The sequence below is a fragment of the Apium graveolens genome, chromosome 7 (genome assembly GCF_009905375.1).
Source record: "Apium graveolens cultivar Ventura chromosome 7, ASM990537v1, whole genome shotgun sequence".
In the NCBI taxonomy this organism is placed as follows: domain Eukaryota; kingdom Viridiplantae; phylum Streptophyta; class Magnoliopsida; order Apiales; family Apiaceae; genus Apium; species Apium graveolens.
In genome coordinates this window covers 242,351,599-242,423,687 of record NC_133653.1, presented here as the reverse complement: position 1 = coordinate 242,423,687, position 72,089 = coordinate 242,351,599, and the positions used below count along the sequence as shown (strand labels likewise).

The following is a 72,089-nucleotide window of genomic DNA, read 5'->3' as shown; positions in this document are numbered from 1 at the left end:
TGTTGGATCTTCATTAGATGTAAGGAGTCTAGGTGAGCTTGAAGAACAGCCTTGGTACTAGCATCTGAAGTTACCTGAAGGGCCTGTTGAATAGCTATTACTTGTTTGACCAAAGACACCTCAAATTGTCCTGGTGTAGATTCCTTTGCCCATGCCCATTCAGGTAAACTTAAAGCAGAACTTGGGCCTTCAGCTCCCCCTAAGTTCATGCTTCCATCCAAAGAACCAGAGTCATCATCATTAGAATTTACTCCAAATTCTTCAGATGGCTCTCCAGCTTGAGAAGGCATCCTGTTAACAGCAGCTTTATCTCTTTGAAGAGATTCTGTGGTGTGCACTAAATTTAAAGTCTGCTCTGCCTCCACATTGCCCTGAGTAGCCAACAATTGATAGGCTGACATAGGATGAGTAAAAGTGTCAGCATCCAAGGAAATGTTATCAATTTCAGCTTTGTAATGTTGCTGAAATTGTCTTTCCTTTTCAGCATCATCCATAATCATTGACTCACTAACAATGGCTAGATCCATCCTTATTTCTCCTGTACCTGCCTTTCTCTCATATTCTCTCTTTTGTTGCATCAGGGTCTCACCCTGGCTCCCCACCCTCACACCCTCACCTTCACCTACTAAGGTGGGACTCCTCTCACTCACTTTTGCCAATCCTGAAGAAATGGATTGCTGAGATTCACTCTTTTCCTCTCCTTTTGCCTGGGAGCAACCCAGCCTCTCACTCAAAGCACTCTCCTCTCTCAGTCCTAAGAGTGACTGTATTACCACTAAATCTTATGTACTTGAAATAATTGAAGTTTGAAGTTGTGCAGAGACACTCGACGGATAAATGATATCCGTTGGGTGAGTGGTAAAGCTATCCGACGGATAACTGCTGTTAAGCTTATCCGTCGGGATACAATCACTACTCGACGGATGAGCAATATCCATCGAGAGAGTATAAATGAATGAGGTGGGAAGAGAAACTATTGTTGACTCTGTGTTGATTGAAGTTATTTGAGGCATAGATGTCACAACAATATCTGAAAGAATTGGCAAGTGAGCCAACAAATCATCTAAAAGATGATGCTCACTTGCACTAGATTTTGGCTTCCCCAACAGGTTAAAGAAGGGGAATCAGGAATTGAAGTGTTTATCATATCCACTTCCAGTGAGTTAGTTGGTGAGTATGGTGTTTCAGTGGCTTCTATTATAAGAGATTTTGGCTGTGACTCCACATTTATTGGAGTCACATCAATCTGAATTTGAGAAGGTGCAGGGACTGTGTCTTTAGCACCAGTTTGCACTATATGTGTGCCCTGTGCATCCCCAGTTGTTTTGGATTTCTTCTTTCTAGTGTAAGTTTGGGGTGAGCTTGTGTCCCTAACCCTTTTGGCCTGTGTCTTGGCTGAGAGCTTTTTTCAATAGCCATATCCTTTTGGGAGGATGCAGCTAGAAGTGAGCTATTATCCTTTTTAAGCACTACAGTTTGTTGGGAAACTGCAGTGTGGCTAGGCTGGGATTCACTCAACTCTCCAACCTTATCCTTGGGGTTTCTTTGATGTTCACCCCTTCCCTCACCTAACTGACCCTCCTTCACACTCCCCTTTTTGGTTTTGGTAGATTTTTCAACTGGTACCTTTTGAGAGATACCAGAGGGGGTTTTCTTTGACATGGATTTAGAAATTGTGGTTGATTTGGCAGCTTTGGTAGGCAACTGTTTGGTCATTGTCATAGTTGTCATAGCTATGCCTGAACTCAAAGAAATAGAGGAGATTGGAATAGTTAAGGGTATAGATAAACTTACCTCACTTACCTGTGGTGTCTGCATTACAGGAAAGTAGAACATTGGCACATCCCTATGATGGTTGTCTCTGTTCAAATCTGCAATGATTCTTCTCTCTTGAACCCAACAAGCTAATTTGTTGTTTGGATTCTCAAGTACAATCTCTTGACAAGGATGGTTAGCCAATATCATGAAAAATCTAGCATAATATACATTCTTTCCCCTTTTGGCTAACTCACCTAGTTTAAAACCTAACTTATACAAGACAAGGTCACTGAAATTGTAAAATTTATCTGTAACTAGCATGTATAGCATGTTAAGCATGGAAATGTTCACAGAATCAAAATTACTGACTTTTCCAGAGAAAACTTTAGTCACAACATCACACATGAAACTCTATTCCTTCCTAAGACCTAGTCTTCTAATCTCACTTAGCTTATTAGTAGGAAGTGCATAATGCATGGAATTAAGCATATTGATAATATCAGTGTCAGTGTGTGGTGAAGTTACTTTATCATCAGGAATCTTGAAACATGCTTTTATCACATCACTATTGATACAGAATTCATTACCTTTGATGGTCAGAGTGATGGTTTTGTCAGTAGAGTTGTAAATTGCAGAAGTCCACATCTCTTCTACAACTTCACAAAAGATTGTGGGTGATTCAAGCATGGCAAAACTTAACTTGCAGTTCTTCACGAAGTCCATCATCTTGTGATAATCTTCTGATTGTTGAATGCCCTTGTTTACCAAAGCCTTGAAGTTGTTCTTCTCGTAAATGAACCCAGTCTGAGACATAATCTTTACTACAGGTACCATTGTTAGAGAAGAAAAGCTTGAAGAGAAAGAGGATTTTTGCTTGAGAGAGAATGAAATAAACGCAGTTGAATTTGAGAATGATAAAAGAAAATGATTAGAATGAAATAAGCTTTTATACTTTACTCAAAAATAACGGATAAAAATAATAAAGAGAAGTAAATTACCCAATAGAAATTTCCTAAATTAGTCGTTTAAAAATAAACTGTAAAAATTCCACCCATTATCCGTCGTGTAATGCTTACAAACTGTAAGTATACTCGATGGATAATGTACAGGGAATTAACGGTTAAGATTTAGACACTTCGACGGATGAGGATAAACTGTTATCCGTCGAGTTTTAAAAGATTCCAGAAAAGTAATTGATTTTTATGTTTAATTCAAGCTTAGTGGCAGTGGCCATAGGAGTTTTTATAGATATGCAATCCATTAGATCAAACTTCTTTAAAAGATCAAAAATATATTTAGTTTGACTGATGAATATTCCATCACTAACTTGCTTAACTTGTAAACCAAGAAAGTAAGTTATTTCTCCCATCATACTCATTTCATACTTACTTTGCATCAATTTGGCAAACTTTTTACAAAGTTTTTCATCTGTAGAGCCAAAAATAATGTCATCTACATAAATTTGGACAAGTATGCTAGAGCCATTAACATTTATGAAAAATAAAGTTTTATCTACAGTACCTCTTGTGAAGTGATTTTCCAAAAGGAACTTTGATAAAGTGTCATACTAGGCTCTAGGTGCTTGCTTCAGTCCATAAAGTGCTTTCAGTAGATAATAGACATACTCTGGGAAATTTGGATCTTCAAAGCCAGGAGGTTGACTAACATACACTTCTTCCTCTAAATCCCCATTCAGAAAGGCACTTTTGACATCCATTTGATAGACCTTGAAATTGGCATGGGCTGCATAGGCTAAGAAGATTCTGATGGCTTCAAGTCTTGCAACAGGGGCAAAAGTTTCATCAAAATATATTCCCTCTTGCTGGCAATAGCCCTTAGCAACCAATCTGTCTTTGTTCCTTACTACTATGTTATTTTCATCCATCTTGTTTCTGAATACCCATTTGGTGTCTATTGGATTCTTTCCTTTAGGCTTGGGTACTAGCTTCTAGACTTTATTCCTTTCAAATTGGTTTAGCTCCTCATGCATAGCTAAAATCCAATTAGGATCCAACAAAGCTTCTTCTACCTTCTTTGGTTCTTCCTTTGACAGAAAGCTGTTGTATAGACATTCTTCCTGAGTTGCTCTTCTTGTTTGAACTCTAGAAGACACATCACCAATAATTAGTTCAAAGGGGTGATCTTTTGTCCATTTCCTTGGTTAAGGTAGATTAGCTCTAGATGAAGAGACCTCAATGTTGTCTTGATGTGTGATTGAGTTTTGATTGCTAGAAACTCCCCCTGAGTTTGTGGATCTTTGATTTGAGAAAGGGGTACTTTCTATGGGTGACCTTCCTTGATTTCCTGCTCCTTTAGATAACCCGACGGATGGTGAATTTTGAGTACCGACGGATGAGGCAGGTTGTCTTCCGACGGATAACACAGATTGCCTTCCGACGGATGAAGCATTATGTAACTCGACGGATGTTGAGTTATGTGCTTCATTGGTGGTAGATTTGTCTGCATTATCCTTAGACACTGTTTCTTGATCACTCTCATCATCACTTTCATCACTGACCATCTCAACATTGTCGAATTTGAGGCTTTCATGGTAATCTCCATCTTTTAGTCCTTCAATCTTTTTATCATCAAACACAACATGTATAGATTCAACAACAATGTTGGTTCTTAGATTGTAGACTCTATATGCTTTACCAACAGCATATCCAACAAAAATTCCTTCATCTGCTTTAGCATCAAACTTTCCATTTTGATCAGTTTGATTTCTCAGAATATAGCATTTACAGCCAAAGACATGAAGAAAGTTTAGAGTTGGCTTCTTGTTCTTGAACAATGGATAAGGTGTCATGCATCTTGCTTGATTAATCAGAGAGATGTTCTGAGTGTAGCATGCAGTGTTTACAGCTTCAGCCCAGAAATATGTTGGTAATTTTGATTCTTCAAGCATTGTCCTTGCAGCTTCAATAAGAGATCTATTCTTTCTTTCCACTACTCCATTCTGTTGTGGAGTCCTTGCTACTGAAAACTCATGCAAGATCCCATTTTCCTCACAAAATGCTCTCATGACATAGTTCTTGAACTCAGTTCCATTGTCACTCCTGATTCTCCTAACTTTGAAATCAGGATGATTGTTAACTTGCCTTATGTGATTGATGATGATTTCACTAGCCTCATCTTTAGACTTTAGGAAATATGTCCAAGAGAACTATGAGAAATCATCTACAATTACTAGGCAAAATCTTTTCTTTAAAATTGACAATACATTGAATGGTCCAAACAAATCCATGTGAAGCAGTTGCAGAGTCTCTTCAATTGCTGAATCAAGTTTCTTCCTGAATGATGCTTTGATCTGCTTCCCTTTTTGGCAGGCATCACACAGTCCATCCTTTGTAAACTCCACTAGAGGAATGCCTCTTACTAGCTCTTTCTTTACCAGCTCATTCATGGTCTTGAAGTTTAAATGGGATAGCTTCTTGTGCCATAGCCAACTTTCATCTTGACTTGCTTTACTGAGAAGACAAGTTACAGATTCTGCTTTAGTTGAGTTGAAGTCAGCTAGATACACATTTCCTCTTCTCACACCAGTTAGAACCACTTTGTTGTTTTGATTGTTAGTCACAACACAGGCTTCTTTGTTGAAGGTTACTGAGTTGCCTTTATCACAAAGCTGGCTGATACTCAACAGATTGTGTTTGAGACCATCCACTAAGGCAACCTCTTCAATGATGACATTTTCCTTTGAAATCAAGCCATATCCCACAGTATAACCTTTGCTGTCATCTCCAAAAGTAATACTTGGGCCAGCTCTCTCCTTAAACTCTGTGAGCAGGGTAGAATCACCAGTCATGTGTCTTGAACAGCCACTATCCAAGTACCAAAGATTCTTTCTGTTTCCCTGCACACATCAAAATCAAATCAAGTTGATTTTGGTACCCAAGTTTCCTTGGGTCCTACCTTGTTAGCTTTCTTCTTCTGTTTCTTAGGCCTTATCTCATTTGACTTAGGAATTTCAGATTCTTCCTTAGTCAATTGGGTTGTACCTTTGAAACCACTAAATGCAACAGAATTATCATGCATGTTATGGCTAACAGGAAATGGCATGCTTGGTGCAAACATGTTATTCCAGTAAGGCATGCTTAATGGCATTTGAGGCATATTGTATACAGCATAATATGGATTAGGTGCAAATGGCATATTAGCAAACTGTGCATTCAAGTTCTGTGTAGGCATAGCATTAACAGGCATGGGAGGCATGGCATTCATGTTAGGAAATTGAGGCTGAACAGACATGGGAGTAGGCATGGCAGATTTGCAATTAACAGAAAAATGATTTACACTACCACACTTGACACAGATTTTTCTAGGAGCATATTTATCAGTTGTGTAGTTATTGTGTTTGTTAATCCCTACTTTACCATTCCTATTGTTTTTCTTTTTAGTCTCTGTTTTTACCTCTATTTTCTCAAGTCTGTCACTCAACTGTTTGACAGTCATGTGACCAACATTAGCCTTTTTCCCTTTCTTAGCTTGACTTGACTCTCCTAAAACAAAGTTCTTGGAAACAGACCCATACTTTTCATTTAGCTTGATTAATTTGGCTTTGCTAATGGGTTTGCTTACAGCCGTCGGATGAGGATTTTTATCATTCGACGGATAACACTTTTTGTTATCCGACGGATAGTCCTCATCATCCGTCGAGTCTACATCTGTCAGCAACCCATCTACCAAAATAGGTTCTAGTTTCTCCTTATTCTTTTTCCAGGCTTCATCACAAAAGGACTCAATTCCTTGAACCTTGGTGATTTGAGCATGAACATCTCTAGATGTTTTCCATGCTTTAATCACCTCTTGTTCACGATCGAGCTGCTTCTTCAAAATTTCTTCCTTTTTCAAGGACTCAGTTAATTCCTCCTTGGTAATCTTACACTCAATTTTTAGTTTCTCAAACTCAACAAACTGAGAATCAAGCACATTATTCCTCTCACTTAAAAATAAGTTGTTTTCTTTGATTTTAGCATAATCTTTAGTGAGAGACTTAAGTGTAACACGCAAATGATACAATTCTGTAAACATGTCATTTATGGCATCATTACACTCAGCTTTAGATAAATGTGCAAGGTTAGTAGTGATTACCTGATTGCTTGAGGAACTTGTCTCTGTTTCATCAGACTTGGCCATTCAGGCTAGGTTGACATAGCTGACATCTTCATCTTCATCCAAACCATCAGCTGCCCAGTCATTCTCTTGTGTAATAAAAGCCCTTTCCTTTTGTTTGAGTAGATCAAAGTATTTTTGCTTGTAATCTACAGACTCAAACATTTTCTTACTGGAATCTGACTTTCTACACTCATTTGCAAAATGCCCTGCCAAGCCACATTTGAAACATTTGAATTTTGACTTATCCACCATATTTCTATTTGGCTTGGCTGCTCCAAAGTTCTTTTTGAACTTGAGCTTGGCAAATCTTCTTGAAAGGAATGCTAGGTGCTCATCAATGTCCTCTATGTCATCTTGGCTCAATGAATCTTCACTTTCTGCAGCTAGCCCCTTACCCTTGCTTTCACAGACCTTTGACGTTGATTCCACAGCTTCCATCTTCACTTCTTTCTCCTTTTCCAGATCAGCAACTAGTGCAATGGATCCTCCTTTCTTCTTTCCTCTCTCCATTCTTTCATCCTGCTCTATCTCAAGCTCATAGGTTTTCAGAATGCCATACAGTCTCTCTAAAGTAAACTCCTTATAATCTTGTGAGTTTAACAAAGAGACTGTCATTGGTTTCCATTTCTTTGGAAGAGATCTGAGAAATTTCAGATTGGAGTCTTTAGTCTGGTAGACTCTTCCATGCAACTTAATAGCATTTAGTAGTTTTTGGAATCTACTAAAAATGTCAGTGAGTGACTCACGTTCTTCATTGTGAAAATGCTCATATTGCTGAATCAGGAGCTGCATTTTATTTTTTCTAACTTGCTCAGTACCATCACAGATTATCTGTATTGTGTCCCAAACTTCCTTAGCAGTCTAGCAGTTGATGATGTTATCAAACATGTCTGCATCAACACCATTGAACAGAATGTTCATGGCCTTTTTATCTTTCCTGACTTGTTCAATGTCAGGATCAAACCATTCATGCCTTGGCTTTGGAACATATGGCTTATTTCCTGTTGCAGCTCTCATTGGAACATGAGGGCCTCTTTCTCTGCAGTCCACATAGGCCTCATCTTGAGAGAGCATGTGAAGATGCATCTTTACCTTCCAATGATGGTAATTATCTTTATCAAGAAAAGGAATCTTGACTCCAACATCTTTCTTGTTCATCTTGCTGAATTGTTTTGATCTTTAAACTCTTTGTAGATTAAGAGCTTGCTCTGATACCAATTGTTAGTCCCTTAACAATATAGCAAGAATTACAAAAGGGGGGTTGAATGGAATTCTTGAACCTTTTTCTTGAAATAAAAATGTTCAACTCGATTATAGATATATTTGTTTTGATTAGCACAATGCGGAATATAAACTTAAATGAATCAAAACATAAGTAATTAAAAACAAGAGTCTTTAAAAACTTTCTGGTGGATTTAAACAATTCCACCAGAGATATATATAATATATCGAGAGGACTCTGTGTGTAGAAATGCCCACAGCTGCTTACAAATGGAACTACTGAGAATACAGGAAATGTTAAAGATTATGCTTACAAAGATTTCTCTGTTTTTGTGTTTTTCAGCTATCTCAGTTATTTTTCTATTTGCTACTCTCTTGGTTTATATAATACCAAGATTATAAAGTCAAAAAGACTGAACAAATATAAAATCTATCAGTCTTAATCTTTGCTGCTTTTCATCCTCTATTACCCAGTTAATGGGCTTCCACAATGTGTTTGTATATAACTCGACGGCTGTGTGTCAGCTTTCACTGTTCAACTGATGTTTGAATTCTTGATATGATCATCCGTCGACTTTCAGATCATCCATCGATGACTTAATTGATCATCCGTCGACTGCTATGTTAAACATCCGTTGATAGTCATTTGATCATCCGTCGAAGGCTTTGTTAATCATCCGTCGGTAGCTACTTTGGCACTTGACTTCATTTCACTTGTACAGAATTACAAGACATTACTTATGTACAATTAATCAACCTATTCTGCATATCTAGTTAAAGTCAACATGACTTATATGCTACTACAGATTCTATACAAAGTTGCATACATCACTGTGCTACAACTTACTATTACATAAGCTACTCACTCGATGGATAATAAGTTAATCATCCATCGGGACTATAATGAGTTATTCGTCGGGACTATAATTCTTATCGGTCGAGTGCTACATTATTTCACTAAGTAGAATCTACTTAGATGTTTTGTTTAAGTAATCATCAAGTACACAACATATTCACAACAGTTGCATTTATGTGCTCGAAACCCTTCGTATTATTCATTGAATATTTTATGAAGTCCTAAAAATTTGGATTATTATAGTCTTCCCCTCTAAAAAGGATTTTGTCCCTGAATCAAATAGAAAATAGGTGGGGATATTTTTCAATCATCGCGTCCTCTAGTTCCCAATTTGACTCTTCGACATTCTGGTTTCTCCACAAGATTCTAACCATTTTGACAGTCTTGTTCCTCAGCACTTGTTCTTTCTGGTCCATCACTCTTATCGGTTGTACCGGTTGCTCAATGTAGGTTAGGTCGGGTTGTAAGTCTACCTATTCATATTCTATCACGTGTCGCGCATCAGCATGGTATTTCCTTAGCATTGACACTTGGAACACATTGTGCACTTACTGCAGATTAGGGGGCAAGGCGAGCTCATAAGATAGAGGTCATATCCTCCTCTAGATCTCAAAGGGTCCAATAAACCTGGGATTTAGTTTCCCTTTCTTTCCAATTCTCATCACTCCTTTCCATGGAGATACCTTCAGCAACACTGAATATCCCACTCCATACTCTCTATCTTTCCTAGTATGGTCGGCGTACTTCCTCTGTCTGTCTTGAGCCGCCACCAGCCTCTTTCTGATGAGTTCCACTGTTTCTCGGGTCTACTGGACCAACTTGGGCCCTAGAATCATATGTTCTCCAACTTCATCCCAACACAAGGGAGGGTAGCATCTTCTTCCATAAAGAGCTTCATACGGGGGCATTCATATGCTAGCGTGATAGCTATTATTGTATACAAACTCAATCAGGGGTAAGTGGTCATTTCAATTCCCTTTAAAGTCAATGGCAAAGACTCTTAACATATCTTATATGGCCTGGATAGTCATTTCACTTTGCCCGTCCGTTTGGGGGTGGTAAATTATACTCATGTGTAGTCTAGTGCCTACTCATTCTCGAAAACTTCTCCAAAATTGGGAGTTAAATCTTGGATCCCTATTTAACACTATAGCAACGGGAACTCAATGCCTTACTATGATCTCCTTCAGGTAAATATCCACTAGCTTGTCTACGGTGTACCTTTCGTTAATTGGCAGGAAGTGCGCAGACTTGGTTAGTCTATCTATGATGACCCATATGGCATCGTGATTGGTTTAGTCCTTGGTAGGCCTGTCATAAAATCCATGGCTATATGCTCCCATTTTCATTGTGGAATTTCCATGGGCCGTAATAGTCCACTCGGTCGCTGATGTTCAGCCTTTACCCTCTGACAAGTCAAGTACTTTATCGACCCACTCCTCTACATCTATCTTCATGTTAGGCCACAAATAATATTCTTTTAAGTCGCGGCACATCTTCGTACTTTAGGTGGATTGAATACCTAGAGTTGTGCCCTTCATACAACAGCTCGTCTTTCAGTTCTTGCACATTCGGAACCCAAATTCACGTTGCATACCTCATGATCCCTCTGTCATCCTTCTCGCATCAAAGCTCCTCACCGGTCAATATTTCTCTTTCTTCATTCATTTCCTTCTCCTAACACACTCGTATTTTCTCAACTAGTTCCAGTACTAACCAGATTTCAAATAGTCCTTCTGATCCATTACCAGTTATCCTCACTTCGATCTCCATCTTTTCAAATTCCTTAACCAGCTCCTCAGATGTCATTATTATTTTAAGTCTCTTTTTCCTAATAAGGACGTCGGCTACCACATTGGTTTTACCCGGGTGGTACCAGATTTCACAATCATAGTCCTTAATCAGCTCTAGCCATATCCTTTGTCTCATATTTAATTACTTCTGGGTAAAAATATATTTGAGGCTCTTATGGTCTGTGTAAATCTTGTACTTCCCCCAAATAGGTAGTGCCTCCATATTTTCAGGGAAAACACTATGGCCGCTAATTCTAGGTCTTGGGTTGGGTACCTTATCTCATATTCCTTCAACTGCCGAGAGGCATACACAATTACCTTTCTGTGTTGCAATAGTACACATCCTAACCCCTTGTGCGGGGCATTATTGTATATCACAAACTCTCCCTTTCCATCGGGAAGAGCGAGTACCGGTGCCGACACAAGTCTCTTTTTCAACTCCTGAAAGCTCTCCTCACATTTCTCTGTTCATACAAACTTTTCCGTCTTTCTGGTAAGACTAGTTAATGGGCCTGCTATCTTGCAAAGTCTTGCACAAATCTCCGATAGTATCCTGCTAAGCCCACAAAACTGCTAACCTCGGTTGGGGTAGTCAGTCTTTCCCAATTGGATACCGCCTCTACCTTGAGAGGGTCGACTAGAACTCCTTCGCTACTCACCACACGTCCTAAGAACTGAACTTCCTTTAACCAAAACTCACATTTTGAGAACTTGGAATACAACTTCTCATTTCTCAAAATCTCTAAGACTATCCTCAAATGTTTCGCGTGTTCTTGCTGTGTCTTTGAGTAAATTAGAATATCATCTATGAAGACTATGACACATATGACTAGGTACTTCTTGAACACTCTGTTCATCAAATCCATAAAGACTGCGGGTGCATTGGTCAATCCGAATGACATGACTAAGAACTCATAATGTCCATACCTAGTGCGAAGGCTGTCTTTGGTATATCTTCATGCTTGATTTTCAACTGGTGATATCCTGTCCTCAGTTCTATTTTGGAAAAGTGCACAGCACCCTTAAGCAGGTCGAATATGTCGTCAACCTAGAAAGAGGGTACCTATTCTTGATGGTTAGTTTGTTCAATTCTTGATAGTCTATGTATAGCCTCATGCTACCATCCTTCTTCATTACAAACAATACTGGTGCACCCCATGGTGACATACTTGGTCTTATCATCCCGTTGTCTAACAATTCTTGTAGTTGAGAAGCTAGTTCCTTCATCTCGACTGGGGTTAGTCTATATGGGGCCTTAGATACTGGTGCCGTTACTGGCACTAATTCTATAGAAAACTCTATCTCCCTATCGGGTGGCAACCCTGGTAAGTCCTTTGGAAAGACATCCTCGAATTCATTCACTACGGGTATGTCATGTAAATTAGGGACTTACTTCTTTATGTCCATCACATGTGCCAAGTAGGCCTCATTACCTTTCTTTAACAACCTCTTGGTCCGGGTCATGGTTATAAATTTCTGGGTTCGTCGTTGACCTTTAAACACTATCTCATTTCCATCTTGCACTCTTATTTTTACTTTCTTTTTCTCACAATCTATTTGTTGGGATTCGTGGCACAAATGCAGCGGAAAAATCAAAAATAAATATGAAAAACGAAACCCCAAACACAGGATCCATGCGAAACAAGACATTTGATTCAGAGATTAGATATTTACCTTAAATAAAGTTTTCCTTATGATTGTAATGGAAGTTCTAATCTTTATGAACCACAACAGCTGTGACGACTGAGAATTTTGTGACGTAATTAAGTCAATAAAGTATGCTTATGAGATGTGATTATAATTATGTGATTAAGTGATTGATTAATTGTCTTTGCTGTATATTAGAATATAGGAGCGTAAATAAAAACGTTCCAATTTAAAGAGTCAGCTTAGAAGTTAAGTTGTGTTGTCAGCCCGTCAGGTAGAACGGAACCCGTCCTAGTAATGATTTAAAGAATATAAAATGTGAAATATGAGTGATTGTGAGAAATGAATGTTTAAGTAAAGTATTTCGTCCTAGTGACATGTCAGTCGATAATGATAATGAGAAGCGTAATTGAAACGCTGAGCGTCGGGCCGTCAGGTTGAACGTGACCCGGTACGCATAGAAAAGGATAAAGATTAAAGAAAGAAAAATTTTATGATCAGACATGAGTTGTTATATGTTCATATATGTGTGATTGCTTGTTTGTGTGCATGACTACGTGATTTGTGACATTTTTATGAATTTAAAGGAATTATTTGATTTAAATAAAGGTTTATTTAACCTTCGCGCATTTTTATAAAATTATCTGAGTAAGATAAAAATATGGGATTTGTTTTATTATTATCATAATAGTCCTAGAGACTTTTTAAAAATAATGAATGGATTTATTTGGTGGTCATTGCATTTTAAATTGATTTTTATGTGAAAAAATGTTATTATTAAGGCAAGCTTGCGAAAATCATATAAAATCAACCGTACGCTCAAAATCTTATTATGAGTAATGGTTGGAAAGCTAATTTCGAGATCTACGTATTAAAATTGTTATTTGTAATAATTTTTGACTTTCCGAGAGAGATATATTCTATATTTGATTTTTATCAAACATAAGAGGGGATTAGTTAATTACTAAAATGCCCCTGCTCTCTAAGCATATATATACACTCATTTCCTCCTCCTTCCTTTCTTTTCCACCCGGCCACACTCTCATTCTCTCATTTCTTTTTCTCTCATCTCTCTCTCACTCTCGAAGCTCTCTTCTCTCTCTCTTTTCCTCTCGGTATATAACTCTCTCCTTCACTTGATTTTTAGAGATTCTTTTATAGAATTCCATTCTTGTTCCATATGTGAGCTTTAATCCACTTGCATGTATAGTTTGATACTTGCATGCGGTTGTATGCGTGTGTGTAGGTTCGGCTATGCCGAGTTGTTGTTTTGTAAAAGCAAGATGATGTGAAATTGTGGTGATCATGTCTTTATGTGCTTGTTGTCATGATTTTTAGAAGTAATCGGAGGTTTTATGGTAGGATACCCTCGAATGAGGGCACCCCCGTGAGGCCACCGCCACCGGTGATGAACTCCGGTGAACCGGTGGTGAGTGATGATGTAAACACTGAACTCTACTACACCAAAACTTGTTCTTTTGATTATTGCATGTGTTACTTCTTGAAAAACCCGAATGGGATTTTGATTTTTTTTTAAGATAAAAAATGATTTTAATAATGGAAATGACTTGTTGATTGATAAAAATGATTTTTATGATATTTGGGCTTGTATATTTGATTGGATGCTTGAGAAATCAAAATTTAGGATTTGCATGATGAAGATTTTGGTTCGACCTTGTTATAACAAAAGGGAAAAATTGATTTTTGTGACTTGATTTTGGTATAATCTAAGTTTAACTAGGAAGAAATGAGATTGCATGTTGATTTAAAAGAGGAATTGATAATGCATGTCATTGTTTGATTGATTATATGTTATATGGAATTGGTATGAAATTTACTTGATTATGGGTGATGTTTGTAGAATGGTCGAATGGTGTGTAGTAGTTAAAAAGGTCAAATTCTAAATTAAGTGCTTGAATTGATCATGAAGATTAGTTAAGGATTGTACGTAAAATTTTGCTTGATTTGCTATATTTGGTTCGAATTAAGGTATAAAAGAAAGGGGATGATTGATTTGTATTAACAATAGTTGTCGTGTTGGTTTAAAGATGACTTTAGGGTCGATATTGTAAGTTTTGTCGTTTGTTTATCTGTATAAGAATTTCAAGAGCTATGTGTACTAATATAAGGTATGATTTGACTTCGAGTTGAGATAAGGATGTTTATAAGACGATGGTCGAGTATATAAAGATGTAAAGGTTAAGAGTAAAGTATATGACGTGTGATGTGCTATGTGCTTATGTGCATAAGCTATACACGTATATTCGAGTCAAGAGTATAATCGAGCTATTGTATTGAGTGATCGTTCCGGGAACAAGAGTTGAGAACTGATTAAGATCTTGGTTTTTATTATAGATTCGGAGCGTGAGGGCATTCAGGCTAGGAAAGGAAAGGGAATACTAGGTGGCAGTAGTTCAAGCTTCAGGAAAGCAAATTCAGGCAAGTAACTCTCATTACTTGTGAAATGGTTATAGAGAGGTTAATGTTCATACCATGTAGAGTATTGAACTGTTTAATTAATGAATCCCCTGTTAATGACTTGAGATACCCTGTTTTTGATCTTGATAAACTGTTATTGATAAGTTTACTGATTCAACCCTTTTGGTAACCTGTCCTTTATGTTCAAGTTATTTGTTAAACCATGAATTGTATTGAACCCTATAATTTACCTTTGCAAACCCTTTTTAATGATACCTTATTTCTTGATCACCCTATTGATCCCTGAAACAAATGTTGATCTTTCTAATTTAAGTACCTTGTTATCCTTGATACAGAATCCTTAGAGTTGTTCCTTGCTTGTCTTGAATCACTCCCTTAACTTTGATTTCTTGAAATTTGACTTAAGAATGAGTTTCGAATCGAAAGAGTCTGAAAGATTTCATATTCTTGGTTATGATAAAATGAATTTTAGAAAACCTATCTTTTCCCCAACTCAAGGTTTTTCAAACGAATTCCTGATGGATTGGATTGGGACGTAAGAGGCTAGTGGGACTAGTCCAGTCATGGTAAGAGGCTAGCGGGGCTAGTCCAACTTAAGGCTGAAATTATACTGATTGGTACCTTAAAGACCGGATGGAGGTCGGTACGGGCTGATCACCCGTATTATAATGAAATGGAAAGATAAAGTGATCCAATCAAGGGTTCTATATTGATTATTTAAAAAGGAACTAAAACATCCTGTTCAGTAATTGATTCTTGAAAATGAAAATGATTTATATTGCTTTGAAAAGAGTTGATTGTGATAATGTAAAGCTTAAAGCTCAAGAACCCTGATTTTTTTATCTGTTGATCATATGATTGATTCCTTATGGTGAGATATTGTTGCTTTCCTTTTTCTGAAAGATCTGTTCTGATCCTTTAATGATTTGTGATGAATGTCGGCTTTCAATCTGCTTGAGCCTTGTTCCTTGAAAGCCCCACATTTTGACTTCATAACCCTTACTTAACCTAAAAGATGGAAATCTGCCACCTAGAGTAAATAGAGTAGAATGCCCTGAGATTGGTAAAGTATATTGTGGATTTGATATCGTAGAACTGCCTTATAGTTACTTGCTTACTTGCTGAGTTTTATACTCATATGTTTTGTTTTAAACAAACCATGGCAGTTAAGCAAGAAGATGGCCAGGCTTAGGCGCACTGCTCGTAAGAGCGTACCTGGTGGTCCCTATCGTGTCGAGGGCTTGCGGTTGCCAGAGCAGGTAGTGGTATTTCTTAGTGAGCAAGCGCTTAGAAGAAAATCTGTAAAGATACAATGGGTTATCTGTCGGTTCCCAGCCGGAATCGATTATGTTTATTTAATATTATTTTGGGGTTGTAAGTTATATTGTATGATTGGTAGTTGTTGTAATAACCCCAATTTTTGGAAATTTTTGAAACACGGATGAATAGTAACTTTTGCTGATGATGCTGATTAAGGAAAATTATCAGAACACGCTATATAGGAGTACTGTTATGGAAATTCTAAGATCGTATTAGTACTCCATAAAGTAAATAAGTGTATGTAAAGATCGTCAGAATCCAAATTCGAACACTTTGATTTTTCCCGAAAATCCACCAGATACCGAAAGAATTGAGTATAAGGTAACATGATTAAAAGGATTTAAATTCAAGGATTATAAGAGAGGATCAAAAAAGGAATACAAAATATTAAGAAAGGTTTAGGGGAACCCAAGTAATAAGATCTCGGATATGATCCCTCAAACGACGAACGAGAACGAAAGTTAAGCGAACCGTAAAACAAATAAGCGACCAAGAGACAAGCTTGTACAAGAAGCCAAGGATTGTGACATCATCAAACCACAAGGAAGAGACATGTGGCAAATGGATGACATAGGCATGGTGACATAAGCATGACAAATGGAGGGCTTGGTTGGTTGATTTTAAGCCATTCATTTTTTACCATGGTAAAAGGATAATTAACAAAACAAAACAAAGCAACCAAGCCAAAACAAATCAAAAACACAAAATACAAGTTGACTTTCATTTCCTTCAAAAAGCTCTCGGCCAAAACAAGAGCATCAACTTCAAACTACCATATCTCCTTCAATACTCACTCAAATAGTATGTTCGATAGCTCTTTGCAAAGGTATTGAGATGGCCTACAACTCTTGTTCACAAGTCTCGTCCAAATAAGCATGGTAAGACCCTCGTTTTGATAGTTCTTTCAATCTGACTTTTAGAAACTTCAAAACCTAACTTTGTGTTCTTGATTTTTTTGGAAAGATCAAGCTTGTAGGAGGCTCCCTAAGACTTCCTAGCTACTCTAATGACTCCAAGGAAGGTATAACACCTCCAAACCCTAACTTTACTTTGAGTATTATGATGGTTTTGATGGTTATAGTAAATGAGAAGCATGATGCTTGTGTGTTTAGAGTTTGGATTGGATTTGTAGTGATTTGGATGTTGAAATCTTGTTTATAGTTAATGAAACTTAAGTATAGCTAGTAGTTCATGTGTGGGGTTGTATAAATTAGAAAATCTTGAGGTTTGGGCACTGATGTAGTAAGGTTTGGATGAGGGTTGGTTGTATTGTTGGTTGTGAGTTGAATGGTGGTTGTTTGGAGTGGTTTAAAAATTGGAAATCGCGTAAACATAAACGTCATAATGCCCGATTTTCCTTAACTGTTCTGTTATTAACTTTAGGACCCGTGAACTCACTGAAAGATTCTAACCTTTGCCATGTTTAGATAGCTCATGTTACGAGCTTCGTTTTGATATGTGGTTCGCTTGAATCCGATGTACGGTTTAGGAGAAACGACCGTTTTATGTAACGGCGTTTCGCGAACGAACCATTACCCTTGCCTTACTTTGAAACCCTTGGTTAAGGCCCTTAAATGACTAATTGGAGTATGAAACAATTATGTAGAGTGGACTAGGCAGTTGGTAGGGTATTCGCGAAAGCATCGCCTTAAAATTCGTAACGGTTAATTTATTAAAAATGGTGGAGCCGAGGGTACTCGAACGACTTATGTGATTTATTAAGCGTAGAAATGACCATAAGCAAACGTTAGGGTTCAATTGGTTAAAGTCTAGTTTCTTAAGCGACCGTGGTTTAATTCTGGCTTATGTTGTTGTTCATAGGTTACCGGACCCACTCTAAGCTTAAGTCTACCCCGGAGTACTCAGGCAAGTTTTCTACCCGTTATACTGTTGTTGTGATGTAAATATATGTATATGCATTATCTTGTGATAAGTGCATGATGGTTAATTAGCAAATTTTGCGATATATTGGAGCATGCTGATATGGTATATATGCATGTCTGTTTCGTAATCTTGATATCTAATTATAGATTCAATTGCTTATAAGTTGCATAATACCTATGCTAGAGATAAGGAGTAGTTGCGTATACCCTTAGTATAGGGGACCCAAAGGTGAACATTTTTCTAAACCGGGAGTCGATGTTCCCGAGTATAATATATATATATATATATGAATAGTTTTCAAAACCATTAATCGAATAAGGTTTATTCGATAACTTTATTTTAATTAATGAATATTATTTTGAATATTCATTCGAGGACTTATGACTCCGTTTAGTTTATTTAATGAATATTATTTTGAATATTCATTCGAGGACTTAAGACTCTGTTTATTTTATTTAATGAATATTATTTTGAATATTCATTTGAGGACTTATGACTCCGCTTATTTATTAAATAATATTCTATATTTGATTAAAGAATAATGTTTCGATAATCAAATTATTTTCGATTATTCAAATAAAGATTGTACTTTCGTATAAGTATATCTTTGGTTATTTATTATTCATTTCAAGTATAAGTTTTAAAACTTCTACTTATATTATTTTTATAAGGATTATCCTTATGGGAATATTATTTAAATAATGATATTCAGATATTTTCTAATATATCGGGCTGATTTATTTTATTAAATCAGCATTACTCCAAACATTCTTAAAAATGTTTTCGAGTCTTCAAAATGATTTTAAAAGTTAGAGCGGATCCCAAAACTCGTTTTCAAATTTAAGATCTTCCTTTCGAAGGGGATTTAAATACTCGCTCAAAAATCTGAGGGATCCGGCTCCGTGATGTATTCTTATATTCGCAACAAGGTTGTTGTTTTGATAAAAGAGTTTTTGATTACTTACCCAACACTCGGGAAGTAAAATTCTTGGAATAAGTTAATCCATTAACAGGCATCGCCTGGGAAATATCGGTGAGTTTTTCTTTCCAACTAGATGCGACTTCTTGGTGGAGTCGTATCAACAAGTTCCTACTTGGGAAAAGGGGAGACGAGCTTTACGTTTCAGAGTCATGGATTTCATCTGAACTAGGAGTGGCGTAAGTGGTCGAGTGGCGCCGGCCCAGCCTTCTTTATTGGCCCAAATGGCCCAGAAGTTCCGCTAAGACGGTCCATTCCTTAGGAGTCCAGTGTTCGGTTGACAAGTAAATCCGACTGTTCTCCTCTACATGTAGAAAATGGTGGGGTTGCACTACTGCGACTGATCATCGTGAGTGGTCTTCCTGGCGCGGCAAACTCCCATAATGAGTTCATCATCCAATTGGATATTTCTGCAACACTACCCAGAGCCCTTCGATAGAAAGGCTACGGCTGGGCGATTGTTGAGTGTTGGCAGGGTCGAGTTTTTAAATTGATGTTTTCATCAAATGAAGTATCTCGTAACTTCATTTCATTTTGATGATATTTCAAAGATTGATTCTATACAAGTTTTGTCTTGTAGCTTAATCTATGGGATGAACTATTTATACATTGAACGGTGGTAGTTCAAGCAGTATTCGGAAAAGATATAAGTATATTGGAGTATCTTGTAACTTTATCTTTTCAACTTATATCTAGTTAATGATTATCTTATGAATAACAAAGGTTTTCAGAAAAATGTTGAGACAAGGTTAGATATAGGAGATCACATTGCAACGATATTTTTATACAATAATAAACTGGAACTCTGTGTATATTATACATGTCAGAGGATTTCAAAGATTGTGAAAAATATATAGGTACATATATACTAAATATTTTGCGACTTGGTTCATTTCTTCTTGACCAAGACTTTCTTGAGTACTATGAGAATGCTCATATATTGTTAATTATTATACATATTATTTCGGTGGGCTTGTTGCTCACCCTTGCTTTCTTCTTTCATCACACAACAACAGATAGACAAGATGAACATGATCAAGTTCCCAATTCGCGAGCGGATAGGAAACATTCCGCAGTTTCCTGTAGGCGTTGATGCCGTTGTAGCTGAGGTAGGATCTACCAATAGGCTAGGCTTTCAACTTTTGATGTACCAGATTTATGTATACTTATGAATTGTAATAATGGCAAAGAATATGTAAATTTATTCAGAAACCCTTTTAAGGTGTAATGGTTTATAATTGTGGAATAAAATGACTTGTGTTATTTTTGGGTATTCATCTCTGAGACTATAACTTGTGGTGTGTGTGTATATTGTGGGGTCACAGTACGCAGTAGTTGGTTGATTATTAAGATTAAGTATTATTAAGGGAAATGGAACTCGTGACAACCCGGATCCCCGACCCCGGATTTGGGGGTGTTACAGTTGTAATCTTGTCTCATACTTTATCATGTTTGATCCTGTTAGTAGTTAATCGGGGTTTATGCTTATTTAATTATTAGATTAAAGGTGTGTGGGTCCTCATTTCCTAACCCCGAGATTGAGGGCGTCACAACAGCCCTCCTTGTGAAGATCTTTTCTCCAAGGTATCCACACGAAAGTTCGATATTCCAATGATCACCAAACCCGGTACTAGCCGATTTGGTTAACTCTTCCTCTCTCTCTCTTTCTCTCTAGCCTCTCTAAGATGTAGAGTTACTAGGGTTTTTTTCTCAAAAATGTGATATGACTAGTAACCCTAAAAATATACATCTTAATGTATATATAGGAGAGGGAGGATTAAGGCCTCACCCTAAACCCAATGGGCTTCTGAAAAATGACTCATTCTGATTTCGGGTTTATAATAGTATCAAAGTATATTAATTCTCGTATAGAAATATAATGACTTCAGGTCTAAGGACCAATACATCATTATCACTTGATGATTAACTTATGACACTATAAACATGTAGTATCTCACAATGGGTCAATCCAACACCATGTATCTAATACATGTGCCAGTGTTTTGAGTTTAGTATCACTATACCTATGATCAATGAGATGTGATCATCAGTCAACAAACACACTAGTCTCAATGTATTTATTATCATCCCTTAACAATAATACTTGACTAGGGACCTTTAGAAATATCAATACTATTCTCAAAATCTCATTTCTAAGTCACGTACTTAGATATATAGATTTACATATCATATTCCAAGGACATTTATTAATTTAACATTTTATCACAGAAAATAAAAATATAATAAATTACTAAAGAATAATCCATAAAATCATAATTAATAATCCAAATGTCTCATAACATAAATATAATAGTTTTGTCTCTAGGGCACACACACTAACACTATTTATGCTCTGTTACTGAATAACCAGTCCATTCCTAGGATCACATCAAATTCTCCTAACATAAATGGAATTAAGTCAACCTTAAATACTTTCCCTTCTAGTTTCAATTTGCATCTAGGGTGTACTTGCTTAACTGGAATGATCTCTCGGTTCGCTATTTCTACTTGTAATACCTCACGCAAAGGTATAATATTTAGGTTTAATTTGTTAGCAAAATTTTGAGATATAAATGACTTGGTTGCTCTGGAATCAAATAAGACATTTGCACGTTTGGAATTTAACAGAAGGGTACCTACTATCACATCAGTATTCCAGACAGCATCCCGAACCGTCATTTTAAAAGTCCTAGCCGTTGGAGGTCGGTTGGAAGCAGCTCTGCTCATTCCCGAAGCCTGAGGCCTTAAAGCGAGGTAATCCTTCTTCATGTGCCCTGTCCTACCGCACTGGAAGCATGTCACTCCTGGTTGTGGGAAATTTGGGGAAAGATGTCTTGGTTGGTTGTACTTGAAACACTTCATATGGGCTCTTGTCTGGACACACACTCTGAGGTGTCTCTTCCCACACATTTGGAAAGCCGATATTAGAGTGCGGGGTTGACTATGGAATGTCGTTCTAGATGGTTCTTCACCCTGGCTGACACTCTCACTCGGGTCTTTCTAAATTCGGGGCCTTTCGCAGGTTGGGACACCACTCCCCTGACAAACCTGCTCGGAAGGCTCCTATTCCCGGTTCCTCCTCCTCCTTGACTTCCTATCTTCCTTTTTTTACTTTTCTTTTCTTTCAAACTATGCTCACTACCTGCTTCAACAATCGAGGCCTTCTGCACTAGGGTGGCATAATTTGTCAGCTCTAACATCGCCACTCGGTTCTGAATCCACTATTTCAGACCAATCTGAAACCTTCGCGCTTTCTTATCTTCCGTATTTATGAATTCCGGTACAAACCTTAACAACTCAGTAAACCTTGCCTCATATTCTGCCATCGTCATTCTATCCTGTTTCAACTCTAGAAACTTGATATCCATCTGAGTCTCCATAAACCTAGGTAAGTACTTGTCTAAGAACAACCGCGTGAATCTATCCCATGGTATCACAACATCAGTCTCGAGGTTATGCTTGGACTCCCACCAATATTTAGCTTCCCCCTTTAGCATGCAGAAGGCGAAGATGGTCTTGTGTCGCTCTTCGATACCTAGTATCTCGAGATTTCCCTATCTCCTTAAGCCAGGCTCGTGCCTCCACGGGGTCGGCATATCCTAGAAACTTCGGGGGTTTGAGGGACTTAAACGCCCATGAAGGCGGTAGCAGTCATTTGTTAGCCAGCATGTGGCGGTGGTGGAAGGGGCTATTGGTTCATATTTTCCCTTAAAAGATCCATAAATTCATTCATGGGGTTTCCCCCTTGGTGGGTATCCTCAGCTTCTTCCTCCATATATCCTTCTTCATTGAATTCATTAAAATCTAGGTCCTCTTCACTTTCCTCATTCACTATATGGTCAGGTTCGTCCTGCCATTGATTAACAGATTCTGCAGACTGAGCCCTGGTTCCTCTTCTACGACATGGCATCATTTTGATAATGAAAATGGTGTTGATACAGTTGCATGTATATATTTTTTGATTAATTCATTTATATATACGCATGTATTTAAATACTTGGCATGCTTCTATTGAGGTACAATAATAAGGTAAGACGATTTCTTAATAATTGACATATAATATATAATATGGTCTCCCTATGTCTTGGGGACAATAACATCCATCCAAATCTATACGCGATTCTGAATACAATCTACCAACTACATAATCCTGAATACTGAATAATAAATATATACACCGGGAACCCTGAAGGGCTAGAAATGTTTTCTACTATTAGCTATCCTAACAAAATTGGTGAAAAGTCACCCAGCCCTTTACAAGGTCCATATATGGCCACCGCTCTCTCAGTCTGAGTCACTGCGTATGAGGTCTCGGACCCTCCTCATTGCTCCCGCCAGCATCAACTCGGCATCAACTACCGAAATGTATCCTCCTATCGTAGTCGTCCTCATCTGTACTCAAGTACGGAGCTCAATCCCGTCAGTCTCCCGGTGAGCTAAGGCCGGGGAAGTAGCCCTAAAGTCCCTGAGGTACCCAAGCCTGGTAGCTCTCTCGGCGGACAATGCCTATCATAGCTCAACAATACGGGCAGACACCGCGGTGATCTCAGCATTCAGCTGAGCCATTATCCAGTCATGCACTGCCACAAGATGGTCGTTGGGGGTGGCAGGGGCGAGTCCGGGTCACTAGAGGATATGTCATGAATCTCGTAAGTCTGTGCCTCCATCTCGTCATCCCCATCCTCATCAACGGAGAGAAAGGGGCTCAATATCCCTGGGTGAGGGGTGGGAGGGCGAACAGTCGGGAGAGGGTACATCTCTATGTCTGTCCAGTCGATGCCATCATCCTGAGGCTCCTTGACATTATCTGCTATGGGGATAGGGAAGTCAGTCTCCTCCTCCAGGGGATCCTTGGTAGGGTCATCCTTTGAGTCATAAATATGCGGGTCTTCCGGCTCGGGAGTAGGGTCGCGATCAAAGGTCATAACGTCCTCAACAGGGTCAACCTCCCTCATAGGCTCCACTGGTACCTGACACAATAGGCAAGGTGTTACTAACTTAGAGTCGGAATTCCCTTAAGGGTAAAACTATCAAAACTACACAATGTAGTCTGACGACGAAATCCATTTGATTCTAATTGATTATCATTATTCTTATATCTACGTATTTTATCTCCTATCACTTCCAAGCCTTGATAACCTAAAGCTCTGATACCATTTCTGTAGCCTCAAATTCGAGGTCAGGGATTTAGGAGACTATGCCATCTTGAATCCTGTTTAAACACTTATCTTTGCACAATCATTATATTAACTCGCTCATCTACAAACCCATACTTATCAACACACACACTTACAGGTTATTGTCTTGGAAACGAACAATACATTACTAGAGTTATTAAATCCGCAAAGTGATAGTTATTACAGACCAAAAGTAATTAAGTCTTACCACGAGTGTAACCTTTATTTAAGGCTAAACCGGAGACCGAATATATATTTCTTCATTACTACTTTACATAAGTCATTCTTATATATAATCCGGACTAAAAACAACCGAAACCCAATCCATCTCATACGGTCTACCTGTGGCACTACACCAAATAATCTACGGAAAAGCTTGCCATTTTTTACTCGCTTCGGGGCTGTGAGCTTTTTGACTGATATCTTGGTTCACTGTTGTGTTGTGTCATTTTAAGAAAATAAGTGTGAGCTATAATGCCCAGCATAATAATGTACAATATGAAAGGGCTGTATAAAAAAATTATATTAAATTTCCTATATGGATATATGTTTTGTTTAAAGAAATTTCTCTTGGTGATACACACCTATTTTCAAAACAAATCTCTGACTGACTTATTCGTCAGCAATTACCTTAGTGGTAAACCCAGCACCTAGGCTTGGGTTATGGTATTGCATCTCAATTCCAATTGGAAGAATAGGACATTCACCGGAGCCCCTATTATACGATGATCAGCCGTACATGTAGAAGGACGACTTCTTTACACCCTGTTGTCACTCTAGCCGTATTCGGGCTTTATATGCTTCCCCTTTATCCCGGGTATGTTTTGCATACTTCGTATATTCTTCAGTACACATGGTACCTTCGCGTACGAAAATTAAAGTAGTAGTCTCCCCAGTACATGAAGTACTAGATCTCTACCCTTCATTTTTCCTTTAAGGATCCTATCATATCCCAAGAACTCGTACTCTTCGAGTTCCCAAAGCATTAGCTTATTGATAGGCACAACTCATGTTGCTAGTATATATATGTACTTCCGAGAATTTTCGGAGGAAGTATTAAGATAATGTGAGTTGACTGTTGTCAATAGATAAGTATTTAAGGGGGAGTTTCTTTTGACACTATAGTCAAAATATTTATATACATTGAGATAATATTTTTCGACGATCCAAAAGTATTAGTATAATTTTATGAAACTCAAAAAATATTTTAAAATAGGTTTTATAATTTTAAATGATATTAAATCATTTAATAAATATTTAATAATTAAATAATAATTATTAAATAATTAAACCTTGAATAAATCTATTTTAAAAGAATATTTGAAATAATATTTCTCAACTAATTTATGTTTAAGAATTTAATTTGATTAATAAAATATTAAATAATTAAATTTAAAAATAAAATAATCATTAGAGAATACTTCTCTTATTTAAATGAATATCTAAAATAATATTCATTTTCCGAATAATTAAATAAAGTTGACGAAATACGATCTTTGGAAATCGTTTTAAATAAATTCGAGGTAATTTAATATTTCGCGAGGGGACATCGAGTCCCTTGGAATAAATACGTACGGACTTTTAATTGTCCAAAATATCTCCGGGATGAGCCCTGGGTTTTTACTTTATAAAAACTGACCGACTCTCGGTCTTATAATTTATACATCATGCTCTACCATAATGTTAAAATATTCTACGATATACTCATCATAAACTAAATCATTATTGATACGCAAAAACTCATGTTTTACTATAATGGCAAACATGACATTTGTACGAAAATATAGTAAAATAATCTTCATAACACAATAGTATATGGAGAAAGTTTCGTAAACTTGCCTGGGTGTTTCGAGGTGGAGGGTGCTCTAGAGTTCAACCGGAAATCTAAAATCAAGAACATTTATCGTTTCGTTAGATTCTAATCATATTTATCGTCATTTGGTATATACGCAATACTTAGTATCTATTTACATGACTTGCTTTAATCTCGTCATTTTAATAGAGTATGAGTACTCGCTAACTTCGTTTTCTTTTCGTAATCCTTTATGTCATTAATCTCTTTTACTTTTGTCACTCGGCTCCACTCGCGATTTTTAAGAATTTCTACTCGCGCGATCTCGGCTCCGATATTTTTATAAAATTGAGAAATCCATATTTTCACTTGAAACTTTTATGGAATTTAATATATTCCATTTATTACTATCTGTAAAAATATTATAATTTTTAAATACTTTAAGTCGATCATTTATACTTCCAAAGTTCGTGATTCGTAGCAGTTTTTATCGCGTAAATCGTTTTCACTAAAACGGACCTAACTTTTGAAATGTAAATCGAAATCAAGTGATTCAAGCGACTAAACGATCCTTAAAGTAAGCCCTATCATTTTCAGGTCTTATGTTTCAAGAAATCACAGTTTATACTTTCTGTATTTCTGCATAAAACTTAAGGTTATGATTCGTTCATTTTATCGACGTTACGCTCGTGATTCGAGTATCATTTTCTCTCTAAAATAATAATCAATAACCAACAATAATAATACCATCATATTAACATTTAATACTCTTAAGAACATCAAGTTCTTGAGGCCACAACATCAACCTTAGCATCTAACTAACTAACTTTCAAGAAATCAATATAACTACCATCAAAACTAGGTTAATAACCAAGACCCATACATTTCTTGAACCTTAAACCTTAAAAAAAGTTTGTTTAAAGATTTATACCTTTATTGGTAGCTTGGTAGGTGTTCTTCTTGATGGATGATTCTTGGTGAGGATTGGGTGTGCTTAAGAATCCTAAATCTTTCCATGAAAAATCAAGAAATGTTACTATTTGGCACTATTCATCATCACTTTCATGGATTTATTTAGCCATCCAAACCTCAATTAAATGCTATAAAAAATTTATCTTACCTTAGTTTGATATGTAGGAAGATTGGAAATTAATTATAGCATTTATCCATGGCTAGACGTTGAAGTTTGAGTTTTGTGTTCTTGGTTTTTTCAAGGGCCGAATGGAAGCTTTTGGTGAGGGGGGAGAGAGTTTTTGCTTTTCTTGCTAGTTTGCTTCTTGAATAAGTGTTGGCTTGCTTGTGTATATAATCCTAGATATGAAAATCTTAGTACATATCTTCTAGCATGGCTAATTTTTAAAGTTAGTTTACTAGCCAAGTACTACAACTACTATTCTTGGTTACTATTTGCCTTAGCTAGGTTACTATGGTCTTTAATTGGTTACTATTTGATTTCCAATCCGCGGTTAAATTATTACTAATTATTTTTCATGGCTTGATACGTTTTATTTATTCACTTACGTATTCACTTGGTCGCTTATTCATTTTCGTAATAAATCTTCATAAGCGATTCTCGGGGTTAATCCTTTCTATAAGTCCTTTATGCTTCGAAACCTTGTACTTGGATTTTAATTTATAGAATTCTAGATTCGTGATTGTAATGTGACTCTCGTATTTCTTGATGGTTTGTAAGATAAGGTATTTCTACAAAGTTCGTTTTCTTCGAAAACTAAAGGCGAGCTCATTTGATACGTATAATCACAATATCGACTTGGAAATTAAATTTTCCATGCATAACATAGTGTGGGATAAAAAGTTTTCCCCGATCGTCAGGGTTAATATTCATCGAATGTTTTATAAAGTCCCAAAAATTTGGGTTATTAGAGAGAGGAATGACATACAAGTCCAATTATATTCCAAAATACATTCATGAATCTGGACATACTGTTGATATGCCTACTAGATGAGTCAAAGTGGTTAAATATTTAGGAAGAGAAGTTCTTACTTTCAATCCTGATGGAAAGCAAATTGAATTTCAGGAACTAGATGATTTAGCACTTGGAGAATTAAATCTACATGACCTCAGAGCTGCTGTTTATCAGAATGATGAATCTACAAAAGAGCTTAAGGATATCAGACAGAGAATGGAAATGTATGTAAATGTTCTTGAAGGTCAAATATTCAAGAAATTCCTTGATGAAGCTACTGGCTGTACTGAAGTTCAAGACTGAAGATAAAGTTTGGAAGCACTGACTATAAGAAAGATTATTAGTTTGAATTTCTGCATTTAGATAGTCTTGACATCATCAATTTAAAACTTATCCATATTTCATAATACACAAGTTGGGGGAGATTGTTAGAAGAAATTGATGATATCAGCTTAAAAACTATCAGAGTTTATTATCAGTATTTAATATCAGAGTTTAGCAGAAGGTGACATCATCACCATTTGTCATCAGCATTTGCTGATTAGTAATTGACATAAGTATTTAGTCACTTCAGCTGAAATTCAGGAGATATCAAAGAAGGAAAGGGTTTGCAGAATTCAAGTTGGTAAAGCACTGTACTTCGTGTAGAAATCAAAATAAGGATATGTTTTATGATTCCTTATTGTAATAAAATAGGATTCTTTATTTGATTGTGTAGATATGCAGTATATAAGCACATATTAGGTTAACACTTTATGTGTCATGTATTGATATATCTTTTGTGTAACCTAGCAGCTCTCAAGGGTATCCGTTCATCATTTGAGAGATTAACTCGCAATCAATTTTTATTAATCTATACAAAACTGTTTATCCTGTTGAGTACTTATATCGATTTATCAGCACAAACTGTATTCACCCCTCTATAGTTGTATTAAGGACCTAACAATATTCTCAAATTATAACAAAAGAGCTATATCAAAAATATACTGGAAAGATATGGCATGAAAGATTGTGCACCAATGGATACACCCGTGCCTAAGGGAGACAAGTTTATTATCAAACTGTGTCACAAGAATGAACTTGGGATAAGGGAAACACAATGGATACCATATGCCTTGGCATTGGGAAGACTAATGTATGCTCAAGTTTATACTCGTCCAGACATAACATTCATTGTTGGAATGTTGGGAAGATCTTTGAGTAATATTGGAATGGAGCAATGGAAACCAGTGAAATGAGTCTTGCGGTATTTGAAGAAAACAAAACACTATATGCTCACATGCAGAAAATTATATCATCTTGAAAATTATTGGATTTTTAGATTCTGGCTTCGAAGGATGCAAAGATGGAAGAACATCTACTTTGGGCTATGTTTATCTACTGGTTGGTGGAACGATTTCATGAAGGTATGTCGAACAGACTCTCATAGCTTCATCCATCATGGTTACGGAATATATAGCATATTTTATGGCATCCAATCAAACATTATGGTTGTGAAACTTTATCACTGGTTTGCGTATCCTTGATGGTGTTGAAGGTGGAGGGTTTCGAGCACATAAACGTAATGGAAACATTAATTAAAAACGTGAAAAACCAGAATTTTCGAAACCCACCACAGGATCCATGCGAAAAACAAATATTTAATTCGTAGATCATATTGTTTACCTTAAGAAGCTTTACAAATTGGTTGAATAATGGAGGTCCAAAGATTGTTCAATCACCACACATCCCGCTCTCGCGTTCTACGCTCTATCGGTATCCACACGAATGCTTGAACTCAAGGGTTGGAAGTGTACTAGCACAAACTCGTTTCTTCTTGCTCTCTCTATCTTCTATCTTGGTGGCTAGGGTTTAGTAAAAGTCTTGTACACCAAAATCAGCCACACAAGAGATATTATATAGAGAGTAGAAAAAGAATTATAACTATTAACTAATTAGGAGTTATTATTAATTCGAAATTTCTATTTGTATAATAATTAAGTGACACTTAATTATTTAATAACTGAATTTCATAATTGATATTAGTAAATTCGAATATCATTACTTATCTAATTAATCAAGTCATACTTAATTAATATTATAAATAATTCGAACTACTTTAATTTAATTTAAATCCAATTTAAATTAAATAATCTTTTAAGCATTCTTTGTGTGTGACCCTATAGGTGATTACTACGTTGGCAACGAATTTTCAATCTAATTTAAAATCGTAAACAATGAGCGGCATCTAGTAATACATCATTGTTACCCAAGTAATAATAATTGAATCGGTGATCGATTAAACCTTTCGGGAATAATGTACACTGTAATATAATCTCTTTAACCAAATATTATAGATTAAACTAAAGGCATGTAATGTGTCATCCTCATCATAGTTTAATCCAAGTTTCCTTGATCAATGAGTAGACTATCATATCAAATCAACATTTGAGCGTGGCCACGCATTTCATAGTCTATCTCACACAAGAGGCCAATAATATCATTCCTAAAATAGGAAGGTTAAATCTCATCTTAATCATTCATATTTCTCATACGATTCATAATATAATCAATGTCCACTTTTATCACTACCCGGTCAAGAATAACTTTAATGAGATCAATGTTTATTAATTCTCGTATAGAAATGTTGTGCATATGTTGTGTACTTGATGATTTCATAAACAAAACACCTAAGTAGATTTTACTTAGTGAAATAATGTAGCAATCGACGGATAAGAATTATAGTCCCGACGGATAACTCATTATAGTCCCGACGGATGATGACTTATTATTCATCGAGTGAGTAGCTTATGTAATAATGAGTCTGTAGCACATTTCTGCATACACCTTTGTATAGATTCTGTAGTAGCATATAAGTCATGTTGACTTTAACTAGATATGCAGAATAGGTTGATTAATTATACATAGATGATGTCTTATAATTCTGCATAAATGAATTGAAGTCAAGTGCCAAAATATCTACCGATGGATGATTAACAAAGCCATCGACGGATGATCAAATGGCTATCAACGGATGTTTTATATAGCAGTCGACGGATGATCAATGAAGCCATCAACGGATGATCCTAAAGTCGATGGATGATCATGTACTCAACGGATAAAGAATTCAAACATCAGTTGACAGTGACAACTTGCCACATGCGTCGGGATGTATGCAAATGGAATGAGGAAGCCTATTAACCGGGTAATAGAGAACAAAGTAACAAAGCATTAGACCCGATAGCTTTTATAATGATTCTATCTTTTGACTTTGTAATCTTGGTAATATATAAACCAAGAAGTAGCAAATAGAAACTAAGATCTGAGATACAAAAAGTGAGAAATATTTGTAAGCAGAATTATTAGCATTTCTCTGTATTCTCAGTAGTTCAAATTTGTAAGCAGCTGTGAGCATTCTTGCACACAGAGTTCTCTCGATATATTATATATCTCTGGTGGAATTGTTAAAATCCACCAGAAAGTTTTTAAAGACTCTTATTTTTAATTACTTATGTTTTGATTCACTTAAGTTTTTATTCTGCATTGTGCTAATCAAAACACTTATATTTGTATTCGAGTTTGAACATTTTTATCTTAAGAAAAAGGTTCAAGAATTCCATTCAACCCCCCTTCTGTAATTCTTGTTGACAAAGAACAAAAAGGAAATTGGATATTGTTGACAAAGAATTGGGAGATCAATTTCCTAAGGAACCCACACCAGCTACAAGTCAAGCATCAAAGCCCTCTGTGGTATTTGAAGATATAAGGGTAATGGATCCCTACAGGAACATTCATGGTGAACCTATTGTGCCCAAGGATGAGCCAATAGAATGGGACAACATACCAATTCCTGACTTCAGTCTACAAATCCTTAGCAAGCCAAAAAGGACAAAGTCAAGGGCAGTCAAGAAAGTGAAACTGTCACCCCTCAAATCCAAATCTGTAGTCAAAGCTCAGCCCAAAGTCAATAAGGGAGACTACTTGCACTTGTGTGACATCAAAGAATTTTCTGATCTAAACCTCTATCTGGATGAACTAGATGAAGTGAGGGGAATTGATGCATACAGAAACCTACCTGAAAGGTTAGTGTTCAAGTACAAAAGAGGAAAGGAGATTCAGTGGCCACTTCACAGAATTCTTCAAGAGAGCCAAGCTGTTTTGATTAAAGTTTATTCATCCTTCAAGAAGAACTTTGGGTTCAATGTCACTGCAAGAAAACTAGTATTGAAGAAGATTGAAGAACTAAGGAGTGTTAGAGCTAAAGATGCACTCCCAAAGTCTCTTATCATCCCATACACAGGGAGAAGAGTGCATCTAAGGCCCTACTGGCTGATGGAGTTCATGGATGACAAAGGTGTGAGAAGATTCTTCAGATTAGAAGACCAATTGAGCATCTCCAGCAATGAGATTCTCTTGGAAATGCAAGAAAAGCTAAATCTCTCAGAATCTGATGAACTGGAATTCCACAGGCAGCTCCAAAATCAGATTGATGAAAATAACAGAAAGCTTGGAAGAAGATCCAGACCTTCAAGGAACTAGATAAATCTACTCAGGCTAGAGTGTTGGATTTTAAACGCAGCGGGGGCATGGCAAAACACTTTTACACATATAAAATCCAAATAAAAGCATACAGATCATGAATAAAAATTAGAGGGATCGAATCTAACCTTTAAAAATAATTCGGAGACAACGATCGGAGATCCTTAGCAGTTGCTCCTCAAGTGTGAAGCACTCCACCGGTATCCACCAAGAAAACGATGTTAAGGAGGAGGAAGGAGGTGGAGAGAATTGGGTTTTCCAAACTTTTTGGGTTTTCGGGTTCGATGTGGGTTAGAATAAAATAGGGTCTATAATAGTGTATTTATAGGCAAAATTTTCAGCTGAAATTTTCCCATAAATATTATTATTATCCCATTTATTATTCTTATTAATAATTAAAATACCTTTTAATTATTAATCCTTTTTCTAAACACTTTAGAAATAATTCTCTCTCTTGATTTAATTTCCAAAAATTAAATCCTTTAATTAATAATATTAAGAACTTTTCTTAATTAATTTATAATCAATTAAATCTCATTTAATCAATTATTAAATTTGCCAATTAATTATTTATTTCATAAATAAATAATTATCAGCCATTATTAATTAATTTCTCCACCATTAAATCATTCTCCTTTTATGGTGTGACCCTGTAGGTTCAATATTAAGCCGGTAGTAGAAATAAATAATAATAAAACTATTTTATCATTATTTATATAAATTCTCTAATTTATTAAATATGATTAATTAATTAATCATATTTATTCTACATCGTGAGGGATACTTCTCAGCATATCGCGACTATCCGGATAATATGAATTCATTGCTTAGAATACCAAGAACCTATTCAGTGAATAGTTACCGTACAATAAACTCCTTCTACCCTACAATGTTCCGATTAAATACAAGGCATGGATCTCATGTCAAGCCTATCTAATTCAATCACTTGCTTACCATTTACTATGCGTAGTTCTATGCAAATTAGAAACTCCTTTCTAATTTCATTCACTCTGGCCAGAGATTCCTGAACTAGCATAAGTGGATCAGCCTTGAACATTCGCTTCCTTCACTGGAAGGGGTAGATCCTTTATTGATCATACACTATCTTCGTGTATAAATTCCTATACCCAGAAGAGCCCTAATAATTGTCCCTAGAGACTAAGAACTAAACCAAAGCATAGTTCAGTGTACACAAGATGACTATGATGACCTCAAGTCTAAGGATACTTGTACAACTATCACTATGTGAACAACTGCTGACACGTGAGTGAACTCCATCAGTTGTTCAGCTGTGCGAGTCATGTTCAGTGAACTTATTCCATAATAAGCACCTACATACTAGCTATAGTGTCACCACACAAATGTCTATGAGAATAGACATCCTTTATAATGAAGGAAGCATAGTATGTACCGATCTTTGCGGATTATTAATTACCAGTTAGTAATCCTATGACCAGGAACTATTTAAGTTTAGAGTTATCATCTTTTTAGGTCTCACTATTATGATCTCATCATAATCCATAAAAAGCTTTACTCTAAACTATGGTATATCTTATTTAAACACTTAAATAGATAAATCCCGTAATAAAAACAAAACAAGTCTTTATTAATATCAATGAAATCAAAACAGATTACATAAAAGTTATTCCTAAATCCTAATACATGATTGGACTTAGGACATATTCCTTTCAATCTCCCACTTGTACTAAAGCCAATCACTCTGGTATCTAATACCCATCTTGTCTTTATGACGATCAAAGTGACTTTCATAAAGTAGCTTTGTGAGTGGGTCTGCTATGTTGTTATGTGTGTCAACTCTATTTCAATACAATACAAGAAATGTTACCGCGCTCCCACTAACCCTTTTGTAGACCCATGGTTCATCTTTGTTTTTGATAAAATCAAACTCTTTGATTGTCTCATCAAAACGAATGTTCCATCTTTCGAGAAGCTTGCATTGAACCACATATGGTTCGCAGCAGCTTACACACTAGGTTTTCATTTCTCTTGGAAAGAAAACCATCTGGCCATTTGCCAGATTTCAAAGTCGTAGTAAGCAGCAATCGCAAGCAAAATCCGAACTGATTTTAACAGGGCTACAGGTAAAAGGTTTCATCAAAGTCAATCCATTGCCTTTGTTTGAATCCTTTTGCCACAAGCCTGGCCTTATAGGTCTCCACCTGGCCATCTGCTATTATCTATCTTTTGTATACCGTATACATAGATTCCATTCTGGATTTCATGGCACTATGCCATTTTTCTGAGTCAACACTACTCATAGCCTCATTATAGGTCACAGGGTCGTCATCATCAATGATTGACAACTCATTGTCATTCTCAATGACAAGGCCATAATACCTCTCAGGTTGGCGAGACACTCTCCCTGATCTATGAATAGGCTGTTCCACAAAAGGTTGTTTAGTCAGAACAGGTATTTCCACTTGATCCGTAGTGGTTTGTGCTTCTTGAACTTCATAAAGTTTAATTTTGCTCCCACTGTTTCCTTCAAGGATAAACTCCTTTTCCAAGAAGGTAGCATGTCTGGAGACAAACACCCGATGATCGGTGTAAAAGTAATACCCTAAAGTCTCTTTAGGATATCCCATAAAACCATATTTTACGGATCGATATTCCATCTTATCTGGGTCAACTTTCTTGACATAAGCTGGACATCCCCAAATCTTAACGTGTTTAAGACTCGGTTTCCTTTCTTTCCATATCTCATACGAAGTTTGAGGAACAGATTTTGGAAGGCACCTTATTCAGTAAATATGCTGAGGTTTCCAATGCATAACCCCATAGGAATACTGGAAGATTTGCATAGCTCATCATGGACCGAACTATGTCTAACAAAGTTCGATATCTCCTTTCAGATACTAATCTGGAGGAGTCCACTGGGAGACTATACCATTTACTTTGAGATAATCCAGAAACTCTCCATTCAAGTATTCACCACCTCGATCTAATCGAAGAATTATAATACTATGTTTGGTTTGTTTCTCCACTTCATACTTATACTCTTTGAACTTTTCAAAGGCTTCAGACTTGTGTTTCATCAAACTTTAGCCTCTTGAATAATTGAGTCACGGCTGTGGCACGACAAACTCAATATTCTAAGTCAAGTCTAACCCAACATTCCGTACAATTGAATCAGTCCCCAAAGGCCCACGGCTGTGGCACGTAACGACCTTTAGATTCTTATTCAATGTACACATCACTATGTAATAGATAAGTATTTCTTATTTCGAAATCAAAGCCCTCGGCTGTGGCACAAAACGACAATGATTCAAAAATAAGAACTACTTTCTACCATGTTGGAAGGCTATGACCAACACAAGCCCGTTGTGTCATTGGCCAATTACTACGTGATATTATTTAATTTTAGAGGGATTATATTACGTTACAATCACAATCATATTATAAAGAAATTCTTCCTTTTAAATTAAATATTTCAAATCAATAATCAATAATCAGATGATTCCCAGATCGGGTGGAGCATTGTCAAGAGGCGTCACTTAATAACCCTTTCTTACAGATAGAAATCTGTTGTTGACAGAATCATCCTTTCTCTCATATCGAAAATTCATATTCAATTACGTGTTTCACAAACACAAGAATCTCATGATTGTATTCATAATATTGTTATTAAGGTTATGAAACAATTTCACTATACTAGGTTGTCTAACAAACGTCTTATGTTCATTTAAGTTCACCTAAATCTATCATCGCATGATAAACTAAGCATATATCATATATATCAACATGAATAAACATCAAGGTAGGCATGTTATATCATCTAGCACATTAGTCTAACCATTATACATCTCTATGTATCACATGAAGCATTTAAAAGCAATTAAAAACAGTCAAAAACAGCTTTAAAACACTTCATGGAAATATAAACAGTTCAAAACTTTTATATAAACTAAAATTGATCACTCCATTAGATCCGTCTCAAAAAAACGAATCCAACGGTATATTGCACGCCTAAAATAGAGTTACGAAACTCCCAGAAAATCAATTTTAAAATCAACAGACGGGCTGTAACGCATTACAGGAACGCGTTACAATCCCTGTAACGCATTCCGGTGATGTGTTACACCCCTTTTAAGCCATTAAAGGGTGTAACGCATTCCTTGAATGCGCCACAGGTGTGTAACGCATTCCCGGAATGCGTTACACCCCTATTTTTTTTTCTTTTTCTGCAGCCGCCGTACAGCTTCTCGAACAGCGTGCCTGTCAGCTTCTTTCTCCGTGCAATCAACTTTAAAAACAGCAGACCACATACAGATGTTGTACAGATATATATACATACTTATAAACAATATATATATATGATTTATTTAATTACGAAATTTAATTACAATAACTTCAAAAATTCATAATAAAAAATCTATACATCATAAAATTATGAAAAAAAATACCCAGACGATCTATAACCCTTGTGGATACCAGATCAACATTCAAAATTAAAGGAATATGTCCTAAGTCCAATTATGTATTAGGATTTAGGAATAACTTTTATGTAATCTGTTTTGATTTCATTGATATTAATAAAGACTTGTTTTGTTTTTATTACGGGATTTATCTATTTAAGTGTTTAAATAAGATATACCATAGTTTAGAGTAAAGCTTTTTATGGATTATGATAAGATCATAATAGTGAGACCTAAAAAGATGATAACTCTAAACTTAAATAGTTCCTGGTCATAGGATTACTAACTGGTAATTAATAATCCGCAAAGATCGGTACATACTATGCTTGCTTCATTATGAAGGATGTCTGTTCTCATAGATATTTGTGTGGTGACACTATAGCTAGTATGTAGGTGCTTATTATGGAATAAGTTCACTGAACATGACTCGCACAGCTGAACAACTGATGGAGTTCACTCACGTGTCAGCAGTTGTTCACATAGTGATAGTTGTACAAGTATCCTTAGACTTGAGGTCATCATAGTCATCTTGTGTACACTGAACTATGCTTTGGTTTAGTTCTTAGTCTCCAGGGACAATTATTAGGGCTCTTCTGGGTATAGGAATTTGTACACGAAGATAGTGTATGATCAATAAAGGATCTACCCCTTCCAGTGAAGGAAGCGAATGTTCAAGGTTGATCCACTTATGCTAGTTCAGGAATCTCTGGCCAGAGTGAATGAAATTGAAAAGGAGTTTCTAATTTGCATAGAACTACGCATAGTAAATGGTAAGCAAGTGATTGAATTAGATAGGCTTGACACGAGATCCATGCCTTGTATTTAATCGGAACATTGTAGGGTAGAAGGAGTTTATTGTACGGTAACTATTCACTGAATAGGTTCTTGGTATTCTAAGCAGTGAATTCATTTTATCCGGATAGTCGCGATATGCTGAGAAGTATCCCTCACGATGTAGAATAAATGTGATTAATTAATTAATCATATTTAATAAATTAGAGAATTTATATAAATAATGATAAAATAGTTTTATTATTATTTATTTCTACTACCGGCTTAATATTGAACCTACAGGGTCACGCCATAAAAGAAGAATGATTTAATGGTGGAGGAATTAATTAATAATTGCTGATAATTATTTATTTATGAAATAAATAATTAATTGGAAAATTTAATAATTGATTAAATGAGATTTAATTGATTATAAATTAATTAAGAAAAGTTCTTAATATTATTAATTAAAGGATTTAATTTTTGGAAATTAAATCAAGAGAGAGAATTATTTCTAAAGTGTTTAGAAAAAGGATTAATAATTAAAAGGTGTTTTAATTATTAATAAGAATAATAAATGGGATAATAATAATATTTATGGGAAAATTTCAGCTGAAAATTTTGCCTATAAATACACTATTATAGACCCTATTTTATTCTAACCCACATCGAACCCGAAAATCCAAAAAGTTTGGAAAACCCAATTCTCTCCACCTCCTTTCTCCTCCTTAACATCGTTTTCTTGGTGGATACCGGTGGAGTGCTTCACACTTGAGGAGCAACTGCTAAGGATCTCTGATCGTTGTCTCCGAATTATTTTTAAAGGTTAGATTCGATCCCTCGAATTTTTATTCATGATCTAGATGAGCTGGTTACTCAACATGGTATCAGAGCTTAGGCTGGTGGGAGAACTAAGGTTCGATTCCCAGCCACCCACAACATTCTCACAATTTAATGTGGACACTAAAGGCAATTAATGCCCCAAAGATGGGCGCCGGTGTTCCACTCTTCGACCCATAAATGGGCTTTCGAGTGAGGGGGAGTGTTAAATATATGATCCTATTGGGGTCTTCATCTAACATAGAGGAGCATCTTGAAAATGACTGTGAGCTAAACTTTGCACATTTTGATTAATTGAAGCACTTTCAGTATTATCTACTTTTCTTTAAAGCTGTATGTTTAGGATGTTTTGTTATCATCAAGTATCTCTTAATTTATGGCTACAATTCTAGTAGACATAATTTGGAGGAGATTGTTGTGCATATGTTGTGTACTTGATGATTTCATAAACAAAACACCTAAGTAGATTTTACTTAGTGAAATAATGTATCACTTGACGGATAAGAATTATAGTCCCGACGGATAACTCATTATAGTCCCGACGGATGATGACTTATTATCCATCGAGTGAGTAGCTTATGTAATAATGAGTTTGTAGCACATTTCTGCATACACCTTTGTATAGATTCTGTAGTAGCATATATGTCATGTTGACTTTAACTAGATATGCAGAATAGGTTGATTAATTGTACATAGATGATGTCTTGTAATTCTGCATAAATGAATTGAAGTCAAGTGCCAAAATAGCTACCAACGGATGATTAACAAAGCCATCGACGGATGATCAAATGGCTATCAACGGATGTTTTATATAGCAGTCGACGGATGAATGAAGCCATCAACGGATGATCCTAAAGTCAACGGATGATCATGTACTCAACGGATAAAGAATTCAAACATCATTTGACAGTGACAACTAGTCACATGCGTCGGGATGTATGCAAATGGAATGAGGAAGCCTATTAACCGGGTAATAGAGAACAAAGTAACAAAGCATTAGACCCGATAGTTTTTATAATGATTCTATCTTTTGACTTTGTAATCTTGGTAATATATAAACCAAGAAGTAGCAAATAGAAACTAAGATATGAGATACAAAAAGTGAGAAACATTTGTAAGCAGAATTATTAGCATTTCTCTGTATTCTCAGTAGTTCAAATTTGTAAGCAGCTGTGAGCATTCTTGCACACAGAGTTCTCTCGATATATTATATATCTCTGGTGGAATTGTTTAAATCCACCAGAAAGTTTTTAAAGACTCTTGTTTTTAATTACTTATGTTTTGATTCACTTAAGTTTTTATTCCGCATTGTGCTAATCAAAACACTTATATTTGTATTCGAGTTTGAACATTTTTATCTTAAGAAAAAGGTTCAAGAATTCCATTCAACCCCCCTTCTGTAATTCTTGCTATATTGATTAAGGGACTAACAAGAAATATAATGACTTAGGTCTAAGGACCATTACATCATTATCACTGCAAGAATTATTTATGACACAACAGACATGTAGAATCTCACATCGGGTCTGTCCAGCACCATGTACATTTACATATTCCTGTGTTTTTTTACTATAGTATCACTATACCTATGATCAATAAGATGTGATCATCAGTCAACAAACACACCAGTCTTAATGCATTATTATTGTTCCTCAATAATACTTGACAGGGACCTTTAGGAATATTGATACTATTCTCATAATCTCATTTCTAAGTCACGTACTTAGAGGTATATAATTTATATCATATTCCAAGGACATTTATTAATTTAACATTTATATCGCAGTAAATTAAGAATTAATAAATAATAAAAAGAATAATCGGTAGAACATAAATATTAATAATCTAAATGTCTTAAACTAAAACATCATACTGTTGTCTCTGGGGCACAAATACTAATAGAAGGACCATTAATATTATGTGATAATGAATCAACAGTGGAGTATCAAACAACAATAGGAGCACTACATAAGTAAAATAAATAGATATAAAGTTTCTAGTTGTTAAAGAAAAGATTCAAAGTGGAAATTTTTTGATAGAACACATTAGGATATAACTCCATGATTGCGGATCCGTTCACTAAGGCGTTAACATCTTAGGTCTTTCACGAGCATACTGCTCATATGGGTGTTACCTTATGTGATACTTTGGTTTAGTGGGAGTTTGTATATTGGTGTTTTATGTAACAAACATTTAGTTGTTTATGTTCTGCAAAATACAATCGATGGAATTTTAGTTAGTTAAATGCCACTATACATTTGTTCAATTTTTTTATTATGGTTTAACGTTGAGTTGAAAAAATTGGAATCAGTCTCATTAGCGATTGACTAAGGACTAGTTGGAAATAAATATTATGTAGATCATATAGTATGTAATTTCTATGTCACTTAACCATGTTTTGATTCATGTCGTTGAATATATTTGTGTGGTGACCACGAAAGGTTTAGTCACGTAAAGTTTGTGACGAATGCCGTCAAAATCTCATGCATATATAGTAGACGGGCCGAATTGTTTTTGTAAAATCTAAGTACAATAAATAGCATAAAGTTGCGCACAAAAGACTTATATAATTGATTCTATATAATTGTTATTATTATTTTAATAATAATAATAATTTATGTGGGCTACATATTTATTTGTATTAATTATATTTAGCTATTTATTTTATTGTATTAAATTATGTGGTCAAATTAAGAACCCAAATAGATTTTAATTTATTATATGCACCTGATAAGTAAATACCCAATACTAGACCCAATTAAATTATAATGAGAGATTTAATTATGTGAGAATATAAAAAATATGAGTTATTTTCTTAAATATATCAAGTACTCTATATAGTTTCTTTTCTACCTATCAGAGAAAACTATTCAAAATTGGTTGAAGAATACAATAATCAGTAACATATTTATGAATCAACTACCGTCACAATCATCGCCTAATGGATTCAGGTACGCTTTCGCTTTCAGTTTAATCTCGATAAGTGAATACGATGATTTCAATTCTTATCTCTATTTGTGAGAATTATATTGTATAAATTTGTTATATTCTATCATATAGAACTTTTTGGCCATCTTGTTTTGTTTTTTCTACTCCATGGAGCTTTCTTGCTAGCAGTATGTACCTCATTTCCCCCTCACAACTTTCTTGAGTAACCCTTTTGTTCTTTATAGTTTTAAGTTTAGAAATATAACTATTTGCAGAAGACACACGCTTTCTTGATTTAATGTTTCTCTTTCTAAAGGAGCCTGTCTTTCTTGTGTTCATTATAACACTCCTTGAACTTTTCATTGTCAAACTGTCGCCAATTATCCGTAACGAGGATGTGTGGGATTCCAAATCGGCATTATCAAATTGTCCCAGAAGAATTGGGGAATCTGCTTGGTGGTTATCTTGGCCTGTGCTTTAGCCTTAATCGACTTTGTGAAGTAATATATGGCTACCACAATGAATTTCCTCTATCCTGATGCTATAGGAAGCGAACCAAGTATGTCCATTTCCCACATCGCAAAAAGTATTAGTAAGCTGATAGTTGTAAGGCTTTCCAGGGGCTGTCAAACTACAGGGGCGTGCCTTTGGGCTCGATCACGCTTCTTCACGTATAACTTTGTATCATCTAATATAGTTTGTTAGTAAAATTCCAATCGGGTTATCTTATTGGCGAGGGCTCTACCATTTAGTGCTGTCCACAAATTCCCTCGTGGGCTGTGCCAGTATAATATTATTTTTAAAGAAGATTTAATAAATATTATATGCAATAGTACCAAAAGTAAAAATGCAGAGTTATATAAATAAAAGGAAACAATTGTTCTTATAGTTTTATATTACGAAAATTATCATTATATTTGATATGATTGAATCAAGGGTGAATTTAAATTATTGGACAAGAAAAACGTGACTGAGGGGTAAGATATTTAAAATTGGGCCAATGATCTCTCTAACTCATTCGTTATGACATAGAACTTTATATTAAAAGGGTCTTTTGAATTTTTAATATAAATACTATTCATATTCGGTTCAAATCCGAATTGTAATAAACGAGACTAATTTACATTCAAGTAATGTTGTACTAAACCAAAATTTAAATAATAAAAAGTTATTTTGATCCCAAATCAGAGTATAAGAGTGGGGGCGCCTGACTAATTTAAAAGTATAATAAAAGATATATAATATAATAAATAAAAATGAATAGTAATATAATCAGTGGTTTTGTATTAAAAAAGATGAAGCCTGATAAAATAATTATAAACAATAAATAGAAAAAATGTTTTACAAGTGAAAATCATTTTGTAGGTGTTGATGGGGGATAGCACATAATAATAAAGTAACAGCCGGTGGGGCTTACCTGTCACAACGTCACAGTTGGGATCAGTTTTCCCAATCGGTGTATGTATCCAATCTAATCCCATTCCCCTCGGATTTATACTTATTATTGTAATTGTATAATAATAGCCTACCCTCACAGCATATGAAATCAGAACAGCAGTGTGTGACATAGTTCATAAGATGTCGGATAAATGGTGCTTGGAGAAAAGAGCAGCTCCTGCTGTTGAGGATGATCCTATTGTTGTTGTATCAGACGACCCTGTTGTTGTTAAAGACACTGAACCACCCTTGTCTGAAGATGGCTGTCTATCAATTGTTGTGCTTGGTGCTTCTGGGGATCTTGCCAAGAAAAAGACTTTTCCTGCACTCTTTAACCTTTACCGCCAGGTTTTTTTTTAATTGTTTTACCATCTTTTAACATTAGCCTACTGTTTCTTTCCATTTTATTACTCTAACCACCCTCACTTTTGAACAGGGTTTCTTGCAGTCACATGAAGTTTACATTTTTGGCTATGCCAGGACCAACATTTCTGATGATGACTTGAGAGATCGCATTCGTGGGTGAGACACTTGTTCATGCCATGTTGCTCCCTCGTACAAACTGAATTTAGAGTGGTCACTGCTAATTGCTAATTGCTAATTGCTAATTGCTAATTGCTAATTGCTAATTGCTAATTGCTAATTGCTAATTGCCTGTTCAATTTCTGCAGATATCTTACTCCAAACAACAACGCTACAGAAGGACACACACAAGATGTATCAAAATTTCTGCAACTGGTTAGTTAAGCTGTTCTTTCTGTCATTCTCATTTTCCATCCATGTCCACTTATATCCATGTTTTTGAATTATTTTTTCATCATGTAGATCAAATACGTCTGTGGTTCTTATGACTCACCGGAGGGTTTTCAATGTTTGGATAAGGAAATATCTGAGCATGAAATATCAAGAAACAGTGTTGAAGGATCGTCCCGTAGACTGTTCTACCTTGCACTTCCTCCTTCAGTATATCCTCCTGTCTGCAAAATGATTAAGACTTACTGCATGAATAAATGTATGTTCTTGTATGTAGCAGCTGTCCTCTGATTCTTTTATACACATTAATTTTATTTACTGTTCACTGCTCATCTAATTGAACTAAACATTCTGTTCTAAATGGTCATATACAATGCTTTTGTGATTGGATAACCGAGATTGTCTCCCCAGTTCCCCTCTTGATAATACTGCATCTGGTCATATGTGTATTACAATTTTAGATTAGTATAAAAAAGGAAGGAGATTTTTCAATGTGAGATCTAAAAACATATCTTTCCGTGTATTTACAATATCAATTGGTGTATAGACGAATCACTGGATATGTAGCCATGCAACTAGACAATTAGAACCAGTCCCTAGCATGTTACGTGTTTGGAACATAACTCTTATAAACTTGTTTATGTACGTTTCAGCTGATCTTGGCGGATGGACTCGTATTGTTGTTGAGAAGCCCTTTGGTAGGGACTTAGAGTCAGCCGAGCATCTCAGTAACCAGATAGGAGAATTGTTTGAGGAGCCACAGATATACCGTATTGATCATTATTTGGGAAAAGAGCTGGTGCAGAACTTGGTAACACAAGTCAAAAATTGTCTACCATTCTCACTTTAAAGCTTTTTCTACCTCTTACTTGTGGTATTCTTATCTTCCTATCATCTTTTGCAGTTGGTACTTCGTTTTGCTAATCGTTTCTTCCTGCCCTCATGGAATCGTGACAACATCAGTAGTGTGCAGGTTCGTGTCTATATTCTCCAACTCACTAAAACAAACAATTAAAAAGACTTACTCCTAGATTCCTGGGGTTTAGATGTTTAATCTGAGGAAATTACAGTGGCTTACAACGAAGGTTTTATGTATCCTGCTCTATATTGCTTTTCTTTTTAAAATATAAGATAGTGTCGCGATAATTTTAGTATTATCTTGGTTGGTTGGTTTTAAATTGTTTCCTTTCTAGATCGAAATTACACAACAAGTTTTTTATCATACAATTAACTTGATAGATTGTTTTTGATATATTATTTTGGAGGGCGTTGCTGTAATAAACCTAGTTGTCGTATAATTTAATTATTCTTAGTTTTTGTTTGATAAACCTAAGTACATCTTATTATATCCGCTGAGAGTGGAATTTCATAGACTGATGATATTAATATGCTGAACTATAAGTGTTTTCACCACTATTCATAATATTTTATATTATCATCACATGCAGATTGTGTTTCGAGAGGATTTTGGAACTGAGGGCCGTGGCGGATATTTTGATCAGTATGGGTATGTTATCAAAGCATACAAGTTTTTCTCATAATTATACACTTTCTATAGTTGTAATTCCGAAATTATAGCTAGAGGGTAATAGTCAAGAATTATTTGGTATGATAAGCTTCATAAGATACTCGACTTGTAAACCTTTCTTAGAGAAAATATATTTTTTAGGAGTAAAATCCATATGATAATTGCCAAATTAGTGTTATTCCGTTCTATGGTTGAAGCTATTAACTTTAACTTGCATTATCCTATGGCGTAATTTGTTGCAGAATCATCCGGGATATTATCCAAAATCATCTCTTGCAGGTGAGTCTAATTTTCTGCACTTATACATTTTTTGTGTGCCTTCGACAATATTTTAATTAAAAATACTTTAAGTTATACAGGGAATTACATTTTGATCTTGGGGGATGTCTCTCTTTTTTTTTTTGCTTATCTAATTTAAATTTCTATGAATTGTAGGTTCTTTGCCTTGTTGCTATGGAGAAACCTGTTTCTCTTAAACCTGAGCACATTCGAGATGAGAAAGTGAAGGTGAATGTTTAATATTTTCTTGCATAAACTCAAAGTTCTATGAAATGTCTAAATTAGTGTCTATACTTTGATGCCTGAACAATTTCTTTTATGTCGAGACTTTTGACGAGGAAAATCTGATTTCCTTAGTTATATATTGTTTTTATATTTCTTTCAGTTCTCACTTTCTGTCATCCGACTAGCAGCGAAATTCTTTCTTTCCTAATATCAACACATTCTTCTTATTTTGATGACCGTTCTTAATTGGTGCCAACTTTCCTCTTTTACTTATTAGTCGGCCAAGATTCAAGTTCCCAAGCCTCTAGACTCCATAAATTTCAGAAGCTTTGTTTTAATCATCTTGATATTTTTATATGGTACACTATAATTATAAAATACATTTGGACAACTTCATGAGCTGCACAGTTTCGCTCTTTACGTGATAATTTTAGTATAAATGCAGGTTCTTCAATCTGTAGCTCCACTTAAGGATGAAGAGGTTGTGCTTGGACAATATGATGGTTACTTGGATGATCCCACAGTGCCCGATGGCTCTAACACTCCCACTTTTGCAACAATGGTATTGCGTATACACAATGAAAGATGGGAAGGTACGAAATAGTGTTTCAGGATATTCTTAGTATAATTCTTTTGGTTTGGCCTTTTCTTTGGTGGTTATTCGTACCTTTTGATTTACTAATGCTACCTTTGATATATCTGGCTTTGCAAATAAAACACCACTCTCCTAAGCATACGATAAGAAGTTGAGCAAATGACCTACATACCCACTTAAACTTTAAATTTACTGCCCTTTCAACAACTATAAAAGTCTAATACATATTTAAGAACAACATAATCAAAACGTTTGAATTAGAAAATAGTCTAAAACATCAGGAATAGTCTACAAATGTCATCATTATCATATTTACTTATCTATACCATACTATATTATTAAAGCCGAATCATTAAAAGTTTGGTACTCGGTCGGTACGGCACAATACTTTTTTTTTTGGTACTTGAGTATTAATACTTAATTTTTGCTACATGGGCCCAAAATATAATATAAACACACCTTTATTCCATATTTTTATAAAATTTATTGTAACGGGCCTAACTATTAAAATACGTATACCTATTTATATTTGGAACATCTCTAGGACCTCCTCATTTCAAAACCTATTTTAACTAGTCCAAGGGATAAGCTAGCAAGTCCTTATTTCAGAAATTTAAGATTAGCCAAACATCCCCACATATGTAGTTATTTTAAATTTTGCAATTTGACTTCATAAAAATGAAAAATATCCCTTTTAAAGGTAACTTTTGGTACTTTATTGTTATTATATTAATTTTCATGCATGCATTATCAGTTGCATAGAAAGTGCATGTGTGCCTAGTGTTATCACTTAATTTTATTTCGGTAATTCCTTGTATAATACATTTCTCCATTTCAGTATAGTCTCTAATAGGATTTGTCATTATTATTATCATCTATAAAACTATGCGACTTCTGAGGTTTTCAATTTTCTTTGACTTTGGGAGTTGACTTCAGACCTTCACCTTCATCTTCAAGGACATATTGAAAACCCAAGATCCCTCCATTAGAATCATCTTCAATGTAATCAATTATCATGATCACCAAATTCCACCTTTCTTTAATTACTTACTTTCCATTCCTTAGATCCCCCCTTCACTTTAAGTTGTACCATTCCCCACATTTTCTGAACCAAATATCACATTTCTGAACCAGTTCCGACCTTTTGATAACATGTATACAATCCCTTCCCTTTAGCTATAGTCTTAAGAATTTTTCTGTAGAATTAGATTGGTCAGGCAGTGATGGGGTTAGGAAAACAAGAAGTATTTTGAGTAGTACTTTGGGCAGGGGAAAATCAGGTTTGTCTCGAACACTTAAAGCTTCAAAAGTTATTTTAGGTGAAATAGGTAATGGTGTTAGCTTAATAGCAGCTGATTTAGGTTTTGGCCGTGGTCTTTTTGGTATTTTTGTTATTGTCCCTTGGTTTTAGTAGGTTCATTAACTTCGTGTTTGGTACAGTTTGTGCATCATCAGTAGCATGTTGCGTTTATGTATCTTTAAGTTGATCACGTGAGACAAGATAATTGTCATTAACCTCAATATTGTTATCCAAGGCTAACTTGTATAGATTATCGAACTTTAAGAAGTTTCAACTCATAAAAAAATCAAAAGCCTATCATATTACCTTTCAAACATTTGAATTATCCAACCATGAGGTTTTATCTGATGCAAAAATCTACTTTCTCTAAATTCTTAACCTCTTTGTTCAGTGTCAAAACAAGAAAAAACCTCTATTTATTACCAACTTCTTAGTTTTTTTTTTTTTGCGTGGGGGAGGTAGTTTTTTATTTATAGACTACAGACAAGCTTGTTGCTTAACAAAAAAAGACCAGATTGAATGCGGGGGTAGTTTGTTCAACCATATATAGTCAGGATTGAGATTGTTAGTTCCATGTTTGGTGTAGAATCTAGCTGATTGGGGATTTAAAAGAAACCAATGGAAGTTTCTAGGATTTCAGGTAAGAAGATTTTTTGGGAGAACAGATTCAGAAAGAAGGTTTTTTTTTACTCTAGAGAGAGTGTTGTGGAGAAGCATTCATTGATTTCGCATTTTCTGTTCAACTATTGGCTATCGGAACAGATTATAGTACTCTTATTTATATGCTGCACAGCCATAACCTTACGTTAGATATTTGTAGAAGTTATGAAACTCTCGCCCTTGACTAATTACAAAGCTACTCAGTACTCCTAGTTACCAACTGTAAGTAATACTTAGCCTCCAAGGTCCTGCATCTACTTATCTGTTAAATATATTTACCTTATTTGTTAGCGCTAACATCATCACGCATATTGATTGCAGGTGTTCCTTTCGTACTTAAGGCCGGAAAAGCATTGGAATCTAGAAAGGCAGAAATTCGTATCCAATTTAAGGAAGTTCCGGGTGATATATTTAAATGTATGTTACTATATGTGTACTTTACATTTTCTGTACTGGTTTTATGTCCAAACACCATCAGTCAACATGTTAGTGGTGTTAAAGCTTTATATTCAGTGAAATTTGCCCTGCATCTGTTTATCTGCCGTGCCCTTCTTTTTTTTTTTTTGCTCATTACAATGCTTTTTATCAGCTTAACATACCTTGCCCTTGTCACACATCTATGTGTAAAATTGTTGGTGTAACATTCTGAATTCAGTGCTGTCTTGAGAAAGATAAACAATTTTTCAACCCTTGGATCAGAATGGTGAACTTGTACCCCGCAGTGTGGTTGAGCCCTTGAGGGATTATAATCATATTTACCCTCTAGTTCTATAAACCTGTGTTAAGTTCCTTGACGTAGGATCTAGTCACAGGCCTTGACACGAAGGTAAGTTTAGATAAATCTATAGTGAACTAGACTAAGCAAGACTCGTCCTTGACAGAGCCATCTTCACAAAATTTAGAATCCAGAAAAATTCTCTTTATTCTCCCGTTTCAGGCTTTATATAAAAGCTACATATAATAGACTGACCAGATCCTAAATTACTGGCATTATTCTAGGACGTAATTAGTATAACAATAGTAATAGAGGAAAACAGATAAATCAGATAATTTAGAATATGAAAATTTTTGCTGATTTCCTTCCTACATTATGCATATTTCTTTCTTCTTCTTTCATAACGCCGCCCAATAAAAACATCTATATCATCACTTTCCACCTCGGCTTTTAGCTTGTCCTCAAGCTTAAACTCTGGATAAACAACTTGGAAGTGTTCGAAAGGTTCCCAAGTTGCATTCTCATGAGAGTTTCCTTCCCACTGTACTAACAGCTCACGCTGGACTCTATTGAGCCTACTACGGACAATAGACTGAGGGATTGGTAAAGCTTTCCCCTCAAATAAAGGTGGCAGATTGCTCACATTATCTGGTGGAGGCCCTTTATATTTTTTGAGCAGAGATACGTGAAAAACATCATGTATTCTACTATCTGCCGGAAGCTCCAGTTTATACGCAACAACTCCTACTTTAGCCACGATTCTATAAGGCCCAAAATTTTTTGAAAGTAGTTTATGGTACTTCTGTCGTGCTATTGTCAGTTGACGGTAAGGCTGAAGGCGCAGCCATACCCATTCTCCAACTGAAAAAGATAATTCTCTATGACCAGAATCATAGGCGTTTTTCATCTGTTGAGCCTGTACAAGTTTGTCACGAGCAGTCTTGAGTATTGTGTCTCGTTCTTGTAGAGTTTTATCCACTTCTTCAACCCGTGTAGAACCAGGTGTATAAGAAAGAAGTTGAGGAGGCTCTCTTCTATAAACCAAATGAAACGGGGTGGTGCCAAGAGAAGTGTGAAAAGAGGTGTTGTAATAGTATTCGGCCCAAGGAAACTAAATAACATATTGTTGCGGTCGATCTCCGGTGAGACATTGTAGATACATTTCAATAGTGCGATTAACAACCTCAGTTTGACTGTCAGATTGGGGATGATAAGCCGAAGAAAAGCAGGCTTGGAACCACCAAGGCGAAATAACTCTTTCCAGAACAAACTAAGAAATACCTTGTCTCTGTCGGACACTATTGATTCAGGAAGCCCATGTAGACGAAACAACTCGGTAAAGAAGGTAGTGGCAACAGATATAGCAGTATATGGATGAGTCAATTGAATAAAATGAGCATACTAGAAAAGTCGGTCAACCACCACCGTAAAACTGATGTACCCCGAACCTTAGATAACCCTTCAACAAAGTCCATAGAGATGTCGGCCCAAACATGTTGTGGCATGGTAAGAGGCTAAAGCAAACCCGCAGGTTGGAGATTTCGCCATTTGTGGCTTTGGCAAACCAAACAATTTTGCACAAATTCCAGTACAACACGTTTCATTCCCTTCTAATAAAAATCATGATGGATTCGTTGAATAGTTTTTTTCCCACCTTCATGAGCCATATCATGGATGGCTGAAATAATGGTAGAAATAAGCGGTGATGTAGGTAGGAGATATACCTTTCCCTTAAAAAATATCAGTTGGCCCCTTACAGCCTGTAACTCCCTATGTTCAATAGGTTGTTTCTGTTGTAGTAATTCATGAGAGGTGGATATTTCTTTTCGAATTGCATCAAGGATTTCAACTTTTGGAAAAGAGATTGCCAAGAGTTGCATGGAGTTTTCATCGCATCTAGAAACACATTTGCAGCTTTATTCAACCTTCTTGCCTTAAACTCGACATGAAAATCAAAAGCCATTAGTTTACTGATCCAGTGCTGTTGTTGGGATGTAGTGATCCGCTGTTCCAACAAATATTTAAGGCTAAAATGATCAGTTTGGACCAGGAAGTGCCTTCCCCGGGGGTATGGTCGCCAATTAGAAATCGCTTTTGCCAAACCTATCAGTCTTGCTCATATGCAGCAAGTTTAAGATGTCGATCAGCAATTTTACGGCTGAAAAAAGTGATGGGATGACCAGATTGTTGTAGCACAGCCCCAAACCTGCTTCGAGAAGCATCACATTCAACTACAAACTCTTCTTCGAAATTGTGTAGCTTCAAGACGGGGGCAGTTGAGAGAGAGATTTTTAAGTTATTGAATGCATTATCAGCTTCGGGGCTCCACTTAAACGAATTTCTCTTCAACAAACTAGTTAATGGCACAACCAAATGTCCATAATCCTTAATAAACTTTCAGTAGTATCCCGTCAAATTAAGAAAACCTCGTAAAGCCTTGGTTGATTGAGGAGTAGGCCAATCAGTAATGGCCTTAATTTTTGTATTATCAACTTCAACACCAGCCCCATGGATGACATGTCCAAGGTAAATTACTTTTGGCTCGCCAAAAGTACATTTAAACTTCTTCAGAAACAACAAGTTAGAGCGCAAGAGTTCAAACACTATTCTTAGATGTTTCATATGTTCAACCCATGTTTTATGAATCAATATAGAGTCAAAAAAGACCAATAGAAACTTACGTAAATGGGACTTGAAAACTTCATTCATCAAACTCTGAAAAGTGGAAGGGCCATTTGTAAGGCCGAAGGTCATGACCAGAAATTCAAAATGACCGTGATGAGTTCTAAAGGTTGTCTTTGCTGTATCTTCCGAGGCCACCCTGATTTGATAAAAACCTGCCCGTAAATCCAACTTTGTGAAGTAATGCGCTCCATGAGTTTATCTAATAACTCATCCACTGTTGGTATGGGGAATTTATCCTTAACGGTGCTGGAATTTATCCTTAACGGTGCTAGAATTAAGCTCACGATAGTCCACACAAAAACACCATGTGCCTATTTGTTTCTTCACTAAAAGGACCGGAGAAGAGAAGGGAGATTTACTTGGCCGAATGATCCCTTGATGTAACATTTGTTCGCATTTTTTTTCAATTTCATCTTTCTGAAAATGCGGGTACCGATAAGGTCGCAGACAACAGGCCCTTTTCCAGGTAAAAGATGTTCCAGGTAAAAGATGTATACGATGATCATATATGATGATCACTTTCACGGCTAAGACGCAAACCTGAAGGCTCCATAAATAAATCTGCAAATTCGGAGAACAGGTCATCTAATATTACTGTAGTTGAATTATGTGTCTGCATCAAACTAAGTCGTGGTTCTGCTATAGGAGGCAGCCCTAACCATACAATTTTCTGTCAGTTTGGAACAAATTGCATAGTCAAAGAACTGAAGTCCCACAAAATTGGTCCGAGGGTGCATAACCATATTACTACTAAGACCACATCAAACCCCTCCAATGGAATAGTATAAAAATCTGCTTGAAAATTATTATTGCAACTTGAAGGAAAACTGACTTGCAGATACCCATGTTTGTTACACGTTCTCCATTTGCCACACATACTTGTAGTCCTGGTCTTCTCCACACTTTCAGTACCCAACTTGGAAGTAACCCCTATCGCAAAAAGTTATGTGTGCTATCGGAGTCTACCTATACTGAAACTGTAACACCGGATACTTCTGCTAAGACCATACTGATGGCATTTAAAGAAATCCCGAGTTCTTCCGTTAGGTCTTCTTCTAATTCAGCATCATCATCAGGAACCTCGATCCAAAATATTTGCTTGCATTTATGCTCTTGTTATAGGATTCATCGCAGTTATAACAAAGTCCCTTAGCCCTTCGTTCAGCCATTTTTGCTCGCGTTAATTTTTTAAAAAATTGTGTAGAAGTGTTCACCTTGTTGCTGCCTCCACTTGGCTTTCCAGATTGTCCCCCGCTTTTGGTAGCTATTTTCTTGTTAGAAGTGGCAATAGATTCGTTGTAGTTGGATTTGTTAACAGGCCAACTTTTATTAGCTCGCGATGTTAAGATTTCTTGTGAAATTATTTGCTTCAGTTCCAAAGCATGTGCCATATTCATCGCAATTCCAAGGTTTCCTGGTTGCTGCAACTCGATGTCAATCCGAAGTTCGTTCAATCCAGCAGTAAAAAGATTCACTTGCTAATGTGGAGTAAGATCTGAGCACCTGGCCAATAATGATTGAAATTGGCGTTGATAATCTTCGACGGATTCGGTCTGTTTGAAATTGACCAACTCCCCCAAAGGGTTTACTCATGGGTGGCCCAAATCGCACATGAAAAATTCCTTAACCCTTTCCCAGTTCGGTCCTGGTTCTTCCGATCAAACCACAATTGTTCCTCTCCTAATAAATGAAAAGCAAGTAGTCCTACCTTATGTCCTTCAGCAATCTTTTGGCTGATGAAGAACTTTTCGCATCTTTTTAACCATCCTAAAGGGTCATCAGTGCCATCATAAGTAGGGAATTCCATCTCAGAATATCGAGGTACCATAGTTCCTCCTATCTGCGATTCAGATCTGCCTTTTACTCGTGAACTTCCTTGGTCGTCATTGATCTTGCTGTTTTGTCCTTTGATGTTATCCTTGTCTCCCCCTTTACTTTTCTCTTTGACTGAAATTGACAACTCCGCCATTTGTTCTTCAAGTGCTCGTTGTCGTGTAGCCATCTGTTCCATAAAGGCCTCCAATTTGGTCATCAGATTCGTTGTGTCACCCATGACGCCAAGCTCTGATACCAAGATGTTATGTTCCTTGGCGTAGGATCTAGTCACAGGCCTTGACACGAAGGTAAGTTTAAATAAATCTTAGTGAACTAGACTAAGCAAGACCCATCCTTGACAGAGCCCTCTTACACAAAACTTTGAATCCAGAAAAATTCTCTTTATTCTCCCGTTTCAGGCTTTATGTAAAAGCTACATATAATAGACTGACCAGATCCTAAATATAGGCATTATTTTTGGATTGTAATTAGTATAACAATAGTAATATAGGAAAGCAGATAAATCAGATAATTTTGAATAAGAAATACAATCTTGCTGATTCCCTTCCTCCATTATGCAGATTTATTTCTTCTTCTTTCATGACACCGCCCAATAAAAGCATCCATATCAACCTGTTGTTTGCTCTAATAGTAGAGTGTGTGGCTTTCATGATCCCAGTTTACATCTTGGTAGGCATTCTAAATTAGAGAGGAAGGCAGATATTGCAGTTACCCCTTTCCCAATTGGACTGGGGACTAGGGAGGCTGATGGCCAAGTAACCTCCCAGCGTAAATTTGGAATAGGTGTTTAGCTCAATGAGAATTTCAAATCAAGGTTTAAAAAATATTAATCCTTATCAAAATTTGGTAGAAGAATCATAGTGCCTAACGAGTTTGTCTTTAAATAGAATATGGTTCAAGGAGTAGTGTACATAGATACCAAATTGTGACATGCATGTAGTAAATCACAATCTAAATACACTTTAGGGAACACATGTGCATTACCAATTACGACTTGTATTGATTTTTGTCTCCTATTTGGTAGTTTGTAGTGTTCATTTGAATAGTTATATAGTTTGAAGTCTAAACAGAGAATGTTCTTTTATATATTTTAGGTCAAAAGCAGGGGAGAAATGAATTTGTGATACGGTTACAACCTTCAGAGGCCATGTATATGAAGCTTACAGTAAGTGACTCGTGTTTATTGAGCTACAATTGGTGATGCTGTTCAGAGATGTTTAAATTTTCTGCCCATGGTTGCTCACAATATAATTTAGTATTTATTCTCCCCATATGTACAAGGCCTATCAGCTTCTCACACCATATCTCACAGTGCATCTTTTTGTATTTTTAGTTGCATCAATTGCAGAATTTTTAGAACTCCCACATGCCTCTACTGAGGCTTGAACACCCGACCTTATGTTTTTTTGCTATTCGCCTGAACCTACCTAGGAGAAGAGGGGTATCCACTAGGCTACAATACCATTTATGATACTTTCCTCGTCAATATATCGAAAGATACTTTTCCCCTCACCTACCATGCATAACTTAAATCTTTTGAAGTTTGAAGAGAATTTTTGCATGTAAATTCCGTTACAGTGCTTTGGAATTTTATATTTTTTTAAAATAAGTATGAAACTCCAGTCTCTAACCAAAAGGAAGATACCAGTTATAGGCTGACAGGGTTTGGTTACTTGCTTTGAGTCACTCTTTACTTCATCCCACGGGATGCCTTGGTTAATATTATTATATTTTGACTAACAAGTTTATTGCGACATGGAATTGCCTTGTTAGCTATGTTACTTAGACTTCCAAATTTTGGTCACTCCACCCGAGTCAGACACTCAGACACAACTATAATTTAGTGATCTGTTACCTGAAATATGGACACTTTGACCAACTAAAATACCACATTTGATATGAACTTGCGTTGAAAAGATAATTATATGATACGAAAGAAAGAAGCATTGTTTAATTGTTAGGGTATGTTATTTTTATACTATACATGATTGTTACTCCCTCCGTCCCTCTAGATTATATACGTCTACTGTTTGCACGCATTTCGAGACTTCTATAAAGTATAGTTTCATAATATTTTTTTAAAATTTTCTTTTTTTGAATAAAAGTTTAAACATAAACTTTTATTCAGGAATTTTTTTTTAAAAAAAAATATTATGAAGTTATGCTTTAAAGCAGCATTGAAAAGCGTGTCAAAAAGTAATGTATAGAATTCAATGGGACAGAGGGAGTAATAAATTATTCCGCGTCCAAATACCGTGTCCAAATATAGGACAGTGTCCTCGCGTCCCCAATTTGTAAATTTTGAAAATCAGACACTCAAATATGTGTTATGTCTGGCAACCCGAGTCAGAGTAACAAAAACTTGAATATGAATATGAGAAATCACTTTGAATTACTTGTGCGGTTGTGCCTAAACGTGAAATAAATTGTTTGGAATTAGGAAATCAGTCTTGAGATTCTTTAGGGAGAGCTATTCTGAGTATAATGGAATTCATCGTCATAAGTTTCTCTCTCTAGTTTTTTTGTGCTGCAATTCACTTGAAAATAGAGCATGTTAGTGTTTTTTTATTCATCTGAATCATAAGTTAAAATTTAATGCCACACTTTATTTCTTTCATGTAGGTCAAGAAGCCTGGACTTGAAATGTCAACTGCTCAGAGTGAGCTCGACTTGTCATATGGGCAGCGTTATCAGGATGTAACCATACCAGAGGCTTATGAACGACTTATTCTTGACACGTATATATATTTCTTTTATAAATTAACTGAACACTTACTTTTTGCGTTAAACGCAGTTTGCATCTACTGCTTTTTTTTTGTGTGATTTTGTGCATCAAAATATTGCTCGAATGAAAGGTTTCCATGGCAGTGCTTAATTAATTTTTATTTTTACAGTATAAGGGGTGATCAGCAGCATTTTGTTCGCAGAGATGAGTTGAAGGTACGGTAATGACAAATTTGAATGACATAAACAGGGACAGCTGCATTACAACTCTAATACTTATATGATTTGAATGTTTATTTTGTTTGCATTATCAGGCAGCCTGGGAGATTTTCACCGCTCTTCTGCACAGAATAGATAAAGGTGAACTTAAATCAGTTTCATACAAGCCTGGAAGCCGAGGCCCAGAGGAAGCGGATGAGTTGCTGAAAAAAGTTGGCTATGCTCAAACACATGGCTATACATGGATCCCTCCAACCCTATAATCTGAACTACTATGAGGCTGCATTGATGCTTGTTTATTTGCTAAGATAAGATGGGAAGTGCCCAAGGTCCCTTGTGAAAGAATAAATACATCAGTGCAAATATATGTCTGTGATGCACATGATGTTTTTACGAGGATTAACCACTTTCAAAGTTAGCTTGATCTATTTACTTAACCTTGTTCAGTAAAGTGTGTCTTTATAATGTGTGTATCCATTATAAGTTGTTGAAAATGTGAAGCCTATATTTGTTGTTTTTGAAGCCTGTATTTTGTTGTTTCGGTACGTGGCTGTATAATATCTGTTCAATATATATTTTCAAGTAAATTTGGATAATGTGCTACAAGATTACAGCTGATTAAATTCAATTTATACAACTAGCTGTACTTTATTTATTGATTGATGTATAATCTGTATCCGCCCCCCCAGCCCGGTGCCTGTATGTCAGGGACGTGTCTTATAACATACTGCTAGCCAGTGTTGGTCCATCTGGATTTTAAAAAAATATTGAGAAATATCGCAGTATGTTGGACCAGGACAAGACGGCCCAAAGGAATTATAGTTAGAATAATTGTAATACATTATGTAAAACCCAAGAAGGCCCACTTTGTAAGGAAAAAACCCATTTGGGACTTAGTATAAATAAAAGACAACAATCCCATTTGAAGGGGTTGACAAATTATAGCAAAAAGACAATCTCCTAAAATTAGAGTCTAATAATATAATATTATTGGAACATCATTTGGCGCTAGGAGCTTTGCTTTAACAAGATCCAACCAGAAGATGATTGTAGAAGAGCTTGATCCGGGAACCGCCGGACCGACTCAGGTAAAGGAGTTGACGGCAGAAGTTGCCGCCGACCCCTCGACCCACGGCGATCGCGAGCTTCCTAAACAACCGGCCTTGAAGCCGAAGTGTTTGTTTCCTCCACCTGAGGCGCCTCCGGAAGATCAATCTTTGGGCTTGAAGGACACACTTCAAAGGGACAGAAAAAGAAAAACTGTTTCGGATCAGCGTTTTAGAGTTCAGACATCTAAAGGAAAGAAAGTCCTCTCGAGCGACATACGACTACATTTGGAAAGGAAAGAAAGGCTAAAAGCCCAAAACCAAGAAAATCCAGAAGACCCACTTGATTCAGATGAAGAACTCGAGTTTCTAGAACACGAAACTCGGAGATTGCAGGCTAAACTTGAGCGAAAACGCGAGATTCACCGTCTCCGTCGAGAGCTCCAACAAACTACAGTTCAAAATGAAGAACAAGACGATGAATTTTATGACGGGGACGATGCTGAGTACGAATATGAACCGTCGGCAGTCGACATATTCACAACCACGCGAACGTCGACAGAGGACAGTGTCATCTACCGATGTCTCGCGTCAGACAGAATCCACAGAATCTATATCTCACGAGGAGTTTGCTAAAATGCAGGAGGAAATCGCCCAGATGCGTACCTTGATGAAAAATCAGGCAGGGTTTGAAACCGTTTCTGAGAGCCCCCTATCATTGGTGCTTGAGAAGGCACGCATCGACAGGACACTGAAAACTCCGGCCCTTGATCATTTCGACGGATCCTTGGACCCGTTAGCATTCCTCAATACCTTCGATGGACGTATGGCCTTCTTCGGCCACTCAGAGGTCGCTCGATGTCAATTCTTCTCTACTTGCCTCCAGGGTACCGCCCTTCGATGGTACAGCAACTTGCCCCCCGGTCTATCGACTCATGGGCGGCCCTAAAACGCAAGTTTCAAGCTCGTTTTTCCAGTAACTACACAGGAATAAAGGTCATAGTTTCCCTAATGACAATGAACCAACGCTCAGGAAAAAGTCTCCGAAGTTTTCTAACACGATTCAGAGAAGAAATAGCAGAGATTCCAGATCTAATCGAGCAAATGGCAGTCAATTTTCTGACAGCAGGCATTGATAAATCTCGCCATGATTTGCTTTTAGAGGAGATCTTTGAGAAAAGACCCAAAACCTTACAAGCAGCATTCCAAATTATAGAACATCGCATGATGCTCCAAGAGGCAGTAAGCTGGATACAGTCCCCCAAACGCTCCTCCAGGTATGAACGACGACGCAGCTACAGTCCGCGATCTCCCGCGCGTGATAGACGTCAAGAACGTCGTCGTTCACTGCCTAGTCATACCGTCGAGCATCAACCAAGGGACAGAAGAGAGAGAGACTGACAACCCCGCAGTCGTCCAGAAAAAGAATTTACCAAGCTTAACACTGAAAAAACGACCATCTTAGCGGTCCTAAAGACAGAGCCGGACTATCATCCTCCAAGACCCATGAAACCGGGTCGTCCTCCAAGCTCTAGATACTGCGATTACCATGAGGATACAGGCCACACAACTGAACAATGCTTTCAACTAAGCAACCTCATCGAGGGGAAAATTCGCCGAGGACAGCTAGTGCATTATGTACAGCGGGAAGATTCTCCTCGACACCATAGACGAGTTGAAGAAGATTGGGTAATTGACGTTATCTTTGGTGGTGTGGCAGCCGGGGGACTCTCTCATAATTCCCAAAAAAGCTATGCCCGTAAGGTTTTTAATGTCAACCCACCGACATCCAAACGCACCCGGACAAATCCGTCCCCTATCATTTCCTTCTCAGATGATGACTACCGCCCTGGTCTCATCGAAGGCCATCAGGACGCCCTTGTCATCACGACCCGGGTGGGAAACAACACGGTAAAAAAGATGCCGGTCGACAACGGCAGCTCCGTCGACGTCCTATACCATCATGCCTTCTCCCGAATGGACCTCGGGGATCGACGCCTGGAGAATGCCCGAATGCCTCTATATGGTTTTACTGGTAATTAGGTACATGTAGTGGGGAGAGTCGACATGCCGGTGCTTTTTGGTTCTCCCCCATGTCAGATTTGGAAGATGGTCAAGTTTCATGTGATCAGTGCATCCTCGAGTTTCAACGCCATACTGGGACGAACAACGATCACCGCCCTTCGGGCCATTACTTCCATCTCCCATTTGAAAATGAAGTTCCCCACAGACTTTGGTGTAGGAGAAATAACTGGTGATCAAGCGACGGCTAGACAGTGTTACCTAACCACTGTTTCTCCAAGGAAAAGGACAGATGAAGAGTTAGAGGTCAATCAAGTACTTGACATTGACCCAAGAGAATTGATCGACACATCCACAAGCAATTCATGCTCCCCTCTCGAGGAAACAGAAGATATAGAAGTATTTGAAGGAAACCCCGATGAAACAACAAGAATTGGCAAGAATCTCTCATCAGATCTCAAAAAAGAAATCACGAATCTCATCCAGGAATTCTCCGATATTTTTGCTTGGGTCCCGAAGGACATGCCCGGTATCCCAGAGGCCATTGCTCGACATTCGCTGCACATTAGTAAGGACACCAGGCCTGTACGACAGAAACAACGCATATTCTCGGCCGAGAAAAGAGCAACCATCGACCAAGAGGTCGACAGACTCCTCGACGCCAGCTTCATCGAGCCTGTGCAATTCCCCACATGGATATCGAACGTGGTTCTGGTTAAGAAAAGGAATGGGAAGTGGATAATGTGCATTGATTATTCAGATGTTAATAGGGCATGCCCCAAAGATTTTTACCCTTTGCCCAATATCGACCAACTCATCGACGCCACAACGGGAAATGAACTCCTGTCCTTTATGGACGCCTTTTCGGGTATAATCAAATTAAAATGGATTCCCATGATTGGAAACAAACCGCTTTCATCACACACAGGGGAGTCTTTGGTTACAAAGTAATGTCCTTCGGATTAATCAATGCGGGCGCTACTTTTTAGCAGACGATGGATAAAATATTCTCCTCGCAGATAGGAAGAAACATGCTGATATACGTCGATGACATGATTACAAAGTCAAAGGTTGCCTCTGATCATGTGACAGACCTTCGAGAAACGTTCACCAACGCAAGGGCAAACAACATGCGACTAAACCCTGCAAAATGTTCATTCGGCCTTACTGCAGGAAAATTCTTGGGGTTCCTGGTCACCCAGAAAGGCATCGAGGCCGATCCAGCTCAGACAAAAGCCATTCTAGAAATGAGCAAATCAAGATCCATTAAAGACTTACAAAAGCTCACAGGGTGTATAGCCGCTCTTCGAAGGTTCATCCCTCAATCCTCAAAGAGGTGCCTCCCATTTTTCTCTGCAATGAAGAAAGCTTCCAAATTATCACAGTTTGAATGGAACGAAGATTGTGAAAAAAAATTCACCGAATTAAAGATATTTTTGACTAATCCTCCAGTTTTAACTCGGCCCTTAACAGGCGAACCTCTACGAGTATATCTCTCAGCTTCCGATGAAACTGTCGCGGCAGTGTTGGTCCGAGTCGATGAGGGAAAAGATGTCCCTGTATATTACATCAGCCATTCACTCCGAGACGCGGAAACAAGATACCCACAAGTCGAGAAACTCGTATACGCTCTTGTTGTCGCGAGCCGTAAGCTCTGTCATTATTTTCAAGCGAGAGAAGTCCATGTTCTCACCAATCTACCTCTGAAAAGAATCCTGCACAAGCCCGACACAACAGGCAGGCTCGCAGCTTGGACCATAGAGTTGACCCAGTTCTACATCGAGTACAAACCTCGAACGGCGATCAAGGCCCAAGTTCTCTCGGATTTCGTCGCTGAATGCCAGTTCAAATCCAAGACACATAAACCTGAAGATGACCAGTCTCGCCCGTGGCTTTTGTTTGTTGATGGCTCCTCGACATCCAACTCTGGAGGAGAAGGGGTCATACTAATCAGTCCAGGAGGATTCAAAATCCAACAGGCTCTCAAGTTCGGGTTCTCCGCCACAAACAACGTGGCCGAGTACGAGGCACTCATCACCGGACTAAAGCTCGCATCCGATCTCGAGGCAGAGGTCATTGACATATTTGGGGATTCTCAGTTGGTTTCCAAACAGATAAGTGGCGAATTTAAGACGCATAATGAAAGGATGGCCCGATATTTAACAAGAACACAAGAGCTTCTTAGTAAATTTCCTTCATGGAAAATGTCAAACGTCGACAGGGAGGAGAACCAGTGGGCTGACTCTCTAACCAAACTGGCCTCTTCCAATCTCCCTACTAATCTCAGCCCAACATACGTCGACATTTTGGAGACCCCCTCCGTCGACGAAGTGTCAGTTAATCAAATCCACGCTAGGCTCGATTGGCGCCAACCCTTCCTTGAATACATTATCGACAACAAGTTGCCTGAGCATAAGTGCGAAGCCCGCACTCTTATGTTCAAAGCCAGGAACTACTGTGTTGTGGGTTCGGTGTTATATCGGCGTGCCCTCTCTGAGCCTCTACTCCGTTGCTTGTCTCCAGAAGAGGCCCTCCAAGCGATTGTAGAAATACATACGGGAATCTGTGGTGAGCATCTAGGAGGGAAAACCTTAGCCCTTAAAATTATCCGACAAGGTCTATTCTGGCCCACAATTCGAAAGGATTGTGAAGATTACGTCAAAAAATGTCAAGCATGTCAGCTTCATGGAAATGTAAACCGTCGACCCACGACTGAGCTAAACTCTATTCTCAGCCCGTGCCCCTTTTTCCAATGCGGAATAGATATTGTGGGTCCCTTTCCAAAATCCAAAAATCAGTGCCAATACATCGTAGTCGCCGTGGATTACACAACCAAATGGGTCGAAGCAAAACCCCTTGCTAAAATTCAAGAAAAAGAGATGATAGAATTCTTTATGGAATACATCGTCTTTCGCTTTGGGATCCCTAGAATCTTAGTTTCTGATAACGGCACTCAGTTTGTAGGGAAACGGTTTGAGGAAACCCTGCTTGAATTAAAAGTCCAGCATATCAAAGCATCTGTAGCATACCCCCAAGCTAATGGACTAGCAGAAGTGAAAAATAGAACCATCCTACAAGGCTTGAAGAAAAGAATTGAAGAAATACCCCGATGCTGGGTCGATGAACTCCTAAACGTGTTGTGGTCGTATATGACGACTCCCCGAAGCGCGACGGGTGAAACTCCTTTTCGTCTGGCATACGGAGTTGATGCTGTCATACCTGTTGAGATAAGTCTCACCTCACCACGGGTCAATGTGTTCGATCCTGCTCTATCTCTCGAAGGCCTTTGCCTTCACAATGATTTGTTAGAAGAAACAAGGGAAGAAGCCCGAATGCGGATGATCTCCCAACAAGAGAAAACTGCAAGGTACTTTAACAAAAAGGTCAAATCCAAAGACTTCGAGGTCAACGACCTCGTCTTAAGGGATTCTGCGGCATCGCAACCAACTGTTTCAGGAAAATTCAAACCAGCATGGGAAGGACCTTATCGGATCTCGAGACTGGTAAGTGTGGGGACCTATGAGCTTGCACACCTCGACGGGAAACCCATCAAACATGCATGGAATGGGATTCATCTCAAAAAGTTCTCCCAGTAATTTGATTTCAGTTGTAACCTGTTCTTGAGGCAGCTAATGCCATATCAAAGACAAACCCTCGATGCAATGAGGGTCGTTATGAGACCCCCATCGAGGGGTGATAAAGTTATGATGAACGAATTTCTTTAATTTAGTCCAAGTAAGGAACATAAACTTCCTCTTTCTTCATTCCTTACATAATCAGCAAAAATAAAAGGATAACCTTCGAAAACTTTCATCGACATAAACATTTCAAAAAAGAGATTAAAAATAAGCTTTGGCTCACAGATTAATCTGAAAATACCCAAGCAAACAATCGGAGATTCGAAACCATTCATCTCTAGGCAAATATTTATACAGCCTCACCACATCGACGGGCTGGGCTATAAAATCTCTCTCATAGTATAAACACTCAACCACAAACAGATATGAACGGCGACCTGGATGATCCCAAACTTGATAAACGGCTTAATATTTCAGACTCAAGACAAGTAGATGATAAAACCAGCCAACATGCAACTACTTAAAATACGGAAATAAACTTAATCATGAATCACATATCTAAAACTTGCTACAAATCCATCATCCAGTCTTATCAATAAAATTCTTAAGTACATAAAAATGCTTAAATCCAGTTACAAAGATCCACAGGGCATACCCCGCCTTCACGCATTATCACCCTTCGATGCAAGATCCCGAAGATAATCCTCGAAGGCATGACCCTCGATAACAAAACCAACCTCTTCCATCATTCGAAGATATCGTCCGTAACCATCGCACAAAGCATCAGCGATATCTTCAACAACTTTCTCTACTTCTTGTTTCAAGTTTTCATTCTCCTTCACTATCAACTTGTAAGAGCTATCCATCCCCTCGACCTGTCGATCCAAGCCTTGGCGCTTGCTCTTCTCCTCATCAAGCTCTTTTTCAATCTCGAGAAGTCGACCCTCGAGTTCCCGCACCCTGTCACTCGACGCCTTCTCAGCAACTTCCATCTCAGCAATTATCCTTGAAAATGCAGAATTTGCCTTAGCCAAATCACCCACTCTATACTCGAGTTCTGCAAAACCCGCCGCGATTTTCTTCTTTTCCCCCTTCAGAGCAGCAACCTCAGCTTCGAGCTTAGAACAAGCCTCACTATCGACATCAGCCTTGTAATCCTCCATAATGTGCATAAAATCGGAAAGAAACTTCACACAAAAAAAGGGTGAATGAATGACGATGAATGAACATGAAGGCAAAAATATATGCACATAGAAAAGAGAGAGAAGGGAATGCGCATACTCGCCCAACCCGGCTTTTACATCGGTCAACAAGATCCTCACGCCTCCGACCATCATAAGCAACTAAATCCTGATGTAGATTAAAAAAATTAAGTGCCCTCAAGGGCACGGTGGATCCACCCGTCCATCGCTTCGTAGGCTGAATCTCGACCCTCACCACCTCTTTCTTAGAACGAGGGTCGACAGTATTCCCTATATATATCCTATTCCCAGCAACGTTCACAGTCTTGTTCACTCCCTCAACAACAGCCTCCCGTCCACCAACAAGTACCTCATCATCTTCCCTCCGAAACCGCTTTCGAGGGTTACCTTCCACGCGAACGAGGTCTGACATAACCCTCTCATTGTCTTCAGTCACCTTATTCCCCTGATCATCGAGCAACTCAATTGAAACCGAATAAGGGACCCCCGACGGTCCAGGCCTGGCCGCATCAGAAGGCTTCCTTGAGGCATGTTGCAACAGCAGCATCATCGCCTTGTCCATCTCTCCTCGAATCCCGCCGTCTAAAACCTTTTTCAGGGAAGCGCCTCCCACTAAAACACAAAGATAAAAAAAAACAACAAGTCAGTTACTCTATATATAGACACATACGAAAATAAATAGACAAGAGTCAACGATGACAACTACAAGAACTAAGTACATGAACAAAATAAGGGCAATAACAAATAAAACATCCCCTTACAATCGTGCATCTTTAAAAAACCAGAATCCTTCAAATCTAAATGCGTATACCACGTCCTCGACCCATGAAACTCATCGAGATAAGCAGTATCATGCTTCTCCAAGTTATTTAAATAATCAATCGTGCCCTGACTAACTTTCCCGCAAGGCTTTACAAATTCCAAATCAGGACCCCCAACGAACAACCATTGGGAGTGGTAACCGGAGTTCGATGATCTAACGCTAACAATCTTCATCCTCCTATGTCGTGAGTCGAAATATACCTGACCACCATAGTACCGCACACCATAAATAGAGAAAAACAATTTCAGAGTCGGCGATCGACCCATATCACAGCACAACGCCATAAAACCACTTAACTGAGCAATGGAATTCGGTGTCAACTGCCCTAGGCCACAACCGATAGCCTCATACATCGTCAGGAAGAAAGGATGCATCGGCAAACGAAGACCAAACTGAAACATAATCATCGCAACCCCATGCATCCCGAACTCGGGCATCATCCAAACCCTCTCATCTGCTGTCGGCACTCGATACCGGTAACCGTTAGACAAGTCGATGTAACTCTCCAACTTACTCACAGGGGGGTCGACGGTGATGTAGTAACTAAGATAATTTAGACTAGGTTTGCTCTCAAATTCAATCCTACCTAACCGAAGACTTTCCTCGACTACTCTATTTCTGAATTCCAGGGTACGAGGGCTTAGGGGAGGAGAAGGCAAAGGTCCGGTAAGCATCCCCTTCAAAAACTCATCGCTCCCTAAGAAATCAAAAGGTCCACACTGACCTAAATCTGGGATCTCTAGATTATCCAAGTTCAAAACAGACTCTTCATCACCCTCCTCTAAAGGTCGCTTCCCGGGGTCTCGATTGGAGGCACTATGCGAAGATGACGATGAAGGAAAGTCGGCCATTCTAAATTTGTAAACTATAGACAGACACGACCGACCCGCAGATAAAAAAGGAAAAAGAGGGGAGAAAGAGGATAACTTACAGTGTGAACCAAGGACGTACAACAAACGCTTTTTAGGTATCCTGGGAGGAAGCCGAAGAGTTTAGCCCGCCAATCTGCAAAGAAACCTGAGAAAACAAATTCAAAAACACACATGAACGGATATATATATCTTCAAAAAAAGAAAAAAAAAGAAAGAGAAGAGAGATAAAGAGAACAGCAACAAGACAAGAAAGCATTGCGTTTAATTCTTTTCTTTTTTCAAGCACACACAGTTGACTCCTATCTCGAATTTACAATAATTTCTTATTCTTCTTTTGTTTTGTTTATTCGTTTTTTCTCTATTATTTCCCTTCATTTTATTATCCTATCCGGCCACTAACTTTATTCAGGTATCAAAATAAAAATCTCGAAATTCAAAACGCAAGGGTGAAAAAGCAGGAAAATGCAAATCTAAAGATATTGCGCAAAACAAGGAGGGGGACAAATGTTGGACCAGGACAAGACGATCCAAAGGAATTATAGTTAGAATAATTGTAATACATTATGTAAAGCCCAAGAAGGCCCACTTTGTAAGGACAAAGCCCATTTGGGACTTAGTATAAATAAAAGACAACAATCCCATTTGAAGGGGTTGGCAAATTATAGCAAAGAGACAATCTCCTAAAATTAGAGTCTAATAATATAATATTATTGGAACATCACAGTATTCAAAAGCTTCAGTGGAATTCAAAAGCCTGAACCCCCGACTAGTTCAGACTCTCCTCCACCTGGTGCTAGCTACTGTACTATCCTTTTCGTCTACGTAAGTGACGCCTCCTGTATCCGTACTGCAGAATAATACTGTTATTCCCTCCGTGCCGTTATACGTTTCATGTTTTGAATTCTGACACTATATATGGTAAGTCCTTGACTATTAATTTACGTCTAATCTACAAGATCAAATATAGTCATCAGTGATCTTGTTGCATCCGTATTTATGAGTATTTTAAGATAATGAAGTTTTTATATTTAATACTTATACGAAATTAAAGATATTAACAATCAAAAATCTGCATTGACAAAAGTGTTCAACACAGATCGGGAGAACCGATTTTAAGGACGGAGGGAGTACTCTTATTTTTTTAATCAGGTGGGTCGGATGAACGATCTAATGGTTGACAAACGGTATTTTATAAAACCAGTCCCTGACTTCCAGCGACAGGCCAATATCCTACAACATAGTATGTGTCTGGCTGCAACTACACTACAGTTAAAGCTTAAATGTGTTGGATTTTTAAACACAGCGGGGCATGGCAAAACACTTTTACACATACAAAATCCAAATAAAAGCATATAAATCGTGAATAAAAATTCGAGGGATCGAATCTAACCTTTAAAAATAATTCGGAGACAACGATCAGAGATCCATAGCAGTTGCTCCTCAAGTGTGAAGCACTCCACCGGTATCCACCAAGAAAACGACTTTTAGGAGGAGGAGGAGGTGGAGAGAATTTGGTTTTCTAAAACTTTTGGGTTTCTGGGGTTCGATGTGGGTTAGAATAAAATAGGGTCTATAATAGTGTATTTATAGGCAAAATTTTCAGCTGAAATTTTCCCATAAATATTATTATTATTATTATCCCTTTTATTATTCTCATTAATAATTAAAACACCTTTTAATTATTAATCCTTTTTCTAAACACTTTAGAAATAATTCTCTCTCTTGATTTAATTTCCAAAAATTAAATCCTTAATTAATAATATTAAGAACTTTTTATAATCAATTAAATCTCATTTAATCAATTATTAAATTTTCCAATTAATTATTTATTTCACAAATAAATAATTATTAGCCATTATTAATTAATTCATCCACCATTAAATCATTCTCTTTTTATGGTGTGACCCTGTAGGTTCAATATTAAGCCGGTAGTAGAAATAAATAATAATAAAACTATTTTATCATTATTTATATAAATTCTCTAATTTATTAAATATGATTAATTAATTAATCACATTTATTCTACATCGTGAGGGATGCTTCTCAACATATCGCGACTATCCGGATAATATGAATTCACTGCTTAGAATACCAAGAACCTGTCAGTGAATAGTTACCATACAATAAACTCCTTGTACCCTACAATGTCCCGATTAAATACAAGGCATGGATCTCGTGTCAAGCCTATCTAATTCAATCACTTGCTTACCATTTACTATGCGTAGTTCTATGCAAATTAGAAACTCCTTTCTAATTTCATTCACTCTGGCCAGAGATTCCTGAACTAGCATAAGTGGATCAGCCTTGAACATTCGCTTTCTTCACTGGAAGGGATAGATCCTTTATTGATCATACACTATCTTCGTGTACAAATTCCTATACCCAGAAGAGCCCTAATAATTGTCCCTGGAGACTAAGAACTAAACCAAAACATAGTTCAGTGTACACAAGATGACTATGATGACCTCAAGTCTAAGGATACTTGTACAACTATCACTAGGTGAACAACTGCTGACACGTGAGTGAACTCCATAAGTTGTTCAGCTGTGCGAGTCATGTTCAGTGAACTTATTCCATAATAAGCACCTACATACTAGCTATAGTGTCACCACACAAATGTCTATGAGAACAGACATCCTTCATAATGAAGCAAGCATAGTATGTACCGATCTTTGCGGATTATTAATTACCAGTTAGTAATCCTATGGCCAGGAACTATTTAAGTTTAGAGTTATCATCTTTTTAGGTCTCACTATTATGATCTCATCATAATCCATAAAAAGCTTTACTCTAAACTATGGTATATCTTATTTAAACACTTAAATAGATAAAGCCCGTAATAAAAACAAAATAAGTCTTTATTAATATCAATGAAATCAAAACAGATTACATAAAAGTTATTCCTAAATCCTAATACATGATTGGACTTAGGACATATTCCTTTCAATCTCCCACTTGTAATAAAGCCAATCACTCTGGTATCTAATACCCATCTCATCTTTATGACGATCAAAGTGACTTTCAAAAAGTAGCTTTGTGAGTGGGTCTGCTATGTTGTTATGTGTGTCATCTCTAATTCAATACAATACAAGAAATGTTATCGCGCTCCCACTAACCCTTTTGTAGACACATGGTTCATCTACGTTTTTGATAAAATCAAACTCTTTGATTGTCTCATCAAAACGAATGTTCCATATTTCGAGAAGCTTGCTTTAAACCACATATGGTTCGCAGCAGCTTACACACTAGGTTTTCATTTCCCTTGGAAAGAAAACCATCTGGCTATTTGCCAGATCTCATAGTCGTAGTAAGCAGCATTCGCAAGCAAAATCCGAACTGATTATAACAGGGCTACAGGTAAAAGGTTTCATCAAAGTCAATTCATTTCCTTTGTTTGAATCCTTTTCCAAAAGCCTGGCCTTATAGGTCTCCACCTGGCCATCTGCTATAATCTATCTTTTGTATACCGTATACATAGATTCCATTCTGGATTTCATGGCACTATGCCATTTCTCTGAGTCAACACTACTCATAGCCTCATTATAGGTCACAGGGTCGTCATCATTAATGATCAACAACTCATTGTCATTCTCAATGACAAGGCCATATTACCTCTCAGGTTGGCGAGACACTCTCCCTGATCTATGAATGGGCTGTTCCACAAAAGGTTGTTCAGTCAGAACAGGTGTTTCCACTTGATCCGTAGTAGTTTGTGCTTCTTGAACTTCATCAAGTCCAATTTTGCTCCCACTGTTTCCTTCAAGGATAAACTCCTTTTCCAAGAAGGTAGCATGTCTGGAGACAAACACCCGATGATCGGTATAAAAGTAATACCCTAAAGTCTCTTTAGGATATCCCACAAAACTACATTTTACGGATCGATATTCCAGCTTATCTGGGTCAACATTCTTGACATAAGCTAGACATCCCCAAATCTTAACGTGTTTAAGACTCGGTTTCCTTTCTTTCCATATCTTATACGAAGTTTGAGGAACAGATTTTGGAAGGCACCTTATTCAGTAAATATGCTGAGGTTTCTAATGCATAACCCCATAGGAATACTGGAAGATTTGCATAGCTCATCATGGACCGAACTATGTCTAACAAAGTTCGATTTCTCCTTTCAGATACTAATCTGGAGGAGTCCACTGGGAGACTATACCATTTACTTTGAGATAATCTAGAAACACTCCATTCAAGTATTCACCACATCGATCTAATCGAAGAGTTATATACTATGTTTGGTTGTTTCTTGTAATAACCCCAAATTTTGGAAATTTTTGAAACCCTTGTGAATAGTGTTTTTGCTGAATGAGAAAACTTTTCATGCCACACTATGTAGGGGTTCTGTTATGGATATTCTGGGATATTATTAGTACTCTATGAAGTATATAAGTGTATGTAAAGATCGTCAGAATCCAATTCCGAACACTTTGGTTTTTCCCGGAAATCCACAAGATACGGAGAGAATTGAGTATAAGGTAACAGGATAAAAAGGATTTAAATTAAAGGATTATAATAGAGGATCATAAAAAGGAATATAATGTATTGAGAAAGGTTAAGGGAACCTAAGTAATAAGATCCCGGGTATGATCCTTCAAACGATAAACGAGAACGAAAGTTAAGCGAACCGTATAACAGATCAGCGGTCATTAGGCAAACGATTAGGAAGTTAATCAAAGGGATTAGTGGGAATGATGTCATCCAACCAATAGAAAGAGGACAAGGAAGGGAGGATGGCATCATGAGGGTGACACAAGCATGACAAGGGAAGGAAGGAGGTGTGGTTGAATGAGAACCACACAAATTCAAGGGCAAGAAGGTAATTGACTAAAGCAAATACAAAAACCAAGCAACCAAGCCAAGTAAATTCATTCTTCATCAAAAATCAAAAAGAACCAAGGCATTAGTTCTTCATTGCTCACGGCTTTTCACTATTCAAAAGGCAAGAAAAATTCAAAATCAAAGATCCAAGCTTCCTAAATTGGTAAGATAATTCCCTAACCATCTTCATGCTTAGTTAGGACTATATCATGAGTTTAAGCCATTAATTCCTTCTCAATCTTCTTCATTTAATCAAAGAAGAAGACTATGAATAGTGTTTTCAAGTTTTTTAACTTGAAGTTTTCTTGTTTTTCTTGAAGATCCAAGCTTTCCTAAGACTTCTCAAAGCTTCTTAAGGCTTCCTAGCTCCTCCCACCACTTCAAGGAAGGTATACCATCTCCAAACCCTAGATCCCTATGTATTATAAGATGATTTTAATTAGTAGGATGATATTTTAGCTTGTTGTGGTGATTTAGAGTTTGGGATTTGGAATGGTAGTGAAATGGAATGGTAAATGTTGTGGTTTTGATTAAAAGAACTTAAGTATGATTAAAGTTAAGTTTAGGCATAAGTATGATTGATTAAATTGAATTGGTTGGGGTTGTTATGATGTGATAAGGATGGATGTTGGTTGTATGTTGGATTTGAGGTTGGTTTGTGGTTGGTTTTGAATGGCTTAAAATTGGGAAATCGCGTAAATATAGCCGTCGTAACGTCCGATTTTCTTTGGACTGTTTTTGTGCATAGCATTAGAACCCGAGAACCCCCTGCTAGATTATGACCACTGCCATGATTAGATAGCTCATGTTACGAGCTTCGTTTTGATATGTAGTTCGTTCGATTCCGATGCACGGTTTAGGAGAAACGACTATTTCAAGTAACGGCGTTTCGCGAACGAAACTTTTTCCCTCGCCTTACTTTGAAACATAGGTTAAAGACCAAAAAGGGTTAATTAATGTATGAAACATTTATGGTAAGTGTGTTAGGCAGTTGGTAAGACACTCGCGAAGGAATCGCTTTAAAACTCGTAAAGGTTAAATTATTAAAAATGGTGGAGCCGAGGGTACCTGAGTGACTTAAGCAAATCAGTGAGCGCAAAACAAGCGTTAGAGTCTAAGTTAGTTAAAGTATAGATTTACAAGTGATTTTGGTTTAATTCCAACTTACTTGTTGTTTATAGGTTACCAGACTCGTCCCAAGCCTTTTATCACCCCAAGTCGCTCAGGCAAATTTTCTACCCGTTATAACTGTTGTTGTGATGAATATATGTATTTGCATTATCTTGCGATAGATGCATGTTGGTCAATTAGCAAATGATGCAATATATTGAAGCATGCTTCTATGGTATATATATATGCAT

At 37.0% G+C, this 72,089-nt stretch overlaps 3 protein-coding genes across 3 annotated transcripts; all 3 read left to right on the top strand.

Moving 5' to 3' along the window:
- The first annotated feature begins 42,768 nt into the window (after nucleotides 1-42,768).
- Nucleotides 42,769-57,024, top strand: LOC141670491 (glucose-6-phosphate 1-dehydrogenase, cytoplasmic isoform-like). Its single transcript, XM_074476368.1, has 15 exons — nucleotides 42,769-43,190; nucleotides 43,279-43,364; nucleotides 43,514-43,580; nucleotides 43,668-43,854; nucleotides 44,249-44,406; nucleotides 44,500-44,568; nucleotides 45,044-45,102; nucleotides 45,366-45,402; nucleotides 45,559-45,630; nucleotides 46,073-46,220; nucleotides 48,504-48,599; nucleotides 54,513-54,583; nucleotides 56,041-56,156; nucleotides 56,313-56,358; nucleotides 56,457-57,024. Exons 1-15 carry the CDS (start codon nucleotides 42,984-42,986, stop codon nucleotides 56,622-56,624), a joined length of 1,587 nt encoding a protein of 528 aa, XP_074332469.1. The 5' UTR covers nucleotides 42,769-42,983; the 3' UTR covers nucleotides 56,625-57,024.
- Nucleotides 57,025-58,913: 1,889 nt separating this feature from the next.
- LOC141674592 (uncharacterized) lies at nucleotides 58,914-59,450 on the top strand. Its single transcript, XM_074481302.1, has one exon. The coding sequence runs from the start codon at nucleotides 58,914-58,916 to the stop codon at nucleotides 59,448-59,450; it is 537 nt and encodes a 178-aa protein (XP_074337403.1).
- Nucleotides 59,451-59,474: 24 nt separating this feature from the next.
- On the top strand, nucleotides 59,475-60,380 carry LOC141674591 (uncharacterized). Its single transcript, XM_074481301.1, has one exon. It carries the CDS (start codon nucleotides 59,475-59,477, stop codon nucleotides 60,378-60,380), a length of 906 nt encoding a protein of 301 aa, XP_074337402.1.
- Nucleotides 60,381-72,089: the final 11,709 nt, after the last annotated feature.

What these genes read in the sequence shown, in the direction of transcription:
- LOC141670491 (XM_074476368.1), top strand. Translation starts at nt 42,984, where the DNA reads ATGTCGGATAAATGGTGCTTGGAGAAAAGAGCAGCTCCTGCTGTTGAG. An exon ending in GGATATTTTGATCAGTATGG is followed by an intron (nt 45,103 to 45,365) that starts GTATGTTATCAA and finishes AATTTGTTGCAG; the next exon opens with AATCATCCGGGATATTATCC. An exon ending in ACACAATGAAAGATGGGAAG is followed by an intron (nt 46,221 to 48,503) that starts GTACGAAATAGT and finishes TATTGATTGCAG; the next exon opens with GTGTTCCTTTCGTACTTAAG.
- LOC141674592 (XM_074481302.1), top strand. Translation starts at nt 58,914, where the DNA reads ATGAAACCGGGTCGTCCTCCAAGCTCTAGATACTGCGATTACCATGAG.
- LOC141674591 (XM_074481301.1), top strand. Translation starts at nt 59,475, where the DNA reads ATGCCGGTGCTTTTTGGTTCTCCCCCATGTCAGATTTGGAAGATGGTC.